This window comes from Mchenga conophoros, linkage group LG22, assembly GCF_057382185.1.
Source record: "Mchenga conophoros isolate Kocher_MC1m ecotype Shallow Benthic linkage group LG22, M_conophoros_male_GT1.1, whole genome shotgun sequence".
NCBI lineage: Eukaryota > Metazoa > Chordata > Actinopteri > Cichliformes > Cichlidae > Mchenga > Mchenga conophoros.
The window spans coordinates 27,375,536-27,445,020 of NC_140546.1; the positions used below are offsets into that span (position 1 = coordinate 27,375,536).

General features: G+C 41.4%; 5 protein-coding genes across 13 annotated transcripts in view; 3 read left to right on the plus strand and 2 right to left on the minus strand.

Annotated features, from left to right (window-relative positions):
• Nucleotides 1-1,647: 1,647 nt before the first annotated feature.
• On the plus strand, nt 1,648-9,996 carry bop1 (BOP1 ribosomal biogenesis factor). The gene is made up of 16 exons (XM_085261395.1): nt 1,648-1,806; nt 2,684-2,848; nt 2,972-3,049; nt 4,120-4,274; nt 4,354-4,471; nt 4,647-4,748; nt 4,828-5,040; nt 5,158-5,319; nt 5,410-5,490; nt 5,569-5,638; nt 6,318-6,450; nt 7,210-7,396; nt 7,491-7,782; nt 7,946-8,030; nt 9,351-9,458; nt 9,582-9,996. The coding sequence occupies exons 1-16, from the start codon at nt 1,741-1,743 to the stop codon at nt 9,733-9,735; spliced, it is 2,169 nt and encodes a 722-aa protein (XP_085117521.1). The 5' UTR covers nt 1,648-1,740; the 3' UTR covers nt 9,736-9,996.
• Nucleotides 9,997-10,611: 615 nt separating this feature from the next.
• On the plus strand, nt 10,612-18,898 carry ntaq1 (N-terminal glutamine amidase 1). Of its 2 annotated transcripts, none has more exons than XM_085261397.1 (6): nt 10,612-10,801; nt 15,503-15,602; nt 17,203-17,253; nt 17,343-17,488; nt 17,572-17,673; nt 17,785-18,898. In XM_085261397.1, the coding sequence occupies exons 1-6, from the start codon at nt 10,746-10,748 to the stop codon at nt 17,855-17,857; spliced, it is 528 nt and encodes a 175-aa protein (XP_085117523.1). In that variant the 5' UTR covers nt 10,612-10,745; the 3' UTR covers nt 17,858-18,898. The 2 variants fall into 2 exon arrangements, with proteins under 2 accessions (XP_085117523.1, XP_085117522.1); XM_085261396.1 differs by having other exon boundaries at nt 10,625-10,801; nt 17,572-17,696.
• Nucleotides 18,899-21,867: 2,969 nt separating this feature from the next.
• On the plus strand, nt 21,868-31,764 carry hsf1 (heat shock transcription factor 1). Of its 3 annotated transcripts, none has more exons than XM_085261743.1 (15): nt 21,868-22,251; nt 25,639-25,747; nt 26,643-26,779; nt 27,058-27,182; nt 27,255-27,330; nt 27,499-27,560; nt 27,943-28,015; nt 28,193-28,311; nt 28,392-28,573; nt 28,649-28,802; nt 29,442-29,513; nt 29,994-30,099; nt 30,188-30,241; nt 30,347-30,392; nt 30,478-31,764. In XM_085261743.1, the coding sequence occupies exons 1-15, from the start codon at nt 22,132-22,134 to the stop codon at nt 30,645-30,647; spliced, it is 1,605 nt and encodes a 534-aa protein (XP_085117869.1). In that variant the 5' UTR covers nt 21,868-22,131; the 3' UTR covers nt 30,648-31,764. The 3 variants fall into 3 exon arrangements, with proteins under 3 accessions (XP_085117869.1, XP_085117870.1, XP_085117871.1); XM_085261744.1 differs by having other exon boundaries at nt 28,652-28,802; XM_085261745.1 differs by lacking the exon at nt 29,442-29,513 and having other exon boundaries at nt 21,869-22,251.
• A 4,775-nt stretch (nt 31,765-36,539) lies between these two features.
• LOC146549627 (uncharacterized) lies at nt 36,540-53,210 on the minus strand. 5 transcript variants are annotated; one of them, XM_085262962.1, is made up of 29 exons: nt 53,074-53,210; nt 52,122-52,186; nt 51,972-52,037; nt 51,009-51,044; nt 50,657-50,722; nt 49,875-49,904; nt 49,212-49,271; nt 47,762-47,815; nt 46,083-46,124; nt 45,925-45,954; nt 45,128-45,184; nt 44,989-45,036; nt 44,799-44,843; nt 42,666-42,707; nt 42,442-42,477; nt 42,316-42,366; nt 42,000-42,116; nt 41,842-41,892; nt 41,603-41,629; nt 41,462-41,500; nt 40,156-40,206; nt 39,709-39,750; nt 39,594-39,626; nt 39,437-39,496; nt 39,119-39,184; nt 38,996-39,031; nt 38,131-38,166; nt 37,431-37,475; nt 36,541-36,956 (listed from the first exon to the last, which is right to left on the minus strand). In XM_085262962.1, exons 1-29 carry the CDS (start codon nt 53,082-53,084, stop codon nt 36,922-36,924), a joined length of 1,377 nt encoding a protein of 458 aa, XP_085119088.1. In that variant the 5' UTR covers nt 53,085-53,210; the 3' UTR covers nt 36,541-36,921. The 5 variants fall into 5 exon arrangements, with proteins under 5 accessions (XP_085119090.1, XP_085119092.1, XP_085119088.1 ...); XM_085262961.1 differs by having other exon boundaries at nt 49,203-49,271; XM_085262964.1 differs by lacking the exon at nt 42,442-42,477 and having other exon boundaries at nt 36,540-36,956; nt 49,203-49,271.
• A 9,409-nt stretch (nt 53,211-62,619) lies between these two features.
• stm (starmaker) overlaps nt 62,620-69,485 on the minus strand; it is a 10,706-nt gene continuing 3,840 nt past the window's right edge. The window contains exons 9-16 of one of the 2 annotated variants that reach the window (XM_085262756.1): nt 68,486-68,515; nt 68,329-68,379; nt 68,205-68,237; nt 68,001-68,021; nt 64,837-65,580; nt 64,474-64,530; nt 64,285-64,334; nt 62,620-62,875 (exon numbers count right to left, since the gene is read on the minus strand). In XM_085262756.1, the coding sequence (XP_085118882.1) occupies nt 64,324-64,334; nt 64,474-64,530; nt 64,837-65,580; nt 68,001-68,021; nt 68,205-68,237; nt 68,329-68,379; nt 68,486-68,515 (947 nt within the window). In that variant the 3' untranslated portion in view covers nt 62,620-62,875; nt 64,285-64,323. The remainder of the gene's footprint in view (nt 62,876-64,284; nt 64,335-64,473; nt 64,531-64,836; nt 65,581-68,000; nt 68,022-68,204; nt 68,238-68,328; nt 68,380-68,485; nt 68,516-69,485) is intronic. The other variant, XM_085262757.1, reaches the window with a different exon arrangement.

The window sequence follows — 69,485 nt, forward strand, 5'->3', positions numbered from 1 at the left end:
TCCATCGCTTGTGTCCAGATCACACGCTGCACAGCCGTGCTGCTCCGTCTTTTTCACGGCGTTTACGTGTTTGCGCGCGAGCAGTGTGAGCGCCTGTGGTGACACCTTCACGAGCGATTGATGATCGGGAGCTGGTCGTGAGGTGTTAATCACTTCTCGTTACCCCACGTATACTACACGATGAAGGCCAAAATCGGTCCGATCACTCAAAAATCGGCTCAAAATGGGCCTAAAACCACACAGTGTGAGCCCAGCGTTAGAGCAGCAATGTTTGTTCCCCTCAGAGAAAGGGAAGAATGGGAAAAGGAAAACACCTGGCTGGAAAAAGTTAATATGGGCATGTGCAGTGAATATCAGCGCTATGTGGCCAGAAGTGTGATAATATAATTTATTTTGTGTAATAAACGACTGCAAGGATAGATGATTACAACAAATAGATGACTAATACATAAAAGTAATACATAGATGAATAATGATGATGAGTTAAGATGCGTAATCATGGGAACAAGCGGGTTTTCAAACGGGAGCAGCTGATTAGCATTAGAAAAGCTGAAATAATATTTCAACTGAAGCCGATTGTACTAAATGCACTAAATGTGCACTGTTACAAGAATATTTTTCTTTCTATTGTTTTCTATTATTTTAAGTTAAGCAGGACAGAATTCTTTTAAAGAAATATTTACTTATATTCTCAAAAGTTAAGCATGACAGGCTTCTGTTTAAGAAAGAGACCTGTTTTACTGTGTTAATGTTGTCATTTTGAGCTAAAAATAAATGGCTAAATGATCATTTGTTTCACATGTGTTCATATCACAAAGAATACACATCTACTTAAATCAAATTCAAGTCAAAGGGTTAAAAAAAATAATTTCACACACAAAAAAAGAGCTAGAAAATTCACCACACTGGGAAGGGTGAAGACAACTGGGTTGCCCGGCCCTGGCCACGAGGTGTCCCTTATTTATTTTTCAGGGAGTTGGCAACCCTAGTCATATTACTCATATTTTCCTCACATCGCCCAGTCCTAATTTCTAGCACACACTACAACAGGCAATAGAGTATACTATACAGAAACATCTGTGCTGAGGAATGGCCTGGAAGTCCCAAGGTCAAAATGGGAGATGCCAGCTAAGGTGGTCGAGAATGACTGAGCTAAGATCCTGTGGGACTTCCAGATACGGACAAAGTGGTGGTGGCTAACCAGCGGGACGTAGTCATACAAGCTAGCCCTCCCGATTTTTCCGGGAGAATCCCGAATTTCAGTGCCCGTCCCGAAAATCTCCCGGTGTCACCATTCTACCGAATTTCTCCCGATTTTCCACCCGGACAACAAAATTGAAAAACCATATCCCAGATTGGCCCAGCTAATTCCAGCTTCCAACTACTACTACTACTGCAGCAACTTAGTTTTAATATTACCCTTATTACTTTTAATTACTCCTTAATTACTTTTAATTACTCCTTTTAATATTACCCTTATTACTCTTTCTGGGTCGCAAAATGAACTATTAAGATATTTTCAGGCCAGAATGTAGCTGCGTAAACTTCAAATATCTGAGCCGGGGAGAACAGCAAACTCCCCGGCAGAGGTCGTGTCACTGTAACTATGACTTTCTGCCAGAAGCTCGAGGCGTCACCAGCAGGCCCCGCCCTCGAGCTGTGACACGTGACCTCTAACCTTCGGTTTCACGTGGTTGAATCGAGGAGGATAGAAACGCGTGGAGCGACCGGAGAGGAGCGATGAAGAAAGCAGGGGGGAAAACAGCGTTGAAGAGGAGTAAAGAAGAGGATGAGGAGCAGAACCAGGTGAGCCACACACACAGGAGGAAAGTGATGAAGATCTGGTAACATGCTAGTAACGAGCTAGCATGCTAACACGGGGCAGGCTGCTGTTTAGCCCTCAGAGCAGACACAGCCATGAGACCGGACCGGGGCGATGCTGCTTCTATAATAAACACAGAACTATCCTCTGTGCACATGTGTGATGTCAGTCTCGGGTTAGGGCTCCGTTATAATGTCGGAGTTTTAAACGGAAGACCTCCTCAACTCAGATTTTAACTCGCATTGTCGGAGCAACCTCACCGACCCAGAGCTAACGATCCAACATGGAAGCAGTGACGCAAATGGCAGTAAAACTGTGACGGAACGAGTCAAAGGAGCTTGCAAAGAAAAGCGTCTGGACTTCTTTAAGTTGCTTGAAGACGTTTCACCTCTCATCCGAGAAGCTTCTTCAGTTCTATTTGACCTTAGAACTGAAGAAGCTTCTCGGATGAGAGGTGAAACGTCTTCAAGCAACTTAAAGAAGTCCAGACGCTTTTCTTTGCAAGCTCCTTTGACTACGATCACCTGGATGACTGAGAACCTTCAGACATACTGTGATGGAACGAGCACTGCAGCAGGTAGTGTGTCAGAGTACATGTGTACGGTTAGGGTTGCACAGGGTGACGTCAATCCTGAGTAGAGTACATAAGTTTATCCTGATTTGACATGTTTTGGTTTTAGTTGCTGGTTATTCTTTGATTTAAGTGTGTATGATCACTCACAGAATCATTCGCACATGCTATTAGCTTGTGCGAATGATTCATAGGTTTTATTTTTCTGCTCTTTAATTACACTCTTCTTGGAAATCTCAGCAAAAAACTGATGGTTTTTTAATTGAGTAATTCTGGGTTTTCCTTCTCAGATCTTCAACTTTAACAGGAAACCTGCTGATGAAGATAAGGATGATGATTTATCAGATAGCGAGGACAGTGTCTACTCAGGACTGGAGGATTCTGGGAGTGACTCTGAGGAGGAAGAGGGATCTGATGACGATGAGGAAGAGGGATCTGATGACAATGACGACAAGGTAAAGTGTAAGCAGATAAGAGGGGTTTTAATTCTGTGTTGGTCTGACTGCTGATTGGTTGCTGTTAAAAGTGTCCTCAGTGTTCTGCTGCAGAACATCACCTGAACTTTGTTCCATCTGTAGATGAAGGAAAAAAAAGAGGGAGAAGTGAGTGAAGAAAAGAAGAAACATGAGTATGAACACGATTCTTCAGATGAAGAGGTGATCTAAACTTATTCATTTGTGTGCTTGTCATTACTTTTCTTATGCTTGTCTGGTGTATTGTATGCAATTTTAGCCACATGTACACTAATAAAAAGCTGGGAGATTTTTGCTCCTGGTGAAGCTCAGAGTTCTCTGTTTCACCCGATGTTGACCTTTATTAGCCTGAAAAAGCTGTGATGAGAATCCCTGCTCCCCCAGGTGTCGTTCTCAAGGGGTCTGGGATTTAGGGCCCACCCATAGCTTGTGCTGGTTGGCCATCCACCCGCTGCCTCTGGCCCCTGTCACACCTACCCTTGACTGTGGGAGCTCTGTCCATAGTTCCTTGGTTGGAGTAGACACACGGTTGTCATCTGAATGTGTGGCCTTGGGTCTTCAGCGGCTTTCTTCTGTCTTTTACCAACCTGGCCTTGACCTAACATAATATCCATAAAAATAATACTATTAATACTAAAAGAAAAAAGATTAACAAGAGAGCCTTCAGAGAATCCATAGTGCTGTTTTTGTGAAAACAAATGTATTTGGTACAACAACGCATTCGGATCATGCCTGCCAGACAGGACCGGTGTTTTACCAAAACAAAAAAATTATGTCCTTCCTGCACATTAAACACTGCTTTATTCAATAGCTCTGACATTAGCAACATCCTGTCTCAGAGTGATGCTGAAAAACTAGTTCATGCATTTATTATTTCTAGGTTGGACTACTGTAATTCATTATTATCAGGATGTCCTAAAAGCTCCGTGAAAAGCCTTCAATCGTTCCAAAATGCTACAGTAAGAAAACTTACAGGGACTAAAAAGAGAGAGTATATTTCTCCCATACTGGCTTCTCTTCTTTGGCTCCTGTTAAATCCATAACCAAATTTAACATAATCAACATTTGCCTTGTGATATATGTGAGCATAACTAAGACAAATCCCTGTCAGTGTTCCTGTTAAAGTGGCTACAATACAACATGTTTTGTACAGGATACATGTTTCTTTACACATGTTCTGATTGGTGCATTTGCTTCTTTTATGTTCTCCTCTCCATCCTGTGGTGGTTTCTCATGCTCACATTGTTCTTCAGGATATCAGGAACACAGTGGGGAACATTCCTATGGAGTGGTACAAAGATTTCCCTCACATTGGGTACAATCTGGATGGGAAAAAAATCTACAAGCCTATAAGGAACAAGGATGAGCTTGATGACTTCTTGGATAAGATGGAGAACCCGGAGTACTGGTGAGCAGTTAGCATGATGCTAACTTCTTCATAGGTTTGATAGGGAATGCTGATGAAGCTAACAGGTTGCTGTCTGCAGGAGAACGGTGCATGACAAGCAGACAGGAAGTGACGTTGTGCTGTCCGATGATCAGGTGGAGCTGGTGAACCGTCTGCAGAGAGGACAGTTTGGAGATGTCAACTTCAATGAGTGCGAGGTATGCCCTCACACAGTGACACCGGGGTTCTGTTCACTAGCCTCGCATTTACCTGCTTGATCCACCCTTTAGTAACCACATGTCCCCCACATGTCCCAGACCAGCTAGAAGAAGTGAGTGTGGCTTAAAAATGTAGAACACGCTGGCTACCTGTCTCTTTACCCCTCTTCCGCAGCCAATGGTAGAATTCTTCAGCAGCGACGTGATGATTCATCCCGTCACCAACAGACCCGCAGACAAACGCAGCTTTATCCCCTCGCTCACAGAGAAGGAGAAGGTAATGCACCTGACTCACTTGACTTACCTGGCTGTTCTCAGCTGTCTGTCACTCACCTGTCTGACTTGCCTGTCTGCAGGTGTCCAAACTGGTCCATGCCATAAAAATGGGTTGGATCAAACCCAGGCGGGTAGAGGATGATGGCAGGGGGCGGTATTACAACTTGTGGGCCAGCGAAGACTCTTCCATTCTGGCCAGACATAAGATGCACCTGCCCGCCCCCAAAATCCCTTTACCTGGTCACCATGAGTCCTACAACCCACCGCCCGAGTATCTGTTTACTGACGAGGAGGTTTGTCAATGCGTTGCCTCACCTGGTTTCTGTTCAGAGGATAGATAGAACTGCATTCAAAGACACATTTTTCTTCCCCCCCATCTGTCTGTCCTCACTTGCCTCACCTGTCTGCAGCGAGCACTGTGGGAGCAACAGGATCCAGCAGACAGAAAGTTGCCGTTTGTTCCAAGGAAGTACTCGAGCCTCCGTCAGGTTCCAGCATTTTCTCAATTCATCCACGAGAGGTTTGAGCGCTGCCTGGACCTTTATCTGTGCCCACGACAGAGGAAGATTAGGGTAACCTTTCTCAGTCTGTCCTACTACCTAAAGCTGGAGCTGCCCTTTTAGGCATGCAGTTTAAATAATTTCCTGTTTGTCTGCATGTAGGTGAATGTGAATCCAGAGGATCTGATTCCCCAACTTCCCAAACCAAAGGACCTTCAGCCATTTCCCACCACACGGTCGCTGGTACAGCACACACACCTGAACACATGCACACAAACAAAGTGGTGAACCCTTTCTCACATCTTTTATCTGTGTGTTCAGGTCTATCGAGGTCACAGCGGTCTGGTTCGCTCTATCAGTGTGTCTCCATCGGGACAGTGGCTTGCCTCAGGTAACCTCAGCTTGTCCCACTCACACATCAATAGAAACTGTTGACATCGTGACGGAGTGGTGTAAAGCTCACAGTGAGAGTCAAGTGTTTGATCCCAGGCAGGGTTGTTGACCGACCAGTCTACACACCTGCACCACAGAGTGTGTAAAAGATGCAGGCAGCTTCATTGATTGAGTCTCAAGATGAGCATTCTGTTGTTACTGTTTTAAAACCAGACATGATGACAGTTCCACACAGAGACCTCAGCCTGATAATCTCAAATTGTGTCTGTGCACAAAGCAGCTTTATTCTGTGTGGTCTTATCCATTTACACTTTCCTTGGTGTATTTATTGGAAAGGCGGAGTCCAGTTGTCTTTGAATTAGTATCAGGAAATAAGTATTTGATTCAGGAGTCTGTGTTTTGTAAAGACCGACTGTACTGCCACAGAGTATCCATGATAATGCTTTTCACGACTCTGTCTTTGAAATTCTTCCTAAAAACAACCTGTTTTGGATTTTTTAAATTTTTTTTTAAACTCCATATTCATTTTTATCTTCTTTTCTTTGAGTTTTCTGTGTTGTGGTCAGAGCACTTCCTGAAAACCCAGTTTGAAGGTGATGTTTAAATAAAACATGCATCCTTTGGATGGGTTCATTGAGTGTGGGCGGGACTGTAATCTCTCTCCTCCCTGTTCACAGGAAGTGATGATGGCTCTGTCAGATTCTGGGAGGTCTGTTCGTCTCGTTGTATGAAGACGGTCCAGGTGGGCGGAGCTGTGAAGAGCGTTGCCTGGAACCCAAATCCGTCTGTCTGTTTGCTGGCTGTTGCCCTGTGAGCACCTCTCTGTCTCTCTCTCTTTCTCCGTCTGCCTGTGACATTCAGTTTTATTTGTATAGCACAACATCACAACAGCATTTGCTTCATGGTGCTGTGCATTCTAAGGTAAAGATCCTACAGCAGCAGTGGGGGCAACTCCAGGTCCTGCAGGTTTTAGATATTACCCTGGGTCAGCACACCTGAATCACATGATTAGTTCGTTCTCAAGCCTCTGGAGAATTTAGCCATTTGAATCAACTGTGTTGGATCAAGGACACATCTAAAACCTGCAGGACACTGGCCTTCGAGGCCTGGGGTTGCCCACCCCTGTCCTACAGTAATACAAAGAATATCCCATCAATCACATAACCCCTGGAGCGAGATGGGGATAAATATGTCATATGAGGAAGAGAGCATGTATTAATAATTTAATTCAGTGATTTCTAATGATGGTTTAAACTGGGTTTTTTGTTGTTGTGGACATCCAACTTTATGAGCACGATTGCAGCGTAACTAAGGAAGGATTCAGGGTCACCTGATCCAGACCTAACTATATGCTTTATCAAGAAGAAAACTTTTAAGCCTAATGTTAAAAGTAGAGTGTTTCTCTCTCCTGAATCCAAACTGGGAGCTGGTTCCACAGAGGGAGATCTGAAAGCTTAAGGATCTGCCTCCCATTATACTTTTAAATACTCTAGAAACAAGCAGGATTTTAAACTCTTCCCTCCTCTCCCACTGATGTGATCCTGTCCCTCTGTTTCTCTCTGGTTTCAGGGACTCTGTGGTCTTGATCCTGTCTCCCTCTCTGGCAGATAAACAGGTCATCTTGTCGTCAGAACGACTCCTCAGTGCCCAGCAGGAGGGGGAGGAGCCAGCAGAAGGAAATGGGTCTGTTGTCTGGAGCGAGGCTGAGGGGGAAGAGCTAAACCAGGGGCTCCGCCTCAAAATCCAACACCCCAAAGTGAGAAAACCACCTGATTGGTTGATTTATTCATTTGTTTTTAAACCCCCCCACTCTGATCCACATCTGGCCTAATCGCTGTTGATCTCTGCAGGCTGTTCACCAGGTGGTGTGGCATGCTAAAGGAGACTACCTAGCATCAGTGATGCCAGATAACACAAGCCACCTGCAGGTGTATATCCACCAGCTGAGCCGGAGGCGGAGTCAGAACCCCTTCAGCAGGAACAAAGGCCTGGTCCAGTGCATATCCTTCCACCCAATCAGGCCCTATTTCTTTGTGGCCACACAGCGCTCGATCCGCATCTACAACCTCGTCAAACAAGAAATGACTAAAAAACTCCAAACCAACTCCAAGTGGATCTCCAGCATGGCTGTCCATCCAGGAGGTAACCGCACCCCAGTCCCCCACACACAAGTCTTAAAGGCTCCAATAAACCCGCCGCAATGGTCATTTCGCTCGCCGCAGTTGCTTCGTCCTAAAGTCATTTGTATTTATACGAGCAGTATTCTCTTCACAGCTGTCCCACCTGTCTGTTCGTGTGTCTGCAGGTGATCATGTGATCTGTGGGAGTTATGACTGTAAGCTGAGCTGGTTTGACCTCGATCTGTCAACTAAACCCTACAAGATGCTCCGGTACGTACCTGCCAGTCACTCTGATCATCTGAGTTTAACCCTTTTAGACATGAGCTGTCAACATTACCACTTTGTTAATTGTTACAATGGAAGCAATGTCTTGGTCAGCTACAGGTGACCTTGAGTGCTCCTGTCTTCGTTCAGACCTGATCTCCAGAATGGGGGTCAGGGTTTCTTCAAATGGTGGCTGTACTTAGTAACTCTCAAGATTACAAATATTGCAGGTTTATGCAGTCCCCTACAGAAGGTGGTGTTGTTAGAGTGATTATCTAACACAGCTTGACTAGACTTTGTCAGAAGTTATAAATTAAGTAGATTCACAGACAGCTGCATCAATGCTGAGTAAAGGGAAAGCACAGGTGGGTTAAGAGTTAACAAGTGAATATTTTTAAGATTAATTACAGATTTGGAGGTTTACTGCTCTTTACACACCTAAATTTAACAAGTGTTTTGTGAGTTTGAGTTGTCCTGGGTAATTACCATCACTGTTTATGCTCTCTTTATATTAGACACTATACAGCTGGTATGAAAGTGGAATTCAGTGCATGAATCTAAAATAATTCATATCTGCTACATTTGACGTGCCTAACTCTGACAATGAAACCACAACCACTGTGCAACAGTCACACAAGCTGTGACTGTTATGAAAATCACAATGTCACATGTATAGACCTAAGCACTCAGCTGGTAGATGATACTACAGTTTTCCTCAAAAGGTCAGAACAAATCCCTCTTGTCATCAATAAAATCCACATATTTTCTGAAGTGTCTGGTTTACATTTAAACCCTAAGAAAAGTGTGAATTACTCTATTCAGAACTGCCATGTAGTTTATTTGTATGGTATCCCGGTTTTAAAATGATTATAGCTCTTTATTTTATTTTATAATGCTCCCTCTTGTGTTCAGCTTGTATTTTTCACATTTTATACATTGATGCCAACAGAATTTTGCATAGCCAGAGCTGATTTGTACATAAAGCAGCATTGTTTAAATTGACAAAAAAAAAGAAAGATCTGCAGTGCCTTCACAGTCCAGCAGGTGCAGCAGTTCAGGAAATTAGATTTCAGTCAGACGTGCACCAGGAAGGTGAGGAGTTTAAATCCTGCTGAGCAAACAAAGACCTTACCTGAGTCTCACCTCAAACAAATCAGAGCTGTGATTGGTTCAGAGTGGTCTCAAAGCATGTGTACTCAGTCATGACGCTGACATTGGTGTGTCATCATTGATTTTTGAATACTACATATTGATCAGATGTTGTTTTCTTTTGTTTGTTTGTTTTTAATCATTTATCATGTGGTATGGATCACCTTCTCTCTGCAGACACCATAAGAAAGCAGTGAGGGGTGTGGCCTATCACAGACTGTACCCGCTGTTTGCCTCGGCCTCGGATGATGGCTCAGTGATAGTCTGTCACGGGACTGTTTACAAGTAATACACACACACACACACACACACACACACACACACACACACACACACACACACACACACACACACACACACTTTTCCTCCTCTCAGTTACACTCTAACCCCTCCTTCCTACCTCCACAGTGACCTTTTGCAGAATCCACTCATCGTCCCAGTGAAAGTCCTCAGAGGTCATGTGATGACTCATGATCTTGGTGTTCTGGATGTGACCTTTCACCCCACGCAACCCTGGGTCTTCTCCTCTGGCGCTGATGCTACTATCTGCCTCTTCACATAGCAACATGCTTAGCAACCACAGATGCCGTTTTTCTAATGTTTTTACTTTCAGACACAATGTCTTAACATGTGACACCATGAGTCCTTGCCTCACTGGTCTCCTTGCTGTGATGTCAGTTCCTTTTTGAATAAACTGAACTGTTTTTGAGAGTGTGTGTGCGCGCTGTCAGTCTGGTGAAAGGAGCTGATATTGATCAGCAGTGTGACATCCCTTTCCTGTCTAGGGCCATTAAAGATGAATAAAAACATGCATAATTGGCTATTTGTGGGTGATCGATCAGGTTTAAGATGTTAAGTTCAGATATCATGACAGCCATATTTACAGAGTTAGCTGAGGAGCCTGGACCCCCTGTGAACTCCGCCCATCTCACCACAGTTATTCTAGTTTTAGATTTGCTCATTAGCTTGTTTCGAATTAGTTTCTGGAGTGATGATCCAGATCTGTCTGGGTTTTATTTATATTTCAGTGAGAAAATTTCACTCATGTAGTTTTTAGTTCACCGTATAATCAATATGATATGAATAGATTTGTTCAGTTCAGTTTGATGAAGTATTTGATCTAAAATCTAATTAAAACTTGAGAAATTTGCAGTGCAGATGTTTACAAAAATTACAATTTCTAAGAGATTTAATGAAAAACAAGTCTTTTCTGATGATTTATGGTGCTGAGCAGAAGGATAACTCCTGAGTGAATGGGGACTGTATACTGCTAAAGTAGTTATTCTCTGAAAATCTAAGCTAGCTAACAGGTTCAGAGGTCAGTTTGTTTCTCTCATAGTGCTTTGCTGTAAACGGTGTTCTCCTTTCATGAAGGATGCAGTGTCACTAATGTAGGAGGTAAATAAGGGAGCACTGAAGCTAATTTCTTGTGGCGGCAGCGAAGTGAAATTAGCAGTTAGACCCCAGTCTTACTGTTACTTTGTCGATGCTTTTAATTTGAAAGTCCCCTTTCCTTAGCGGATTTGGCGTCAGCCCGTTTCCCTTGGAGCTCTTTCAGTGTAACACCCGATCATGAATCGGAGACTCGTTCCGACGCGCGAGGACTGCGTGTACACGAGCTGCTACTGGTGAGTCTCGACATACCTGCAACAGGTGACGTGCAGGCTCTGTGTCAGAACATTACTTGGCTCCTGAGAATTGTAAACACACGTCTGGTCAAAGCAGCTGCAACTACAATGATTGGCTAGTTCAGATTTCCGTTTAATTTTTAGCGCAGTTTCTTTAAATGTGTCAGTGAGAGAATAAAAATCACAAGAACATTTAAAGGAATAATAATCCTCCTTTAAACAGTGGTAATATCAGGTTATCAACAAACATACAACCGAACTGTATCGAGGCTTCGAAAAAATGTGAAACCCATGTCCACAGTGACATCTGCTGGTCAGTTTGACTATCGCCCCATCTTCTTTAAAGGCCCTTTCATTTATTTTTTATTTTTTTAACAGGTCAGTGATCAAACCTTTATCAATATGATTGTTTTCTGCAGTAAATTGCTATGGTAACATACAAATCCACACATTCATTATCAATTTACATTAAGAATGAATACAACAATCATACTAACAACTTTCTTCTTGTATGTGTATCTGTTGCTGTGTGTTAGTTGCAGAGCTATTGCTGAGGTAAAAGACAATCAGCTGACTCCTAGCTGTTTGGGCTCCTGGTAGGCTGCTTCTTCTGATGGGCTGTGACCTCTTGGGCTTCTTTAAGAGAGCCAGCTGATCTTTGACGTCTTTAGCCTGAGTCCTGGCCAAATGCAGCTCCTTCCGCAGCTTGTTGATTTCAGCTATCAGAGTCATGTTTCCTTCATGATTTTGGTGTAGACCTTTTCGTGCTCCTCTGCAGATTTGGCCAGCCTCATTTTGAGGCCATTTACTGTCCTCTCCTGTTGCTCACACTGGTGACGCAGCGCCTTCTGAACAGTATCATCTGCATTGGTTCTCTCCACCCTTTCAGTCTGCTGGACATATCGAGCGTATAGCATCTGTATGTTGTCCTTCAGGGTTTTAGGCTCCTGGATGAAGCCCACACAGTTGTCCAGGTCTGATTTCAATCGCTGGAGACGCGTCTCCAAATCTTTGACCTTCTGACTCTCTTTGTACATCTCTTTGTCTCTGGTCTTCAGTTTGAGCTTCAGCTCAGAGACGGTGAGCTTCAGCTGAGCATTGCTCTTGTCGGTTTGTATCAGCTCTTCCTCCAGCTGACTGATCCGCTCCTTCTTCACACTGATGTCATGTTGCAGAGGCTCAGTTTTCTGCTTTTCAGCTGGAATTCAAGAACAAACTTCTCCAGTTCCTGATTCTTTCTCTCCTTGTCCTGACTGGTCTTTTCATCTCCAGAGATCTGCCTCTTCAGGTCTTCAATGTCACTCTCCAGGGAGCGGATCAGCCCAAGCAGCCTCTGCCGCTCTTGCTTCAGTTTGTTTATATCAGCGCTCCTGATCTGATATGAAAGGCCCTTTCATATCGGACGTGGCGTGTGCTGCGCTCACTGCTAACTAGAGTGAAGGACCCAAAATATGAACATTTGCATCCTCGAAAGAGTGACCTTTGTCCTCTTAGATGCCGAGTCTTGTCCTGTGGAGATGGCTCTTCTGTGTTGTGCCATGCGTTTATGAAGTGGCTGTTTGGTCTCTCCAATGTAGAGGTCTGGGCATTCCTCGCTACACTGTACAGCATACACCACATTGTTAAGTTTGTGTTTAGGAGTTTTGTCTTTGGGATGAACTAGTTTTTGTTTGAGTGTGTTGCTGGGTCTGAAGTAAACTGGGATGTCATGCTTGGAGAAGACTCTCTGGAGTTTTTCTGATACACCGGCTACGTAGGGAATGACAATGTTGTTGCATTTTTCTTTCTTATCCTCCCTCGCTGGTGCCTGATCTTCTTTTCTGTGCATCTTTGCAGACTTGATGAAAGCCCAATTAGAATAACCGCTTGTTTTAATAGCTTCATTAACATGTGTGTGTTCCTTCTTTTTCACTTCAGGCTTAGAGGGAACATGTTCTCCCTGGTGATGTAGGGTCCTAATTACTCCAAATTTGTGTTCCAGAGGGTGGTGGGAGTCAAAGAGGAGGTACTGGTCCGTGTGTGTGGGCTTCCAGTAAACTTCAATGTTGAGGTTTCCATTCTCTTCAATGCGCACGGCGCAGTCCAGGAAAGGCAAACATCGTATCTGTATCTGGAAGGTCGCCGGTTCGATCCCCGGGCTCTCTGTCCTGGCCGTTGTGTCCTTGGGCAAGACACTTTACCCTACCGCCTACTGGTGTTAGCCAGAGGGGCCGATGGCGCGATATGGCAGCCTCGCTTCTGTCAGTCTGTCCCAGGGCAGCTGTGGCTACAACTGTAGCTTGCCTCCACCAGTGTGTGAATGTGAGAGTGAATGAATAGTGGCATTGTAAAGCGCTTTGGGTGCCTTGAAAAGCGCTATATAAATGCAATCTATTATTATTATTATTACATCAAAGGACACCATGGTTTCATCTGGATCCAGGGTAAGTTTCTGGACCTTGTCGGTGAAGTCGGTGGAGTTCTTGATGTGATATGTGGTGGTCCCCACCAGAGGTGCTAAAATGGTAGCTAGGTGTTTTGAAATGTTGTAAGTAGCTGAGTTTATGCTGCTAACAATGGGTCTGAGTGGGACACCTTCTTTGTGGATCTTAGGAAGTCCATAAATGCAGGGTATGGCATCCCCTGGGTTTAGGCGATGATATAAAGGGCGCTCAATGATTTTGTCCTTTTCAAGGTCTTGAAGGCAAGCTATAACTTTCTTTTTGTAGCTGCTTGTGGGGTCTCGCTTTAAGGCTTCGTAGGTATTTTTGTCACTGAGGAGAGTAGTGATCTTTGTGTGGTAATCTGTTGTGTTTAGGACCACGGTGCACCTTCCTTTGTCAGCTGGTGATGTTGTGGTCTATGCTCAGGGAAGCGACGGCCTTCTTTTCTTGTATTGTGAGTAGAGCTGGGCGATATGAGATTTTTTCATATCACGATATGTTTTTTTCATTTTAGGCGATAACGATATCTATCACGATATAAGCCAAATAACTATATTTGTAAGATTTAAATGTGCCGTTGCTCACAAGTAAAATGTGAAATAATCAGCAGCTTGTTTTTATTTAAATATTTATTTCCCATAATAAGTTCAACAGGGTAGATGTACTTAAGGAACATGAGACTTTTTCAGATAAATAAAGGCAAATATTGCAAACTACACAAAAGGCAGCCACTAAAGCGTTTAAGTTTCAAAATAGAACAAACGAAACAAAATATTAATTCTAAAAATAAATCTTAGTTTGTTTTACAGAAGATCAGACAAAACTGACTAACTTTTGTCAATATCAAATAAACTGAGAACTAAAAGGAAATTCTCAATCTCTCCTTGTTGTATAGCTGAGCTTTTCAAACAGTTTTAACAGTTACTTTAGTCTGACAAAAGCCGAATGACGAATTAGCGCTTCCAGTCAGAGACTGAGGCTACGTCCACACGTACACGGGTATTTTTGAAAACGGAGATTTTCCGTTTTCGTTTTAAAAAATAATCCCGTCCACACATAAAGGCAGAAATGAAGGAAAACGCTGCTATGAACATGCCAAAGCAGCAGGTGGCGCTAGATTCCTAACCGTGCAGAAATGTTGGCCAATCAGAAGTCTAGAAGCCTCGGTGGGAAAAAGTAAACAAAGCTGGGGCATAGAAGCAGAACCGAGTCGTATGTGTGGACGGACAGTAACTGTGTGTATATGTAAGCATTTAAACACTGCAGAGAGTAGAATTAACAGTAACAGTATTGTAGAAATCCATTTCACCGAAAAATTACGTGGCGCACAGTGTGACGCATGCACCAGTTTATTGTATTTCCAGACTTGCTTTCGGCACAATTTACAGTGCACGCTACTCTGTTTTTTTGTCAGACTTGAAATAGCCGAAATACCTTCACACTACGGAACTTCTATGGCTCTTCCGTTCGACAATTTCTCCGGCATTGGAACCATCATCTGTTTTCTCTTCGGTCACGCTCATTTCCTCCATTACGTGCTGGCTCCATTACCCGCTGGCTGCTTCCCAAACAAACACACGTGCGGCTTGGCACTTGTGCTGTACGTAACAAGTCACGCGACGTGACGCTGCGGCTGTGATTGGTTCGGCTCTGCGCTACTTAATTTGGATTGGCTGACCTTTTTTTTTTTTTTTTTTTTTTTAAGAGGACAAGAGCGGCGAGGTCTATCGCGATAGCTTAATTTCTCTATCGAGTAAAAGTTATATCGCGATACATATCGTTATCGTTCTATCGCCCAGCTCTAATTGTGAGGTTAGACGGAGGGACTTTGGCACTGGAGAGGGTGGCTGAAACTTTCATCTTGATTTGCTCTGCTTCTGTTTGTGATAATTTATTAATCCGTATGGCGGTTTCTGTGGCTGTGATGAGGTCCACTATGGGCAACTGTTGAGGAGAAATGGCAAAATGGAGTCCTTTGGCTAGCACTTTCTTTTCAGGTTCAGTGAGATTCCGGTTTGAAAAGTTCTTCATCCCTTTTTTCTGACTGTCCTCAGGTGTGTGTTTTTCTCTGTGTTGTGTAGGTTCTGACTGAGGAGTGAATGTTTTTGATAGCAACGTGTGGAATTGGAATTGGAGTTAAAGACTTGGTGAAACATTTTCTATTAGCCATCAATAAAAACGATCATATGGATCAGCAGGACACACTAATCCTTCAGAACTTTCAGGAAGTCCTACAGGCTGACTGTCTGTTGCCCTTCTGTCTGTTCTTGTTCTGCAGTGAAGAAAATGTCTGGAAACTCTGTGACTATGTCAGAAAACAGAGAACCGCACCGCTGGAACATCTGTTTGTGATCTTCATCTCCAATGAGACGAGAACGGTGAGAACCAAATGCCAGTATAATGTCAGATTTAAAATGAAGATGATGGATTTTGTAATTGTATCATCAGATCTGCTGCTCTATGTCAATTAATCCCCGTCTGGTGGTGAGTTGGAGCAGGTGGTGGGGAAACATTTTATTACAGCGATTGGAACATGCTTGTAGGTATTAAACATAATGCACAGCAGTGGTTTGAATCATATCTATGTAATAGATTCCAATTTGTTTATGTACATGGACAGTCCTCTCCACAGACGTCGCCAAGATTAATTATGGAGTTCCACGGGGTTATGTGATAGGAGCATTAAAAGGCATAGCACATATTTTCTCTGCTATGCAGATCACACCTAACTTTATCTACCCATGAAGCCAGATAAAACAGACCAATTAGTTAAACTGCAGGAATGTCTTAAAGACCTGGATGACCTCTAACTTTTCAGCTTCTGAATTTGGTATCTAACAATATGCTTACTCTGGTTGGCATTACCTTGGTCTCCAACACTGTGAGGAATCTTGGAGTCATTTTTGATCAGGATATATCCTTCAGCATGCATATTAAACCAATACGTAGGACTGCTGTCTTGCACTTCAAGAAGTGGCTAAACTAGCTGCTAAATGTCATGATCTAGAGTCCAGATTGACGCAACAGCATACGGATACACGGAATTCCTGAGGGGTCTGGAAGAAATGACAGCATAGGATTTGTGACAAACTTTTTTTGCTCATTGCTGAAGATTGCCAAGAATGTAAACACACACAGTGAAAGGGCCCACTGAGCTATTATTGTTTGCTTCCTGGAGTACCAGGTTAAAAAGCACATAATATGGCAGGCATAGAAACAAAAAGTAACATATGAAGGCTGGACCGTCTTAAGTTAATCACGACTATACCAAAGAAATACAGAAAAAGAGGAAACCGGTCTGAGAGGTTATGAAGAAACTATTATTTTATATACTTTACAATATAAAGTGCCTTCAGGCAAATGTTGTTGGGATTTGTCGCTATATAAATGAAACTGAATGAAATGCGTCTCCTTCAAAGAGTTGCTGGGCTCTCTCTTAGAGATAGAGTTTGGTTATTCGTGAGGGACTCAGAATACAGCCAACTGCTCCTCCACATTGAAATGAGCCAGTTTGAGGTAGTCCGGGCATCCTGCAAGGATGCCTCCTGGATAACTCCCAGGTGAGTTATTCTGCGCATGAAATGCTAGGAGGAGGCAAATTACATTTCAGAGCTGGGTTAGAAACATCTCAGCGCCCCCCTGGATAAGCTAAAGGAGGTGGCTTGGGTGAGGGCTTCTCTGTTCAGACTGCCGCCCCGTAACCCGAATGTGGATAAGTGGCAAAAAATGGATTAAAGGATGGTTCTGTGAAACACCTGTCATGCTCTTTTAGACATCTGTCATTTAAGTTTTACATATATAGCACCAAATCGCAAAAACAAAAGGTGCCTCCAGGTGCTTTATATTCTTAGGTAAAGACCCTACAATAACACATGAACTTCTGTCACATTCTAAAAACATCCACTTGGTTTTTTAGGTTTTTTGAAACATCTCAGGTGAGGTTCTAAAGCTGATGTTCTGTATTTGTTCTCCTTTGAGGTTCCTCTGTGGAAGCAGAAGTCTGGACACGGAGAGCTGCCGGTTATCTGGGTTTGTGATGTCACTGTTAATACTGTGAGAGCACAGACATAAACACAAATGATGTCAAAATGACATTAAAGATAACATTGTTGTTTCAGGACTACCATGTGATCCTGCTGCAGGCAGATCAATCGGACTCTCTAGTGTATGATCTGGATTCAACGCTCTCGTTTCCCTGTAGCCTGAAGCTTTACGCTGCCCAAGCCTTACGCTCAGAGAGTGACATCAGACCAGAATACCACAGGTAAGACACAGCTGAGCATCATGACAGGAAACTACACACACCTGAGTGACATCATAGTTACAATTTCCCCTTCTGTCTGCCAGGAAGTTTCGTGTGGTTCCTGCTGACAGCTTCCTGTTGAACTTCGCATCTGATCGATCTCACATGAGGAACTCTGATGGATCGTGGAAGATGCCTCCCCCTACGTACGCCCCTATATGCACTGCAGGTCACATGACTTCCCAGTTATTAGCGTGTGTAATCGCGTGTACCATTTAGTTATGATGTCATCATACTGGGCTGCGTTTTCCCCTCAGAGTGCCAGATGAACCTAGATGGTTTCATCAACATGGACCCTGCCATCGGCTGGGGTGTGGTCTTCAGCCTTAACCACTTCCTGCAGAGATACATTGGAAGCACCTCATCAGCCTCATCCTCTTCTTCATCAGCAGCAAGATCGTGGTAGTTGTGGTTTTGAGGGGTTTTTTTCGATTGTGGGCTCCAGATGTTTGAAGTGGAATGAAGAGTCCTCCTGCCAGCTGCTGTCCCACATGACCATGTGAAACGAAATTGGTTCTTGTAACTGTTCACCATTGTCCCACCCCCTTATAAAATGCAAGATATTTTGATAGTTGTTCAGCCAAAAACCATCGATGTACATATGAACATATTGATCATTTGATGACTTATTGGTGAACTTGTTGATCAGAAGAGTGCTTTCACCCCGATCAATAAAACTCCATAATGTCTTTGAGCATCTTCAATTCACTGTTAGAATTTAAAAATAAGGAAACAGTAGTAGGTTTCTGTTTGTTTGGGGTACAGTTGGTATGTTTAACATGATTGTCAGTTTCCAGAAATAACATCAGAGGTTTTTGACATCTGCTGCGCCGTTGTCGGGTAGACTAGTGCAGGATTTAGGGACAGCGTTGATGTAGTTCATCACTTGGGCCGCTACAACGAAAATCAGAAGTCAAGGTTGGTTATCATTCGGTTTTCAACAAGATCAGCTTGCGACCAGATCTGGAGAAAAGCTAAAAACTACACCTTCCTGAAGAAAAAACTACCTGAGAGTCACTGAAGATGTCCTCTGCTGACAGAGCACTGCAAGGAAAGAAGGAAAAAGAGCTCACTTTGCCGGGGTCCGTGTGATTATTGAGGGAAAGGAGGTGCACCCACTTCGCCTGAGGATCAAGCAGCACCGGCGCTGATGAGGTATAAAGTTACAGATGTCACATAAGGGATTATCTACAATTTTGAGGTTCAGGCTAAAAGTTGTTAATGTCAGTACTATGTTCACTAAGGGAAGTAAACTGTTCATTATTTTGTGTTAAGGCCACATTGTCTATATCAATTTTTTTCTCTCATTGTCAGGTGTTTAAGAGACACTGTTAAGCGTAAAGCTTTGTTTTTGTTTGCAAATCAACAGAATACTGTCTTTTTTTATTCATCTTTTTCAAGAATCACACTCTGTTTAAAAGGATACTGCTTTTTGGAAAACGCAATGGGACAATGACCTATGGTTTTCAAATGGATCAGAAAGATCGGCAGGAGTTATTACTCTTAAGAACAAATTTAATGGAGGGGGTAACTCTAGCCGGACAAAAACATCTTATTGGATTATTTGCTGATGATGTCATTGTTTTTTTACGAGATCCTGACAAGTGTTTGATGCAACTATTCCATACCTTCGAACACTTATTGGGCTACAAAATTAATGTATCCAAAACACAAATTCTATCATTCAACTATACACCTTCTCAAAAGATTAGAGATGAATATAAACTAAAGTGGCACTTGAATACCATGAAATATTTGGGCATAACCTTGACAAAATCATTATCTGCTATGTTTGACACAAACTACAATCAGGTGGAGGGTAACAAAAGAGACTTAGAACGGTGGTCAACAATACCTACAAATTTTTTACTCTAGAATCCAAATAATAAAGATGAACGTTCTCCCAAGATTGCTTTACATGTTTCAATCACTCCCACTTTCTATACCTCAAAGTAAATTTAAAATATGGGATAAGATGATGTCAAGGTTTATATGGGATGGGAAGAAGCCCAGAACAAGGTTAACAACATTTCAACTCCCGAAGTGTAAGGGAGGGATGGCTTTGCCTAACCTAAGGGAATACTTTTACGCAGCCCAATTTAGACCTCTTGTTTGTTGGTGTAGACCAGATTATGAGGCACGGTGGAAGGAAATTGAGAAAGAAATTGAGGGAAACAAAATTCAAATTTTTATCTCTGACAAACAATGACCTCTTACAAAAGTAGAATGAATCAAATTGTGAAATTTACATTAGACACACAGTAATAGAAAAACATCAGTTAAAAGAACAATTATTTTTGCTGAGATGGTTTAGACACGAAAAAAAAATTAAGCCGGGACAATTGGACCAAACATTCAAACGATGGGAGTTAAAAGGGATTACAGCAGTTTTTACTCTAATGAAAAATGGAATACTACTGAGTTTCCAACAACTAAAAAATAAATACAAATTGGAAAATAGAGATTTTTTTTTAGATATCTGCAAGTAAGGGACTATTGTGTAAAGCAAATAAAGACTGAATGGCTTGAAGAACCATTGGGTGTTATTGGACTAGTAAAAAATTGCTATGAACATAAACAATTCAAAGCAATTTCCACCTTCTATAGATCTTTAGAAGAAGATAGACAGGACACAACCTTTTACCTTAAAAAGAAATGGGAAGCTGAACTTGCCATAACTATAACAGAGAAGGAATGGGTTAGTATGTGTGAAATACAACACAGCACAACGAATTCGCCATTGTGGAGGGAATTTTGCTGGAAAAATTTGATGCGTTTTTTCATTACATCCAAAATAAAAAGTAAACAGATCTCAAGTCCACAGAAATGTTGGAGACTGTGTGGAGAAACAGAAGCAGATCATTCACATGTATCCTGGAAGTGCATAAGAATTAAAAAGTATTGGGAAGACCTTAAAATGACCATAGATAATAATCTGGGTTATGCACTCCTAAACACCTGTCAAGTGATGTACCTTGGAAACATAAAGGAACAGATACAAAAGGAGGACTTATATCTGGTAAAAATAATTCTAGCCGGAACTAAAAAAGCAATCACAAAGAAGTGGTTACACCCAGACCCTCCTACTCAACAAGATTGGATTAGGATTGTAGAGGGTATCTCAGAGATGGAAAAAAATCACATTCAATATTAGACTGATGGGATGTAAAGATAGACAATGGAGGAAGTGGAAAGCATTCCGAAGTGGCACCAAAAACACACCATAAAAAGAAATTTGATAGGTGGAAAAAGAAATGTAAACTCCAGACTGCATATATGTTAGTTTGTTTGTAATTTTCTTTACTGTATCGTTTTCAATGTTAACTAAAACTAATAAAAATTAAAAAATTATATCTTTATCTATATATATATATATATAATTATATATCTTTATCTATATATATATATAGATAAAGATATATATGTAGATAAAGATATATATGTAGATAAAGATATATATATATATATATATATATATATATATATATATATATATAGATAGATAGATAGATAGATAGATAGATACACACATACATATCCTGTTACCTCTGTTACACAGATCTATTTTCCCACTATAAAGAAGAAAAACAACCCTGGCATAAGAACTCTGTTTCAGAAAGACAGAACTTGTGTCCCAATGGCTGTTGCTTACTGGAATAATTTATACTAGGACCTGGAATGGAAGAAAATTTGGACCACACCATTGAAATTCCTGTTAACCAAGAAATTAAAGGAAATATCTTTTAAAATTATTCATAGTTTTTAACCCACCAGAACCTTTCTTGTACGATATAAAAAGACATTGATGCTAACTGTTATTTTTTTTTAACTGTTAGAAGAAAGATATTTCTCTCTTATTTTGATCCTACTTATGCGCTAATCTTTTCTGGCAAGATGTTTGTGCTTTTGTTGTTTCTTTTATCTTATCTTTGTTACGGAAAAATATTGTTTGGCTTTTTTGATTGCCCTGCAAATAGGTCAAACACATTTCATTTGATTAATTTACTAATCTTAATGGCTAAATTTCATATACATGAATCCAAAATTTCTAATGCAAAACCGTCTTTTCAATGCTTTATAAATGAAACCAGACAATATTTTAAAACTATACAACATTCTCATAATATAAAAGCAATAAAACTATAAATTTATGCTCCTTGTTTGGTATCTTGTGATTAGCCTGTGTCTAATTGTTATTACACGAAACCCCCTGACATTGTCTTTTGCTCATTTATATCTGTAATGTTTGAATTGCTAATGAAGTTAAAATAATAATAATAATAATAATCCGCATTACTGCACATCACATCACAGCGCGACAGAACTTTAGGGTTACGTATTGTGCTGACGCCATCAGACCGCGCTGGGCAGCTATCTGCGCAGTTGTGTTTTATCGGATTTGCGGAGTTGTCGCTGCTCTAAGTGAAATAAAGTTCAGGACGTCTGTTTGCAGCCCCGCGGGGAACTCTGAGTTCAGCAGCGGGACCAAACAGGCACGGTCCGAGTCAGATCAAGGACCCGAGTCGTAGTTCGTTGTTTTCTTTCTGACGCAGCTAGCAGTTAGCGTCGTTAGCTCAGGTGTGTGCTCGATTTTCGTCTCTCAGATGGAATATCCCGGAGGAGGGGGGGCGGTGCTGAGCAGCGGGAACGTCCCGGCCTTCCTGACCAAATTGTGGACCCTGGTGGAGGACCCGGACACCGACCCGCTCATCTGTTGGAGTCCGGTACGCACGTTAATAGCTAACAGCTAACGCAGACAAGTTTAACTTTAATTACACTGCAGAAACAGACACAACTTTATTTAAACTGGAATGCAGACAGGTTTGTTGACAAACTTTATTTACTGACTAAGGAAAAGAGGTCAGCTCAGTTAGCTTGGCTTCAGTGAGCTATTAAGGCTAACAGATCTCACGTCAGAGGTCAAATGATTTCAGACATCATCAGCTAGTCAGTAAATGATCAGTTGACGGTTGTTTTTCTGACTAACAGATCCCAGCAGCTGTTTTGGTGATTGGCATAAAGCCTGAATTCAAATAAGCTGATGTCACTGTAGTGTCATAGCCCACACAATGTACAGCTGCAGGTGTTAACTACCAGTTGCACTGAAATCAGTCACTTATCACCAAGAGGTCTCCATCTTTATTTTCCTGATTTTTAGGTGGTTTTTTTTTTTGTTTATTTGTTTTTTTTAATTGCATAACTATTAGGCTTCGCCCACAGCTGAAGGTCATGTAACACCAGATTAAAGATTCTCAAGTGTAATTTCCTAGTGTAGTTTAAAAAGGAAAATCAACCTTTAATCCATGGTTTTCATTACTGCCACACCCCCACCTAGATGGCAAAAACAATACTGCGGTCCTTTGCTCTCCAGCCTCCCTGTGAACGTCTCCTAGTTTAACTAGAAACCAAAGTGCCAGATAGTTGCTGTGCTATCAGATGCAGTAATCAACATTTATTTACAACTGCCAGAGAGGAGTTTTGATTATGGCACCAACATGTAAGCACACCTCCTAACTCTTACTGGCTACATCTGCTTTTCACAACAACCCTGGCTGTGCAGTGCAGGAATGATTTAACTGGCATTAGAAAAATACTCGGTCAACTTTACTGTTATGACTAGAGATGGACCGATCCGATATTACGTATCGGTATCGGTCCGATACTGACCTAAATTACTGGATCGGATATCGGAGAAAAATAAAAAATGTAATCCGATCCATTAAATATCACGAAAGCACCTCACAAAACTTGCAACACGCCGTAACTCACCTCAGAACGTCGGAGCAGTATGCATCACGTGATAGAGCAGCTGTGGCATGCGGGACCTGTCGGTGGTCTGGATAGCATGTGGAGCTTCGCTAGCAACCTGGCATTTCATCTCCAACAAAGTTATCCCCGAGAGAAGTAAAGCAAGTGTGTAAGTCCATCTCTGAATGTTTGTAAAGCATAACGAGCGACTGCCTCTCGCTCTCCGGCTGCTACTTCAATCGTGAAACTGCTTAATGATCAGCTGATCGGCTTTTCTGTCGCGAGTCTGTCTCTCGTTTGTTTTTGGTCCACTTTGCGCCAGAAAGAGCAAACCAGCGGCTGAACAACAGCAGCACGTTTAAGCTTGATAAGCTGTTGTTACAATTTATTTAATATTACTTTCTACTCGAGGATCTTTTTCTACGTAGCTGATGGCTGGTAACTGTGCAGGGGCGGATCTAGCAAAGTTTAGCCAGGGGGGCCGATAGGGCATTAACTGGGAAAAGGGGGCACAAAGACATACTTTTCTTTCTTATTCTCATTTAAAATGTCTAGCTTTTAATAAATAATTATCTGACACCCAAAGTTTTAATTTGATGTAAAATGAATAGAAGTCAATTACTGTATATAGTGACTATTAAGTCTAATATATATACCCTAGTAAGCTATAGTACATTTTCCTTTGGGAAGGTACCATCTGTGCAGTCTGCAATTTTGCTGAAGAAAGATGTTGAATCTATTTAATATTTCTTGAAAAATAATTGATTTCTGTGCATTTTTTTTCACACTGCATCAAATTAAGGTTGATTACGTTGATTAAGCATCATGAGGTGGCGCGTGAGGGGTGGTTCCCTATTTTTTATTTATTTATTTTTGTTGTTGCTGGGAGTTGGAACCCTATTAGTTAGGTTGCTTAATATTTACGCTAAGTACTCTTTAAAATACCAGAATAGGGAGGATGGTGTAGGTCTAAGTTTATTAGATTGATCAGTATTGCTGAACTATGAAATATTTTTTTTGTATACAGGTATAACAGAATAGCTTTAGTGTAGTTGTTGTTTTAAACTTGAGTATGAACTTGCAGACTTGCAAAATGCAGCAAGATATTTTAAAAAACAGTTTTGTTGATTAAAAAACACTATATCGGATTCATATCGGTATCGGCAGATATCCAAATTTATGATATCGGTATCGGTATCGGACATAAAAAAGTGGTATCGTGCCATCTCTAGTTATGACATGATATTATTGTGACAAGTTAATACTACCTGAACTTTTCTGGAACTACACTGTAAATATCCAAGTCAACAAAATGTAAGATTTACATTTGGTAGTTTGTGTTTAACCCTTTCACGCACAGTGCTCACTACAGTGGACACCTATTCAAAGGCTGTTTTCTTGTATTTGTGTCAGAGTTGATGGTATACTTGCACATAAACCACTACACTGGACACTGATGTGTCACCCCATACCCTGCCACCCATTCCAAATGTCCACCTAAGTGGACATGTAAAAAACTATTTGAAAAATACATGTTTAAGAAATGAAGTTGCAAGATATTTTTTTCATGCCTAAAGATCATTAAAAATACTTAAGAAAAAAAAATCCTGATTGAGGTTGTCATAATTAAGCTAGCTATGTAGCGCTTACTTTTGCTTTAACAACAAACATTTTCTTGTTCTTCACCTCCTTTACATAAAGCTTCCGCGGCAGGATATGGATCACAAGTCCCCAAAATTAATGGGTTCTCTTTATATCGTTGTTTTTCTTCCATGGATAGATGATCCAAATAAAGAGTTCACTTTCATCTGCAGTGTGTGTGTGTGTTCTGTTTAAATAAGAGTTCCAATCAGTAATCTATTCATCAGTGCCTGATGTGCAAAAAAACCAAAATGTTGAAATAATCAATAAACTGTGAGCTGGTCAGACACAGTCTGCAGGAGAGCAGACAGCTGAGATTAAAGTGTTAGCAGTGTGCTCTGACTTTCAGATCTATTCCTGGAGATTCCTGAGAGCGTAAGAGTGTATATAGTCTCTGTTTTTATCGGTTGATTATAAGGTAAATGGAGTGGTTCTTATACATTCCTTAATACTCAAGTACTCAAAGTGCTTTATACACCATGTCTCATTTACACACATTCATGCGACACTTTTTTCAACCTGCGCGCTTTCTGTCGAACAGTCACACACTAATGAACGCATCGAAGAGCACCCGGACCTCAGGGTTCAGTTTGTGGCCCAAGGAATGGAGCAGAGAGGAATTAAACCACTAACCTTCTGATTAACAGATGACCTGCTTTGCATCCTGAATCACAGCCACCACAATAATACAGATTCTTTTTCTTTTTCTCCTGTTGTATAAGAGTGGTACCAGTTTCCATGTGTTCGACCAGGGGCGGTTTTCCAAAGAAGTTCTCCCAAAGTTCTTCAAGCACAACAACATGGCCTCTTTTATCCGCCAACTCAACATGTGTGAGTAACCAGCAAGGAATCATCAGTGTGTTAGCCCCACCTCTGAATGGTAGCTTGTTCAGAGGTGGGGCTATCACCACTGGTTGTTTTTTTTTGTTTTTTTTCATTGATTTATTTTTTGGGAAAGAAGATTCACCCAATCAGGTGTGCTTTGTGAAGAAACATTGAGATATGAGTGAAATGTCTGGTGTTTAGCGGGTTTTCTTTGCTGCTGTAATTATCATAGCAGCAACAACCAGTCATCACAAGGCAAGGTAGCCTGCAGTTAACATAGCAGTTAATGAGCTAAGCCAGTGCTCCCCAACCTTTGTTGCGCCACAGACTAGTTTATGTCCGACAATATTTTCACGGACTGGTTTTAAAGGTGTTGTGGATAAATACAACAAATAAAACGAGTATCGGTACCCCCCAAAAAAGAACATTTATTCATAACACATGGGAAAAGACCCAGGGAAACAGAGTTAACGATAAAAACGGATAAAAACCACAAATTTCACACCTGAGCCTCAACTCTCGTGGTCCGGTACCAAACGACTCACAGACCGGTACTGGTCTGTGCGCTGGAGGTACCGGTTTGTGTATATCAACTGATCGTTCATCATGATGATCTTTGTGCATGAGCAACTTCTTTTTCTCCATGTCACTGAAGAAGTGCTAGTTGACTGGTATGCTGAAAAGCTGAACTTTTCTCAACACTCAGCAGAACCATCTTTATAAAAAGTAGGATAGAAGAAAAGGACAGGCCCACCTGTGCATGCTCCACCTCTAGCACTGTGCATGCAAAGGCATCTGGACTATGGAAGAGCCAGAAAGAGCAGCTGTGATATTAGCAAGTGTAGCATTGTATTGATGGTGTCCACATCCTTTATTGATGGTGTAATGGTACTTCTCTCAGATGGTTTCCGTAAGGTGGTGCACATTGAGCAGGGTGGTCTGGTGAAACCAGAGAGAGATGACACAGAGTTTCAGCACCCATTCTTCATCAGAGGACAAGAACATCTGCTGGAGAACATCAAACGCAAAGTCACCAACGTATGTAGTGCCTCACACACCAGAGAATACCTAAAAATGCAGACAGGTGATAGACTAAAGGCAGACTCTGCTGGACTTCCTCTGAAAGGTGATGATTCAGAGTGCTGTGTGACATCACAGGATACAGCTAATCAATCATAAATACTTTGTATAGCCCCCTTAATGTGGGGTCAGAGTGGCCTTTAATCTATCGCTGTGCATGTGGTACTACGAACTCAGAACCCAATCTGACCTGTCCTGTCCATCTCCTTGGTAACGGTATGCTGTGATTGGAACAGGTGTCATCAGTGCGTCAGGATGATGCGAAAATCTCAGCAGAGGAAGTGAATAAGATCCTGAACGATGTCCAGTTGATGAAGGGAAAACAAGAAACCATCGACTCCAGGATCGTCACAATGAAACAGTAAGTACCAAACCAGAATCGGGGCTAGAAACCACTCGGCAGTGTTGACTAAAGGCTGATTTTGTATTTCAGTGAGAACGAGGCTCTGTGGAGAGAGGTGGCCAGTCTGAGACAGAAACACACTCAGCAGCAGAAAGTTGTCAACAAGGTACCTGTTCTCACTGTCCACACCTTTCCAATTAGCAGAACTCTGTAAGAATACACCTGATGTGATCCCTCTAAAAATATGAAAACCTCAGGGGAGAGTGATGCCACATAGTTGTCAGACATTATCTTAACATTAATGAACTCTCTGCCTGTCTTTCTCTCTCTCCAGCTCATACAGTTCCTGGTGTCTCTCATTCAGTCCAACAGACTGCTAGGAGTCAAGAGGAAGATGCAAGTGTTTTTTTGATACCATAGATACTACAACAAATGCTACACTGTACACCACAAAATGTTACAATTGTGACTTAGACACTAGATAATTTCAAAGTGCAGATTGGATGCTGTGAGATTTTCTCTGCTAAGAACATTTTCAAGAAAATGTTCCCAGGTGATAAAATGAGGATCCAACTGCCCAAATTTCTGACTTTTGCTTTTATTTTGAAGTACCAGTTCCATTTCCCTCTCATACCTGACCTTAAATTCAGTTTCGTCTGTACATGTTTTGCCATCCATCCATCTTCATCCGCTTTATCCGAGGCCGGGTCGCAGGGGCAGCAGCCTAAGCTGCTACATGTTTTGCATTTTCGTTTATTCATTTTAACTCTCTCTGCAGTCCTCTGATGCTCAACGACTCTGGCAACACCCACTCAATGCCCAAATATAGCCGTCCCTTCTCATTGGAGCAGGTAACTTGTCTCTGATTTACATCTTTCACTCAGAGCTGCACAGTCAGCGGTGATTATCTTTCAGAGTGACATTAGCTGATTGTCTAGCTTTAGCTTTGAAAACTAGACTCTTCATATCTACCTGTGCAGATCTTTGTCCTCACTTGGTCACTTGTGCTTTTGTGTTTTTCATTTCAGGCTGCAGCCAATCTCTTCTCAGCTGACACCTCTGTGACTTCAGGACCCATCATTTCTGACATCACAGACATGGCCACATCTGGTTCAGATGAATTGGCTAGTGATTGGACGGACCAAGGGTGAGTACTGATCAGATTAGTCCTGCTTAGTCAGTAAGTGATTGATCCTTCAGAAGTCAGAGTGCATAACCTCCTTGCAGAGAGAGCCAATCAGTCGATATCAAAGAGGAGCCGTCCAGTCCAGAGGTGGAGGTGTGTCCTGTTCTGGAGGAAGTGGCTGCACCAGTGGACACGCCCTTCTCCCCCACCACCTTCATTAACTCCATCCTAGAGGAGAATGAGCCACCCACCCCAGTCACCTCCACGAGCAGTGCTCCCACTGGTAGACATTAAGTTTGTGGTTAGCAGTTTGATTCCTGTTCAGAGCATTTCTGGTAAATAAAAATCTTTCTCTCAGCAGCCAGTCCCATTGTGGTGATGAGCCCCGTCTCCACTGGCCCCCTGTCTTCTGCCTCATCCACCCAATCACTCACCTCTGTTACCACAGCAAACACAGCCCCCAGCACAACAGCACCTCAGAAGAAATGTCAAGCCATCGCCTGTATTGACAGGTAAGTGTGACTACACCAGTATGCAGTTGTGAAACATTCATAGAGACTTCTAATAGAGTTAGTACCACCTGCAATGAACAACTATGAGTGTTTACCAAGAGTTAGCCCAAGTATTTCCCCAACAGTGGCCCTGCTCTGACTAAAGCTGAAACTGTGTTCGAGGTTGCAAAGAGCTGCCCAACAAACCGTCTCAGTAGACTGTCTATTAAACTGTCCTCAGTCCACCCTTACGCTGGGGAAGGCGTCACCCTTTACTGACAGCTTCCCCAGCATCTCTCCAGAAACTGCCCCAACAAACACCTGCAGCTTCCCTGAACAGCTGCCCCACCCCCTGCATCCGTCACCTTGACATTCTGAGTGTCTTTCTGAAAAGTGTCTTTCAGACAGGATACTGAAAGTGTTCTGCTGAATGCAGATTGCAAGCTTGTGTCAGGAGTGTGCGAGTTAGACCTCAGTCTGAAGTTTGTGCTACAAGTTTAGGAACCTCCTCCTATTCAGCTCACTTGAATAGCAAGTGCAGCGCTGCCTTATCTGAAAGCCTCTTAACTAACCATGGTGTGGTTTCAGTTTGTCTTACATTTAAGGTGATGGTCCTGTTGCAGGACAAGTGTGTCATTAAAACCCCTGTGCTTCCTTCAGACCACGCCCCATTCCCTCTGCAGGTGGACTCCCACCTGATGTTTGGCGGTTCCTCTCAGCACAACCTGACAAGTGAATCACTAACTCTACAAACAATTATTGATTTGTAAATATTTGTAAAGTTTTGAAGTCTTCTGGTGACATTCTGCATTTTCTTCTTGTCAAATGTGTGAGGTCCAGATCAGCTTCTTTAGCTGATCAGATGTCAGAGGTCGTGAGATAGTTAATTGATTATATTTGGTCAATATTAAGTGCAGAAGTAAGCAATCCGGTCAACAGGTCAAAAAAGGTTTCTTAGGTGGCTCACAGCAGGAAATGTTTCAGGCATGTTCTGACTACAGGAAATACTGTGTGTGGCCACAGTGAGGGGTGGAGCCTTTGCATAAGATTATTAACAGCAGAGAACTGGCAGGTTCAAACTGAGCTCACCTGTATGGAACAGTTGAGATGCAGATCATGTATTTATTTGGATCTCTGCAGACATAAAGGAAAATGTAGAATAACGGCAGACATGTGACCTAACATCAGACCTGTCTCACCTGTGTGCCTCAGGTCTGAGCTTTTGGATCATGTGGATACTATCGACAGCGGCTTAGAGAACCTGCAGAACATACTCAACACACAGACGTTCTCCTTGGATACAGTTCCATTTATTGAGGTTAGTCTGACTTCTTGTTACCACCTCACATTATTATCACTTGTGTTTGTGTGTCACTAACTGTGTGTGCGTGTGTGTGGGTGCTTAGTTTTTCAGTTCATCTGGCTCGCCTGCAGACTTTGACCTCGACAGTTTGGACAACGTGAGTTGCAAATTTCACATTCTTTGGTCTGCTGTTTCAAAAATAAGAGCGTACTGTTGCCGATGATGTCAGACCTGTCTCACTGATGTTACCGTTTCCCACTAGCTGCTGTCTGATGAAGCTCCTAAGGGAAGTGAAGAAAGCGGAACGGGTGAGTCATGCCTTCAGTAAGTTGCTGCTCCATCCACCTGTCTGTTGTCATGTTATGACACTGTGCTGCTCTCTGATTGGTGCAGGAAAGCAGCTGGTTCAGTATACACCTGTCCAAACGTCTGAATCTGACAGCGGGGCTGACCTGCCAGCGCTGCTGGAGTTGGAAACTGAGCCATTTCTCAGCTCTGACCCCCACACCGAGGACCCAGGCATCACCTTGTTGAACCATGGCAATCTGGACTCTAACCTCTGACCTCTCGAGTAACCATAGCAATGTGACACCTGAGCACTGACTCAGTTGCAGCAATAGATGAGAACAGTCGATAGGTCAAAGGTTGTGTTTTTATTACACAGATGTTATTGATATTAATCTGTCTTCTTCTTCTACTCTTGTTCTTTTCTTCTTTGTTGAAGCTTAAATGGAAGCCTTTGTTGCTGTTGAATGCATGTTGAAGTCAGATTTTATGGTCGTCTTTATTTTCTTGTGTAAAATAGATTGAAAAGAATCAGAATATTTTTGGAGTTTTATCAACAAGTGCTGTGCGACCTGACTGACTGCCCACCCATATGAAAGAGCCATGTGGATCAGTGTTATTTCTCATTAGTTTGTTTCCATCAGTTTATATTACTATTATATTCAGTTAGTTCCCGAAACATGAGTTCACATCACTGCTCACTGCTGTGTCCCCATGTTTCAGAAATAATGCAGAGACATGTCTGAGATGGTATGAGCGCCTTTTTTGACTTGTATATTAGAGATGCTTTGGATCAGATTTGAGATTCTTGTCTGCAGAAGCTTCATGGATGGAACTCTGAAGGTAACCAAATGATGGTCCGTGCTGCCAATTGTGTTTGTGTTTGCAAGGCCAGTTTAAGGAAACTTTGTTTGAATTTGTCGGGGTTGCACGTTGTTATGTCATCAGACACAGGGTTAACATTCCTCACAGCTTCACTTGGTTAAAGTTTAAACAAAGGCCGAGATCTTAACCACATCTCAGGCTCAGTGCTGTGATACAGGGCTCATCTGTGATGTCGTCATTCTTACTGAGCAGCTTTTCTGTATGCTAAGTCACCTGTGGCTCACCTGAACCAGTCGTCTCTTTGATGGCTAAGAAACACCTGAAGTCCTGAGGATATTTTATTGGTCACATGGTCAGAGCTGAACAAACAGAAAGCTCCCTTCAGTATTAACACATCTGTTAATATAGTACAATTATATTTAAGGCAAGTGGTAAATCCACCCGAGTCCTCCAGGCTAACATGATGGCGCTCCAAGTGTAGAGAGGACAAAGACGGGGTCAAAGGGCAGATGAAATGTTGATGTATTCTGAGTGTAAAATTTTGATTCAATAAAATGTTTTTAAACAGCAGCATGTGAATGAATGACTGGTTGATTTAAATCAAACTGTGAGGATGTCATAAGGTTGGTAATACTGCGTTGTCTCTACAAAGTGAAATGAATGTGTGAGTAAGCTAAATCACCACGTTAACTGATGCTGAACAGATCACCTGGTCAGGAGCAGGTAAAGTTCGGTCATTAGCAACAGGGATGAGACCGACTACAGAAGTGAGGTGAGACGCCTGGCCACGTGGTGTGCTGACAACAATCTCTCTCTGAATGTGGAGAAGACGAAGGAGATTGTTGTGGACTTCAGGAGAATGCACACCCAACATGCTCCTCTGACCATTGACGGAGCGTCTGTGGAGAGAGTGAGCAGCACCAAGTTCTTGGGTGTGCACATCACAGAGGATCTCTCCTGGACGTACAACACCACAGCACTGGCCAAGAAATCACAGCAGCGTCTCTTCTTTCTCCGCAAACTAAGAAGAGCAGGAGCACCAGCCCCCATCATGTACACTTTCTACAGAGGCACCATCGAGAGCATCCTGTCGAGCTGCATCACTGTGTGGTTTGGAGTCTGCAATGCGTCCTGTCATAGAACCCTCCAACGCATAGTGAGAGCTGCAGAGAGGATCATTGGTGTCTCTCTCCCCTCCCTCCAGGACATTTACAGCACCCGTCTCACTAAAAAAGCCCTTTGCATAGCGGCTGATCCCACACACCCAATGCAAAGCTTCTTCAAGCTGCTGCCGTCGGGGAGGAGACTGCGGAGTCTCCAGGCCAGGACCAGCAGGCTGAAGGACAGCTTCATCCATCAGGCTGTCAGGAAGCTTAACTCCCTCCCGATTCTGCCCCCTCTCCCCTCTCTCCTCCACGGTCTCACTGAACTCTGTCACACACACACAAACACACACACTCTCTGACTCACTCACTGGCCTGCACCAGTTACCAGTCACTTTGTGGAGCATTGGACTGCCATTACCTCATAAGACTTTGTTGTTACACTTTCTCTTACCGTACACTACTAAATCTCCATTTGCACTATTTGCCTATTTGCACTACTCTGCCTGGTTTACACTCAATGTCACTTACCCATTATATTGTATATTGTATAGCTTTCTTGTTATATGTAAAATTGTATTTATTTAAATTTTTACTTTTTAATTATTTTACTTGCATTTTTTAAATCACTTTTATATTTAAATATATTTAAATGTTCATTTGCTATTTATCTAGGGATTGAAGAGTAACGCAATTTCTATTCTCCGTATGTCCTGTACATGTGGCAGAATCGACAAATAAAGTTGACTTTGACTTAAAAAAAAAAAAAAAAAAAAAAAAAAAAGTTCAGAGTTTCAGTTTAACATCAACTATGTTTATTTCCAGCATGTTTTCAGCCTGATAGATTATCTGTTAGGAAACCATGTTTTATAGTAAGCGCTACTTTTCTAACAACAGTCAGTGAAGCTCAGCTGTAAAGTTAGCTCAGACCTTTTACCCCCTGCAGCTACTAGAATAGAACACACAAGAAATATCTTTTCAGTCAGTCAAAATTAATTTGATTTCCATGTTTGCTATATCTGGCTGTGGAACAGGAAGCTTAAATGTATCAGTCCAGATCCAGTTTAAAGCATAGCTTTTGTCTTTCACATTTGCACATTCTTTGACATACACAGCAGCACTGTGAGAAAATGATGTAAATAAATTTGGTGAACATTTACTTCATCAAGAGGGAGGAAGGTACTCACAGATGGACTGTATTGTATGCAGAGACTGCAATCTAAAAGGTGGTGTTAGAGGAGAATGTAGTTAGACATATGATGGTAATGTGTAGGATGCCCACTTTGAGCAGTTTGGATACAGAGAGGTGAGGTAAGATTGGGCACGTGCAGAGGAGGAAGAATGGATACACTGGACAAAGGAGGATGAAGATGGAGCTGCTAGGCACAAGGAGAATAGAAAGACCTCAGAGGAGGTTCATGGATGTAGAGAGGGAGGACTGTTGTGACAGAGGAGAATGCTGGGATAGGAGGACATGGAGGCAGATAATCCGCTGTTAAGACCCCTGGAGCAACTGAAATAAGTGCAGACATGGTTTAAAAATAATATTCTGGTAAAAGTTAAAGAAGTGATTCAATGTCTTTACTCAAGTAAAAGTAAAAAAGAAGTTCTGCAACGCTAACTGAACCTTGTGCTATAATAATACAATAAAATCATATTAGTTAGATGGAAATGCAAACATAATTTCAGTCTAAATTCTAATAAAAACAATTCTAATAAATGTACTCAGGTTGAATCAATTATGTAAGTAAGTATGTACAATTTTATTTATATAGCATGTTTCTAGATAAAAGATCACAAAGTGCTTCACAAGGTATAAAACAAAAACAGTCAAAAGTTAACAGAGGTCAGTAATTTGCACCAGAGGTACACTTCAACTGTGAGAGACAGAATGTGAAAAAAAAATCCATGAATCCACATGGTAGGATTTGTAAAGAATTTATTCGTAAATCAGGGTGGAAAATAAGTATTTGGTCACCTCAAACAAGGAAAATCTCTGGCTCTCACAGACCTGTAACGTCTTCTGTAAGAAGCTTTTCTGTCCCCCACTCGTTACCTGTATGAATGGCACCTGTTTGAACTCATCATCTGTATAAAAGACACCTGTCCACAGCCTCAAACAGTCAGACTCCAAACTCCGCCATGGCCAAGACCAAAGAGCTTTCGAAGGACACCAGGAAAAGTATTGTAGACCTGCACCAGACTGGGAAGAGTGAATCTACAATAGGCAAGCAGCTTGGTGTGAAAAAATCAACTGTGGGAGCAATCATCAGAAAATGGAAGACATACAAGACCACTGATAATCTCCCTCGATCTGGGGCTCCACGCAAGATCTCATCCCGTGGAGTCAAAATGATCATGAGAACGGTGAGCAAAGATCCCAGAACCACACGGGGGGACCTGGTGAATGACCTGCAGAGAGCTGGGACCAAAGTAACAAAGGTCACCATCAGTAACACACTACAACGGCAGGGAATCAAATCCCGCAGTGCCAGACGTGTTCCGCTGCTGAAGCCAGTGCATGTCCAGGCCCGTCTGAAGTTTGCCAGAGAGCACATGGATGATACAGCAGAGGATTGGGAGAATGTCATGTGGTCAGATGAAACCAAAGTAGAACTTTTTGGTATAAACTCAACTCGTCGTGTTTGGAGGAAGAAGAATACTGAGTTGCATCCCAAGAACACCATACCTACTGTGAAGCATGGGGGTGGAAACATCATGCTATGGGGCTGTTTTTCTGCCAAGGGGACAGGACGACTGATCCGTGTTAAGGACAGAATGAATGGGGCCATGTATCGTGAGATTTTGAGCCAAAACCTCCTTCCATCAGTGAGAACTTTGAAGATGAAACGAGGCTGGGTCTTCCAACATGACAATGATCCAAAACACACCGCCCGGCCAACAAAGGAGTGGCTCCGTAAGAAGCATTTGAAAGTCCTGGAGTGGCCTAGCCAGTCTCCAGACCTCAACCCCATAGAAAATCTGTGGCGGGAGTTGAAAGTCCGTGTTGCTCGGCGACAGCCCCAAAACATCACTGCTCTCGAGAAGATCTGCATCGAGGAATGGGCCAAAATACCAGCTACTGTGTGTGCAAACCTGGTAAAGACCTATAGTCAACCTTTGACCTCTGTTATTGCCAACAAAGGTTATGTTATAAAGTATTGAGTTGTATTTTTGTTATTGACCAAATACTTATTTTCCACCCTGATTTACGAATAAATTCTTTACAAATCCTACCATGTGGATTCATGGATTTTTTTTTTCACATTCTGTCTCTCACAGTTGAAGTGTACCTCTGGTGCAAATTACTGACCTCTGTCATCATTTTAGGTGGGGGAACTTGCACAATCGGTGGCTGACTAAATGCTTTTTTGCCCCACTCTATATGCTGAATAACAAGCAGGCCCTGATCACAAGACCTCAGGGACCTACTATAGGGACATAGGGCTGTAAAAGGTCAATAATGTCGGCTGGTGCTTGTCCTTGAAGAGCTTTAAATGTCAGAACCAGTATCTTAAAATGGACTCTGAATTCAGCGGGGAGCCAGTGCAGCTGTATAAGCAATGGTGTTACATGAGAGTACTTAGATGTTTTTGTCAGAATCCTTGCTGCAGCATTTTGGACAATCTGCAGACGCTCCGGGGAGTTTTTGTTTACACATGTAAACAGTGAATCACAGTAGTCCAATTACGATGAAATGAATGCACGAATAACAATCTCCAGTTCAGAATGAGATACCATAGGGCTCAATTTAGAAATGTTTCTTAAATGATAGAAGCAGGATGTAGAACATGAGCAGAGAAAATTAAGGAGAATTTACAATCGCCTACATTGTAGAGGGTGACTTTGCCTCCAAACCTAAACAGGAAGATGAGTAAAGCAAATGGTTACAGTGGGATGAAGAACGTCTGGTGTTGTGGTGTTGTTCACGGGTCTAAAATCCTGTACCATTCATCTACCCTTACCTGGGCCCATAAAGACGGGAAATATTGGCATATTCCATGATGACTGATATGGGATGATCATGCTGGCCTCCAGTAATCTGTTTATAGTGTCATACTGGGGTCACCAGACCAGACCTTCACCAGGGTTCAGGGTGATGTGGACCTGGGCTGTGTCAACTAGATGGACATCATGTGGCGTGGTGGTCCAGATAGCAGAAGAAATGGAGTCTAAGAAACCTGGTTCTTATTTTCTTCAATCAGTGATGAATAATAAGATTTATTCAGAGCTCACAAAATCCAGGACGACAGTTTAGTCACCAGTTTGGGCAAAAGACAAATTCTCAGTTTTGATGTTCAACAAACACATTTATTACAGAATTTTTAAACCATGTTTTACAATGAACATGTCACTTCCTTTTTGTCATCAGATCAAATCTGAATCAGCACACTGTTGAGACTAATTTTCTTTACTTTCCCTCCATGATTCTCTAAGACAAAATAAATGTCTATAAACCGACATTTTTAAATATTAAAAAAACAAACAAACAAAAAAACACCTGCTGCCATTCACTGGAGGGGCCTACAGCTAGTGGGAGGGGTCAGATTTCATTGGCCGTGCTGATTGGTCGGTACACTGGAAACGGTAACGCAGGAAGCGAACTCGCGGTTTGATGTGGAAGTCAGCAGGTATCCTCCAGTTCCACATTTTCTGTACCTGAACGAGAAACTAAGATTCAGTGAAAAGCTTCACATGAGAACAATAAAAATAAAAACATTCCGAACAAACATATTAATTAACACACGTTTTCAACATGTTCCAGCATGTGTTTGCAAAGCTTCTCTGTTGCATGCTACAATAGACGGTTTAAATAATGGATCATATTTTGGATCATTTTTATACCCTCTGGTATGAGTTAAAACACATAATGAATTTATGTGGGGGTTTTTACTATCTGGATCTGGAGGGACAGATCTAACACATCCAGTACTGATGCTGCAGGGTTTTCATGACCCTGACATGAGGTTCTTTTAAATAAAAATCAGTTTCAGGGTTTGATGAACATTGAATACAAAGAAAGTGTAAACTAAACAGGAAACATCAGACTGCTCAGGACATCTTCAGTGATAGAGAAAATGTATTAAATGAAATATTGTAAAGATTCGAGTCAAGAGTGTGATGATAACAAACCTTCAGGACCCTGACCAGATGGGTTGTACTGTTCAGTAACTGAACCTGCAGAGAACAAGCAGAACCAAGAAAAGAGAAAGAACAAGCCTTCAGCACCTGATCTCATATCAGATACAAACAGCAAAATATCCTTTAACCAAAAAATGGGACCCCAAACCGCATCCAGCACACCTTTGAACCTTCTGGGGCACAGATGCAAAGGAGAAAGTACACTTGGAGGGAAGAATTCTCTTCATCCAATCTGCAATTTATTTATTTATTTATTTTTTTACAAAAATACTGATATTAACAACCAAAGAAGAAACTTATCTTAGCATTAACCCAGGCTTGAAAAGCTTAAGCCCCTCCCCCTGAAGAAACTATGCAATCATTAGTCAGTGGTCTGATATACTAGATGTTTTTACCCTGAGGATGACAAAGATTTCTTACTTATTACCTCTGATGCTTTTATACAAAAATCACAAATACAGAATCCCCCCAATGTGTGTGTTTTTAACTACTTGGTAAGATTACAATTCCCCGCTAGTACATAGAAGCCATGGAATACATGGAATTTTCCAATATGGTGGCAATGTGGAAAAGAGCATATGCAGTCTTAGTCCTCTAGAGGGCATAGGTTTCCACGTGACATACAGGCTCTGTCCGTATTTCAGGTATGTGTTCTAAACCTTTTAAAGCTGTGAACATTTTTAAGACTTACCAGCCATCTGTGTGTGATCTGTCACAGCTGGAGGACCTGCAAAAGAAAAAAACGACACACACATTGTGTATTCAGTGGGTGTTGATACACCCACAAAGAGACACAGACCTACAGCAGAATAAGAACAGACACTCTGAAACATGAACTCAATCCCAGTCAGTCACAAACACTAAACCTCACAACTTGATCTTCTCCTGCGTTTGAATGTGAGTTTATTAACGGGAATGAGCCAGAACCTCGTGATAGACCACATGACACTGATCTACACCTTTCTCAGCGATGCTGCTTTGTTTCATGCTCACACTTTAAACTGCCGGATTTGTAAAGTTCTCACCCTTCAGAGTGTCTGTGAGGGTTCTCAGTCACCCAGGTCATCATAATGGAAGGAGCTTGGAAAGAAAAGCGTCTGGACAGTGGGATACTCCCACTGGGTTTAAATCTGGGACTCTCCACAATTTGACCCTTAGAACTGAAGAAGCTTCTCGGATGAGAGGTGAAATGTCTTCAAGCAACTTAAAGAAGTCCAGATGCTTTTCTTTCCAAGCTCCTTAGACCTCACCCTTCAGAGGCGACAAAGGACATCTAGGGTTTTTTTTTTTAAACAGCATCAATAAGCAAAGATCAAAGAAATGATCAAAACATGATCAATAAACCTTTTTTTTTTTTACTTTAAGCCCCCCCCCCCCCCCTACAAAACCATAAGTAAACACCATAGCCCTTGGAAATTCGATTAATTGCGGGCTCCCTCTAAGTGTATAAAGAGCATGTTGCATACTTGGCTTTGTGACAACCCTTGTGAGTTAGGGCAAGTTGCTGGAATTGGACTGTTTTTTTTTTAGGTGGGAATAGGTATAGTAGAACTTACTAGAGTCGAGAAGCCTTCCTGTATGATCTGTTGCAACTGAAACACACAGAACATACATCTGACCTTTGACCTCTCACCTGTCTGTTAATTAACTGTTAGTATATTGAAGGGAGATGGACATACCTGTATCTGTCCCAGAGAAGTCTGCTGTCATGGTAACCAGATCTGTGTGAGGGTGAATGCCTGAAACTGAATAAAGCAGAGGAGAATCAGACAGGAAAATGTAAACCTAGATATACAGACAAATGTACAGACAGGTGTACAGAAGCAGACAGATGCAAAGGCTGACCTACAGAAAGACAGGCAGATGTACAGATAGATTTACAGTCAGGCAGACAGAAAGACAGATGTAGAGACAGACGGCCATACACAAAGATATGCACACAAATGCACAAAGAGAACCAGGGACAACTGTAAAGACAAATGTAAAGATATGTGTACCTGGGTTATGTGTCTGTGTGACATCGACAGACGCAGTTTGGATCATAATGGATGGAGACTCTGTAACACATGATCATGTGACAGAAAGTGGATAACCCCCCTCTCCCACACCGGATTATGAACCAATGAGCTTCATAGTCATAGTAAGTAGTAGTACCTGTGACATCATGCCCGAATCCAAGACCTGAAGCTAGAAATAACAGAACACAGAGCTTCATCCATTACTAACACTGTTTATCAGTAAACAGCTTTTTTTGATCTGTTCACCTCACCTGTGAGATTGACGTTAATCCTGGTTACTGACTCTGCACCACCTGATGACATCATCAGCACATTTTTATTTATCACATTATTTCACTGATCATTTAAAATACAATCCTGATTCCAGATTAACGACTGGATAAGGTGACTCGGGTGTGGTTTCCAGTTATTCTGCACTTTGGCTGTTATCCTGTACTTCCTGTACGCCTTGTCTTTGACTGAAAATTGTATAACTTAAAATGTGAGGCTATTTTTGTAAGAAGTGTTCAAACCATTTAAAGAGCTTCATGTTGAGCAGTACCACTCCCTGACCTGGTGACGTAAACATTACATACTCCGGACTTTTAGCTTCTTTTAGCTCATAATGTTAACAGTTTACTAGTCTAACGATGGAACAATGGAGACACTGAATTCCAACATATAATCTGGTATAAATAATTAGCTTGATTAGACTGTACCTGTGAGATCAGTATAAAGATCGCTGAAGGAAACCAGTTTTTCTGTCTCTGCTGCAGAAACACAAACAGCAAAGTTAAACTGCAGAAACAAATGTTGGCGATGAAGGTGGTGTGAGGAGTATCTAAGGGGGTGATCTGAGCCAGGAATCCTTCTGAACCCACTATCTGACTTTTCAACAAATGTCTTATGTTCACCTGTGTTCAAATGAAGAATCACTAAATTGATACAGAGGGCTTTTGCTTTTTGAAGATGAGGTAGTACTGTTGTTTTTTTCAGAACATGACCATTATCTTACACCAGGGCCAAGCTGAGAATCAGCACCTCCTTCTCTGAAGCCATGGTCCTCTGCGAGAAGATGGTGGATTACTCCCTCCGTGTTGCTGCTCCAAGTGAGGAAGTTAAGTATTTCAGGATCTTAATCTTGAGTGATGATTGAGATGGACCAGTGGATGAGTGCAATTGCAGTTCTCTTCCAAGTATCCTTATCACGGTAACGGGGGGGCATTCACACTTTAGCATCACCTATTAACTTAATCCCACTAATTGCATATCTTTGAACTGTGGGAAGAAGCGTGGGAAAAACATACAACCAGCCAAATGGTGGAGTCGAATGCAGGCAACAGTGCTAACCACCATACTACTGTGCTGCCCAGTAAGTAACATTCACAGATCATTTTCTGTGGAACAAGAGTCACGAGACCTTTGTTATTGATCAGATACAGCCAACACTACCACTTTTATGTAAACATACAGGGGAAACCCTGGGCTAATGTGACAGATAGTAAGTTTCATGTGAACGTTTATCCAGATCATAAATCTTATGGTAAGTGAATCCAGATAAGGGAAAGATACGTTCCTTCATAGCAACTGATCACAGTCAAGTAAGGCGGGTCTTTAATGTATTCTTTTGTTTTTCTTTTTTCCCCCCTTCACATATGACCTGTTGGAGTTTTTTCTTTTAAATTTTGCCTTTTGCAAACGCAGAGTGTATGAATAATGCCTGTTTCCGATTAAAGATGGGATTTTCTTCTTCCTTTTTTGGGGTCCTCTGTTCCATGATTCATTTATTTATGAAGAAAATCAAAGAGGTAATATATCTCATCTGGCCTGTGAGAGACTCTTAATTCTCAGGGAGGAACTGGAAGATACTGTTGAGGAGAATAATGTGTGGAGCTTAGCCTGCTGCTACCGTGAATGGACAAATCATCGAGGTGGGTGACAGATGGATAGTCTGGTCTACTCAGGTGTGTTCTGTTGCAGATCTGAATGTTTTTATCGAAGTGAACTAAAATGGTGAACGTTTACCTCCATTTGTGTCTGTCAACAGGGTCTGTCGACCGTTTCCTAAACAACACAAAGTAAATTCAGAAAATCAAACAATAATTACATAGTTGAAGGTATTTTTATATGCAGTAAATTTAAGAGCATGAAGCTCTGAGGAATTACCATCAGTATCAGCTGAATCAGCTGCATCTGTGAGGACAAATACAGCACCAATATGAAATATGGTCAACAGATAATGAAGGATCGGGACTATTGATATTTTCCTTAGTTCAGGTGCCAGATAATGTGTCTTTTTTTAAATTTAAGTTTAGAAAAAAAAGAAACAACATTGAAAAGTCTACAGTGGAGCTGATGTAAAGTTTAAAACCTTTGGGATTACATTTATGCTAGTGTGAGATCACCTTTCTGGTCTCTGAGAGCTTCAATGTGCGTTGAGGATGAAGACACTGCCCCTGAAAAGGAAAAAGATGCTGTTTTACTTTACTAAATAAGAGATGAAGGAAAACTTCAGAGTAAAAGTTAATCTGGTTTTCAGAGTAAAAGTCTTTCCTCTCACAACCTGCAGAGTGGGAGGAGCCAGAGACAGAGCTGGGTAATGATTGGTCAGGTCCTGAACTCAGGAAAGTTTGATCTGGTCCTGGCTGATCAACGGTGGTATCAGAATGATGAACAAGATCTTCAATACCAGGAAACAGGAGGTAGGAAAGATTAACAAGCAAGGAAAGGAAACAGCAGAGATACAAACACAGATGCTGTGTTTGAACTGCCACTAGCAGCTACATAATGCTTTTGGCTGAATAAAAAATAATTGGACAGTTCAAAAACATCATGTGATATATTTGGATGACGTTAGTGGGGGAGGAGTCTGTACTCACCTGCAAGTGAGTTCAGACTGTTCTGATCTGCATGTGGAGTTGCTGTCACACCTGAACCAAAAGAAAAACATCAACCAGCGTGATTTGTCCAATTTCAGACATTATTAAATGAAGAGGAAGTCATACCTGAAGGCTCCAGGTGAGAGGGTGCTGTCATGTTACCTGTGATAATTCAGAAACAAAAAGCAAAACAATAATTAACACCAATATCAAACAATCAAAAAAGAACAAACAAACAACAACAACAACAAACCCTAAATCACATCAGAGCCCTTTCCCCCAGCTTTAGTAGTCATGGTTAAGTTCACTAATCAAAGAATCACTTTAAGTGTTTCAGAAAGAAATCAAACCTGGGATGTTAACGTGACCATCTGGACCGAAAGCATCACCACCTAAAAACACAGAAACATTCCACTACAATAAAATACAGAATTATGTTTATTGTGTTTCTTCTTGGCTCAGACATCTGACAGGTATACTGCAAAACGACATTAATGGCTTTTTATCTGTGTCTTGTCTTTATATCTCATGAAAGAGGCTCTCTTTTCATATGAAAATATCACCTGATCAGCAAAATGTTATATTCAGAGTTTTGGTTTGAATCAACCACATTGTCACTGTTTAGTTTTATTTATTTTTATTATTTCCAGCATGTTTTGAGTGTAATAGAGATTATCTGCCGTGGGAATATGTTTTATATGTGTGGTAAATCATACCATACTCACCAAATGAAGCACAAGCTGTGCACCACATTGTCACAAGAATGTGTTCATGTGATTATTTAGAAAATGTGTGAATATTGTTCTACTTGATTGTGATTTCCTGCTAAGTCTCATCGACGGCAAGAACACCTGTTCAACCAATCACATTCATTCACTCTGATCTGATTTCCATGTCTCCTTCATCAGGCTGTGGGACAGGAAGCCTTTTTTTTTATATATATAATTGTTTATTTTATTTTCACTTGCTACACACGGGACAGACATGACTGGGGGAAAGAAAAGGGAGAATGAAAGAGAGGTAGGGGAAGAGCGAACAGCGGGGAAGAGGAACAGTGATAAAGGGCAAAAAACAAAACAAACAAAACAAACAGACAAAAATACATATATCAAACAAGCAAAAAAAGGAGAGCAATATAAGCTACCTGCATTTAGCTACCTGCCAGAGAGCAGCAGGTAGCAGGAAGCCTTAATAGATCCAATTTTAGATCTCACAACTAAGGTGCAGCTGTCACCGAGATGTATTTTGTTTTTTTCTTTATAATTGGTCTTATTCTGATTTTAGTGTTTATTTGTGAGTGTGGTTCTGATTATATTTGCATGATTTTATTCTGATATTTGTATTGCATGTTTTTAGTGTTTTTTTTTTTTTTTGCATGCTATTGTTTTAATCCACTGTGGACTCTGGACAGTTAGCAAATAGCAGGCGTCTGTTGAGGTGTGGGTGTGGCCTATCAGCTGGGGAAAGGACTTGTTTAAAGAAAGTTGGCTGAGCAAGGGGAAGGGCCAGATATGACATGGCTATTAGCCAGGTCAGACGATGGTTCTGGCCAGTATGTTTATTTACAGGGCGAAGCAGCGAGCGAGAGACTCGAGTGCGGAGTGCAAGCTGGGTTGTGATGTGGGGTGCCCAGTGGAGGGATGAGGTGGTCCCCACTTCAGAAGAGGAATTCCTCTGTTTAACTTTTACATATAAGGAACATTGGTATTGGGTTGTAGGACAGTTGAATTGCTGGACTGTGTGGGATTTTACTGTACAAAGAACATTTTATTGTAGTTTTAAGAATTGTTTTTATTTGTTCTTGGGGGATTTTAGGGTACCAAGAACATTTTATTGCATACGTTTTTTAGAATTTTGTTTGCTTTTATTCCTGCTTTCCACCTCCATGAATAAACTTTTTCTTGTTAGACTTGTAGTCTCTGTGCCCTGGGAATCTGATCCCCTTTTATTTAAAGAACTTCCTGTAACACAATTTGGCTCACCAGTTTTAGTGTCTACAGAAATAAACAGCAGCATTGACCATACTCATAGGTAAAATAATTAGCTGTCATTAAAATATTTTACTGCTCTGTGACATACATCCCCATCTTGCTCTATGTGATATTTTTATATTCTTCCTTGACGTTTTAATCATCATCATCATCATCATCTGATAATGTGTCACTCACAAATGACCATGATCTGTGAAATAACCCATTTTGTCTGAGGGCTCTCAGGGAGTGAAGCAGAGAGCCTGGCCTAACAAAGAAGACTAATAATCTGATAATCATTATCTCTGACTGGGGTTTAAGGTTTTATTGAGCCCGCTACTGCAGAGAAAGCCTGTTTGTGTTGAAACTCGCCACATCCCTCTGTGAGTCAGAGCTGGAGCAAAAGACCAAAAGAGTCAGTGTGTATCTGGAATGACCTCAGATTTTATCATCAAATCAAGCTTCAGATTTAAGAAAATTATTGGTTTGTAAAATGAGAGCAGCTGAACTTACCCATCATGCCAAGCAGGAAGTCATGGCTAGATGGCTCTATGGATCCTAAAGGAGAAAAAGTCAATGACAGCTGCTGAGAGATTCCTCCTTAAAGCCATAGAAGTGTTCTTTGCCTTTGTAGCACTTAAAAATCTGACTTGGATCTGATGAAGTAAAAGTGATGTCACAGACACCTCACCTGGACACTCACCTGTAAGACCCAGGTGAGAAACGTCACCCTGAAAGAATCCCACAGCATCTGGAAAAGAGAGTTGAACTTAATGTCTCTGAGCTTCTTAAAAAATAGGTTTCACCTGTCTCCCTTGTAGCCCCTCTCCATACCGCGTTACCTGTCTGACTGCCAACTCCACCCCCTCCTCCTCCATTCAGGAGCTTCTGTCCATTACCTCGAAAAAACAAAACAAAACAAGAATTGATAATTTTTTGAAGAGATTGTAAGATCTTTCGTCTGGACTTCTTTAAGTTGCTTGAAGATGTTTCACCTCTCATCCGAGAAGCTTATTCTGTTCTAGAGTCAAATGGTGGAGAGTCCCAGGTTTAAGCCCTGTGGGTGTTTCCCCATGAGAGGGACAATGGCATCTAAAGGACAAAGGTCACTCTTTCGAAGATGCGAATGCCATCTATGTCCACTGTGAACGACCATCCTTGAACAGAGGCGGTGGGTTACGACACCAACTGTCTACCATCTATAATCCAGATCGCTTCCCAGACGCCTTAACGCCCACTCACGTCCTTGGCCATTTGACCTCAGGAAATCACATAATAGGATGGAGCTTGGTTTCACAATGAGCTCACCAAAAACCTTGGCTGATTGTGACCTGCACCCGTTTTCACACCTTGGTTCGTGTGATTAGGTAGAGGATCAATAGGGGGTCTGTTGTCCTTCTTGGGGGGACACTCCCACAGGGCTTAAATCTGGGGCTCTCCACCATTTGACCCAAGAACTGAAGAAGCTTCTCGGATGAGAGGTGAAACCTCTTCAAGGAAACTTAAAGAAGTCCAGATGCTTTTCTTTCCAAGCTCCTTAGACTACAATGAACTGAGAATCTTCACAGACATATTGAAAGGTCTTCAACTCAATGATCTATTGATTGGTCTCTGTTTGAGGGATTTGAAAGCTACTTACTGTTGGTCTCTGAGCCAGCTCCTGCAGAACCTGCAGACAAAGACCAGGTTTAAAGATGTGAAGCTTTCTATGCTAAAGGGCTCGTACAGTCAGCTGTTGTGCTGAGCTTAATGAATCAATAATTCTCAAAATGCCAGCAGAGTAATAATTGGACTTACCATTTGTTTCTGTGTGAGATAAAGCAGAGGAATGCTTGTCTCCTTAAAACACAGAAATCATCGATTAACACACCTTCTCATTTAATGGACTTTCTTTATTTTTACTATTTTTGCCTTGTAGATACATACTGAAGACATCAAATATGTGAAGCAAGACATATGGAATTATTAAGCAAAGAAAAAAATGATAAATAACTCTAAATATGTCTTATAGTTTAGATTCCTTTGCTTTGTTGACAGTGTTGCAAACCCTTGGCCTTCTCTCAGTGAGCTTCATGAGTAGTCACCTGATATGGGTTTCACTTCACAGGTGTGCCTCGTCAGGGTTTATTTGTGGCATTTATTGCCTTCTTAATGGGGTTGGGACATTCAGTCATGTTATGCAGCACCTCAGATAAATGCCCACAGTTCCAGAAGCAGACACATCTCTACATCAACTGTTCAGAGGAGACTGTACAAATGAGGTCTTTATGGTCAACAAGCTGCTAAGAAACCACTACTAAGGAAAAGCAACAAGCAGAAAAGATTTGTTTCAGGTCATGAAACACAAGGAATGGACATCAGATGTGTAGAAATCTGCTTTCCTTTGATGAGTCCAAATTTTAGATCTTTAGTTCCACCCGCTGTGAAAGGATGCTCTCTACTACTACTATATGGTTACCACCATGAAGGAAGAGGTGTGATGGTGTGGTGGTGAACCGACCAAAATGACTCCAAGACCGCAGCAACGACTCATTCAAGAGGTCATAAGACCCCAGAACAACTTTCAAAGAACTTCAGGCTTCACGTGCCACAGTTAAGGTTCATGACTCTACAAGACGGGGAAAAAAGAGAGTTCCGAGATGATAACCTCTGCTCACAAATACTGTGGATTAATGAGACAAAAGTTGAACCTTTTGGAAAGGTGTATGTCCAGTACATCTGGCATAAAAGTAACAGAATTTCAGAGAATGAACATCACGCCAACAGTAAAATATGATGCCGGTATGGTGATGGTCTGGGACTGCTTACTGCCTCAGGACCTGGAAGACTTGCTGTGGTAAATGGAACAATGAATTCAGCTGTCTACCAAAACGACCTGAAGGAGGATGTCTGGCCATCTGCTTGTGATCTCAAGCCGAAGTGCAGTTGGGTTCTGCAGCAGGATAATGATCCAAAACACACCAGCAAATCCACCTCTGAATGGCTTAAGAAAAATAAAGCGAAGACTTTAGAGGGGCCTAGTCAAATTTCTGACCTGAATCTGGTTGAGATGAGGGGTGACCTTAAAAAGGTGGTTCAGGCTTGAAAACCCTTCACTGTGGGTGAATTACAACAATTCTGCAAAGATGAGAGGGAAGTCCTCCACAGCATTTATTTCCAGTTATCGCAAACACTAGACTGCAGTTATTACTGCTTAGGTTTTTCCAACCAGTTATTAGGTTTAGGGGGTAATCACTTTTTCACACAGAGCCACATAGGCTTGGATTTGTTTCCCCCTAATGATAAACACCTTAATTCTTGTGTTTACGTTTTTGTAATGTCATGATGCCATTTGATGATGATTTCAGTGTTTTGACATGAAGTTTTGTTCCATCCAAATGCATACAGGTCGCATATAGTTATTGACTGCACCCTGTTTGTTCTTCAAAATAAAAGTCCACATATCTGCCATTTTTTAAAAAGCCCAGGCTGTTTACCTGCAGAATGGATCAAAGCTGTGGAAACATCAGAGATCTCAGCTGCTGCAGAACCTGTAACAACAGGAGCAGTTTTAGCTTCTAAATACAAAAAAAGTAAAATGGTCAGATGTTCAAAGCCCTTACAGACCGTGCAATGAACTTATGTCTTGAGCACAGGAAGCATTGTCTAACACTTCCATGTGAGAATGTTTCCAGTAATGGTGGCCAAGTGTGTATCAGAGCAAGACAAAGAGATCCTGGCCATGAATTCTGAGTAGAAAAAAACAACTGGTGTTGCAATATTAGTATTGAAAAATCCCAACACAGGATTGTAGAGAACCACTGATGGTGAGTACAGCCCAATTACATTCTGGATGATGGTGAAATGGTGTGGCCAGCCATGCGATTGGATTGTGGGAGATCTCTGAAGGGCTGAGTCAAGCTATTCCTTGGGATTCAGATGTTTTATTAGTCCTATCCGGGTAGTAGATGGGTAGTTGTGCTTTAAAGCACTGCTTTGAAGGGACACACACGTCCTTACAGGCACTGCTTTTTGGGTCACAAGGAACGTTAAAAGACAATTCAGACTGGACTTCTGTCATTCTACAACAGGAAGACTTTATTTTGTTTTATTAATTTCATTTAATTTCATTTCTCCTTTTATTTTGTTTGTTTTACACCTATGAAGAGCAGGTGTTATTTTCCAGGTTGTGTGACTGTGTACTGTGTATTGTTTATGAGCTTTCCTAAGGTAACAAGTTCCCAGTTGTTCACTTCAGTGATGACTTTTTTCCTGAGACCCTAAAATCAAAACCTCCTTCCAAACCTACGTAGATATTTGGAGTCTGTGTTGAAATTGATATTGCAGTACAATAAGAGGTGGCTGTAGCTCAGGAGATAGAGCAGGTCACCTACTAATAGGGAGCTTGGTCGTTTGAGCCTTGTCTGATCCAGTCTGCATGCAAATACAGGCCAAAGACATTTGCCAAGATATTAACCCCACTTGAGAGCAACCAAGAGTATAAATATGTGTGAATGTTAGATAGAAACACTTACATAGGAATAGCATAAGTAAAAAGTGCTTATGAGAATGGATGAATGGGACAAGTTGTAGAACCTGCTTTGTGCTCAGAGTAGAAAAACGCTATAGAATCCATCTAATCTTTACTGGTCCTGAGTAGAGGCACTACACTGTATTGATGTAGCAAAATGACTGGATAGTTCAACCGTTGTAAAGAGGTTGGAGTGTAACATGTCTCTTAAAAGTATTAAATTGCCACACAGATTTCTGTGCGATCCTTTAAGTAGGGAGTGTTTCCACTGATGAGATTGTAACCTAACAAAAGTCAGAGAAGTGATCAGAGCAGAGTGACTGAAATCTGATTACCATTCAAATCAAACATTTTACTGTCTAAGATGTTCATATTTGTCATCGCGTTTCTCTCTGGATGAGATTCACCTGGTTTACCTGCTGAGCTTCCGGCTGTTCCTTCATGTGTTCTTCCCCCTGCTGTTTGACCACTGGAAGCTGAAAATAAACATCATTTTTAAACAAGTATATTTGCTCTCAGACCGTAGAGTTAGAATGGAAGTAGAATAGAAGGCAGAGCCTTCTGCTTTCAGGCCCCTCTTCTGTGAAACCAGCAACCAGTTTGGATTCAGGAGACAGACACCCTGTCTACTTTTTAAGATTAGGCTTAAAACTTTCCTCTTTGATAATGGAAATAGTCAGTTGAGCCTGACTGCTAGTTATGTTATAATAGCCTCAGATTGCTGGGGGCTTCCCATGATGCGGTTTCTGGGATTTGACGTTGAGTGTTTTTTCTAATGATAACTGTCAGGGTGTACAGCAGGCTCTGAGAAAAACAGTAAACCGTCATGAATTTTCAACTCTTACTTATTTTGTTTCGTGAACCTTAGTTTAACAACTAAATGTCAGAGAAGCTCTGTTTTCTATGACTACACAAGGTCCCAAAGCCAAAAGCCTAACACAGAACACAGAAATATCAGTAATATTTCAATCAAATAAGAGAATGTCTCTCAATAAAGTTGGGATAGACTCTGATAAGCTATCAGCATTCTGTACTTTTCTCTAACATCTTCAAGAAACTATACATTTAGCTGAACTTACCACTTAGATCCTGAATGTCAGAGGAGACACCTGCAGAGAAAATACACCTGAGTCAAACCACGCATGTCACCAAAAACTCATCTTCATGTTTTCTTGCTGAAAAACACATTTATAATCTTTACTTCCATAAAAAAGAAGCACGATTTTATCATAAAACATTTACATTTCTTCCTCAATATTCGCTTGTGTGAAATACAAAAACTAAATATTATTTTTCAGTACTTTCTAACATAATGGTGATTTCATATTTCTTTTAAAAATGAACAGTCTGGGAGCGCTAGTTTGGCTCAATGCATGGAGCGGGCAACCACATGCCATACTACTGAGAGCTGGCCTGGGTTTGAGTCCGACCCGCGGCCACATGCCTTCTTCCTTCTCTCTCTGCTCCTGCCTTCCTGTCTTCTCTTCACTGTGTTTATCAAATAAAGCTAAAAAATGAACAGGCAGTAGATTATTACAGTTAGCTGAAATTAGACTGTACACAGCTACATATGAATATAAGAAACACAAACTAAGAGTTTTAGTCTCTCAAAGACTGCAGAGACTTCACTTCTTGTGTTTAGTAACATATTTGCTACTTTTGCTTTTGCAGAGTTTGTCCTGTACGTGATGCCGTGGTTCTGGACATCCTGCAGTAACCTGAGGAGCTCAGGAAGTGGACTAGACCCATTCAGGGTAATCCTGGTCTGAAAAGCAGCCAGTTAATCTGGATTAAACCTGAGACCAGTTGGAACAAACAAAAAAACTATTCAGGAAGGAAAAACCTGATCAGGTCTACTCACCTGAACCCCCAGCAGCCCCCACTGCCACCACCGTTGCCGTGGTGGTCCGCTGCCCACCAAATGCTCCTGCAGGAGGGGGAGGAGCAAACTGTCAGGTGTTCGGCATGAATGAAGCTTGTGTTTCCAGATATTATTATAAACCTAAAGGCATCATTTGAGCTTCATTCTGTGACACATTTAGATAAGACTGAAAAACATATATTACACACAGATTTTTAAAGAGATGTTTATAAGGTTCTCACGTCACGTTCATTTAAACAGTCTGATGTTTGAACTTTTCATTTCTTTGTGTTTATGCAGGTTTATAAGATAATACTACAGGGCAAAGGTCACAGTGTGTTTTGCCTCTCACCCCCAATCTTATCTTGACTCTTGGAGTCATCATCATCTGGAAAGAGAAGACATCCAACATTTATGTCTAATTAGAAGTTTTAAACAAATGTCACACTTCTCTGTTTTAGTGTCTTTTTATTTCTGCTCTGACTTTTGACCTCTGACTCCTTCTACCTTTCCCCTATGCGCGTATGTCACCTAGCTTAGCATTAACACATGTGCTGCACTCACTGCTTCACGAAGATTTATGATTTCTAATATTTCATTTACTGGACAGAGGCCACGCATCCTACAGGAGTTACACTGAAATTAATTCAGTCAAACACAAACAAATTAACAATAAACAAAGAAAACCTATATTATCTTGACCCGGATGTAGTGATTTGTGTCAGTAAAAACATTTTAGTACACAAATGAAAGATAGGTGATGTTCTGAGGACTGAGTACTGTGAAAAAGCTGTTGGATTTTGTCATTTTTCCCTCAAAAACAGCAAACACCACCTTCTCCAAACCTTCACTGTCAGCCCTACAGTCTCACACCCACTCTACTTTGAACAGGGACCCGAAGAGGGGTCATTGAGAATGTCTCACACACATTTACTCACCCAAACAAACCCCAAGAACCAACACCAGGTAATATTTGGCAAACACTGATTACCTAAGGTTATGTCATGGTTATATAGTGTTTCATTAATAAAGAAAGAATCTCACTGCCTGAAGAGTTATTTTAAAAAGCTTTGTGACTGAAATGTGTGACATGTTTGTGTCTTTATGATAAGTTTAAACCGGTTTGAAAAGATCACAGACGATGATGCTGTTGTTCACTCTGAGGTTTGTGTGAGGGTCAGGTTCCATTCGTGTGACCTCAGTTTGGTTTCATTTTGTCATCAGTATAAACTCTGAGTTTATGCTTCATGAACAATTTGACACGAATCTGCTTTTCACGATAAAAGCTGGCTTCTCTCACACACACAAGGCCTACCCTCCTCCTCCTCGGACACCTCCCCCTCCTCTGTGGCCTCAACCTCCACCTCCTCCAGCTCCTTCTCTGGAAGACACACAGAAAGTCTTCTCTCCAAACAGAAATAATAAAATGAAATAAGATACAAAACATAGCTTCTCTTTTTTTTACCCTCCAAGGGAGCGGTAGAAACTGCTGTTGTCAAAAAGACGGCCATGGACATGATCAATAGATTTCTGTTGTGACAGAGGAGATTAATCAGTACTGACCAACACTGTCAGAATCAGCCTCACATACACTCATCAATAAGATACAGGGACAATACAATAATCAGCACCAATAAACCTCATCAATGATCATTAGTAATGAGTTCATTTCTGCTGAAATCAATCAATACACAAACCGCTGTCAATATAATCAATACTATCACCACGTGGAATGAGGATGGCTGAACTCTGATTGGATCAAAAAACAAGAAACTTTTTTAGTGATCTGATTGGACAAATGAGCTGACAGTCAAAAACAGTCAGTAATAATCTGCATCCAGTCAGGATGAAGTAATACCAATGATTTCATGAAGCACAGCAGAACTGCAAAAGTACTAAAGTATTACAACACCGACATGCAGCAGTGTTTGTTGTATAGTGCAGTTATAGTAGCACTAGCACAAGTCATATGAGTAACAGCAGTCTTCACAGTATAAAGTGTATTATTATTAGTAGTTGTAATAGTAGACTATTAATACTACTGCAGTAAAAATGCGGTGGTATTATTAGTGTTAGCAGTATAATGGTTGTGGCAATAGAAGCAGTTTAAAATGCAGTAGCATTAGTAGTTTTATCAATGTTAAGTGCATTATTATTATTATTATTAATATTATTAATACTATTGTTAGTAGCAGTAGTATCAAAAGTATATAGTGCAGTAGAAACAGTTTTGGTAGTACAAGCACAGGAGGATAACAGTATAACAAGAATAAAATGAAGGAGTAGTCATCAATAGCTTTGTGTAGAGCAGTATTATTATTTTAAAATGCAGTAATATTAGTAGTATCACTCATGCTGGTATCTTTAGCAGTACATAGAGTAACATTTGTAGTAATAGTAGTATTGCAAATACTCACGCTGGCAGCATGTTGCTGTGTGACAGGTGCGTGCTGAGCTAAAGAGACGCACCTGAAGAGCTGCAGCTCCTCCTTCAACCACTCGTATTTATACTCAGACAGGAAGGGAGGGGCTGCTCATGCTATCTATGAAAATACTGCAAATACGACTGAGACTAAAACTACTAGATCATGTACTGGTTCTTATATGAATGTTACTTTCCTGGTCCTCACTGGCCCTGAAATCCATCCCATTTTGCACTGGAGTAGGGTTCAACAGCAGGTGACCCATCCTAACCAGGTGATGTTCAGGTCTGCCCCTGGAGGTTACCTTAGATTAGACAGGTAGAAATTGTTGCTAACTTCCAGTCAAACATATTGATTACACAATCAAGTGAAAACAAGTGAACTGTAACTACTGTGACTCATGTGACCTGCTGGTCACCTGTTACCTGCAAAACCCACCTTCAAATCACTCCACTACATCTCAGGCTTGTTAGTTACTCTGAAGTCTGTGTTTGTGTTAACTGGCAGCTATAATGAGCCAATCAGAGCTTTGTAGGCAGGGTTAAGAGCAGGAATGACATCATCCAGGGACACACGTCTGATCTGGGAGGATGTGTCATTCAATTTCGGATTCAATTATGAGTAGCTCAAAAAAAATTACGACTAGCTCTGACATCATGTAGGAATCAAAAGCTGATTGGCCAAACCAGCTAACTTCACCGTGACGCATAATGAACCATTCATCCATCCATTTTCCTCCACATATTCAACTCATGGTGAACCAAAAAAAATTGTTATGAAGGGGGCTTCCACCCTGTCAATGTGTCACAAGGACGACAGAGATTCTGTCGTTAGTGTCTGTGCTTATTGCATCGTAATCATTATTACACAGGAAACTCCTCTGTTAAAGTGGAGCAGTAAAAACATGCCATGAACTGGATTTTCAGCCTATTGTGGTCATGAACGCAAAACAATAAATTAAAGACATTAAAAAGTCAGGGACCAATGTGCATGTCAAATCATTTTGAAGCAGCTGTGTTTTCTGTTTGTTTTCTATGTACAAATAAAGAAATGATAAAACTTTCCACAACTATAGACACTTTATAAAACCTTAAAGGCCATATAACCTTCAACCCCCCTTCTCCCAGGGTTTCAGCTTTCAACTCTAATTAATTTCTTGGTTAAAACAGACTTGTATTGTTGGACTGAAAGATGAGAGTGGTCTCTCTGCTGCCAAGCTGAGCTGAGACCCCAGCTGACCTGCAGTCTTACAGTTTTTCACCACCTCTAAGACACTTTTCAGAAACCATCCACTCTGTTCTTAAAACTGAACACAAATACAGATTTTGTATTCTGATTCTGAACACAATAGCTTTATCTGTTTTTAAGATCATACAGCCCCCTTTGATTCAAGGCAGAAATGCAGCAGACAAAAAAAGTTTAAAAAGCGAGGTTCAATCTGGTCTCCTCTGTGAGCCCAGCTGTAGAGGAAGTCCCTTTTAATGCAGATTTCTGGAAAAAAGCGGTATTAGTTTTTCACCGATGATAAGACACATTCTTAGAAACCTTTATACAAATAATATCAGATTTATGAAAGCACATTAAAAACAAAATCTCCTCAAACAAAGAAGCCATCAGCTCAAGCCATACAGAGTCTGTGAGAAACAGACAGACAGTTCTTAAACTGATTTTATATCACTGCATGTTGTTGTCCACAGCATGTCTTTTGTTTTTTCTTCCTCTCCCCCAACTGGTTGTGGGAGATGGCTGCCCCTCCATAGCCTGCTGGAAGTATTTTTTTCTGTTAAAAGGGCATTTTTTTCTTCCCACTGTCGCCAAAGTGCTTCGTATTAGGGGATCTTATGACTGTTGGGTTTTTCTCTGTATGTATTATAGTAGGGTCTACCTTACAATATAAAGCACCTTGAGGCAACTGTTGAAATGTTGACCTGAGCTTCATCTGAATGACTGAGCCCCTGTCGTCACCACCAAGCCTCAGCCCAGACAAACAGAGCCAATGGCTACACCATCACAGACCAGTACCTTGTCCATATCACTGCACTTGCCACATGATCTACTTGTTAGTCTCCCGACCCTAAGTTCCTTAAAGTCCTTCAACTGGGGCAGCAAATAATGCCCGACCTAGATTTGGGCATTATCAGGTTTTTCTACAACCAATTACTATAGGAAAAAATCAGAGACAAGCTCCTGTGGAGACTCTCCACCATGTAGTTATCCCCAGAAATCCTGTTCATAAAAGTTGTGAGCACACATAGTGGTGGCGTTTCAGTTTCTTCATTTTTTTCTCTATAGAAGTTAGCTTTGTGTTGATGAACACTGTTGGATGATGAAGGAATGCAAGATCTGAAAGTCACATTGCATTTCCTAAGTCACATATAGGCGTACTAAAAATTCTCTAATACCCTGTGTATTTTTAGACATAACTGTTCCCCATGTTTACATGGATTTTATTATAATATTTGTTCTTCTGATGTGTGCCTATGTCCAGAAGAGTGCATTATAACCACTGAACAGTTAGTCTTGTGTTGAAGAGTACCGACCCTGAAGTAGGAGCTACTCCACAAACAGGGTCTCTGGAAATTACTAGTTCCTACCATGCAGACAAAAAAAAAGGGGGGGGGGGGGGAACTTCCTGTAAGTCTTATAAGGTCTTGTTCCTCCCATCCAAACAAGCCTATATGAACTATAAGGCTACAGGGGCTCCCTTCTTGGCGCAGAGCACAGCTTTGACCTAACCTTTGATCCTTCCTCACAGGGACCTCTGCAGACCTGTTCACAGAGCATGTCGGAGGAGACAGTGGATGGTGGAAACTGTGGACTATATGAACACTGAAAACCTATCGCTGCAGGGAGGATGTAGGAGTTACCCATCTTCTTTAATGAATCTCATGCACGACGGCCACAGAAACTCTTTACACAACCTTTGCAATCCTTGGATTATTGGAGACAGATATAATTAAAATGCCTGCTACATGTCCCATTACTGTTCTTGATCTTTTCATCTTCTCTCTCCCCCCTCTTCATTTTCTTTCTCTTGTTTCCATACATGAACAGCTTCAACCGTCTGCCACTCCTGCTACTTTTTGACTGAGAAGAGTCTCAATTTAAAAAGAAGAAGAAGAAGAAGAAGAAGAAGGAAGAAATACATTTAAGGTTTTGAAGATAAATATTTCAGTTGTAGAGCTCATGAACTTCAAACAACATGTTTTCCAAACTGGACTCTGAGTCGCTAACTTACAAGATGATACTGGTCCTGATGGAATCTGATAGTCATAATGTGAATAACCTGCTGAGAGATAAGAACTGGATGGATTTCTGTCTGAAATGCTGGAGATCAACTTTCATTTAGAAAGAGAGCAGTTTGTTTTTTCATCTTCTCAGCTTGAAGTCTCTTTCTGTGTTCAGGCTCAGAGGATGTATAGAAAGGAGGCTTTATTGAAGCGATACAGAGCTGCAGAGAAAAGCTGCCAACATTCCTTCGAACTACATCTGTGACCTTCTCCTCCTCCTCCTGTGAAACTGACTCCATTCATTTATTTTTTGTGTGCATGAACACAGCAAGACAGTACAAACAAGCCTCATTCTGAAAATGTTGCAGGAAACAGACATCACATCGCCTTATCCTGAAGTGACATAAAGCTGTAACAGTGTAAACTGCTCCCACCTTGTGGACAAATGACTTCTCGAGCCTGAAAACTAAAATTCTGAATAAAAGCAGCAGGACATCTGCAGCTCTTCTAACACTTTCCCACTGAAACATGGAACAACTGGGTCTGCACAATGAAGATATTTGGTAGAGGTCACCGGCAATCCTCTCACATCATGTTTTGCCTTAGTTTCTCTGATTGGGTTCACACTCTGCCAGCCCAAATTCAGGGAATAAAGATAAATATATTAATAATAAAACAGTGGGAAAAGTTAAATTGATCCACAGAGGATCTACTTGTTTAATAATCTGCAAAATTTTTATTTAAACGTTCGATTTTGGGATATTTTGCTTCAGTGTATCAAAGTTTTTAAAGGTTCATCCATTTTTTGGATTCTAGGGTCATGGTGGGTGGTACCTGTCCCAGCTGTGATAGGGTGAAAGGTGGGGTACACCTGCATAGGCATTGGACTATGACAGGGGTTTCTGTGAAAAAATATTATTATTATTGTGACTACTATTAATATTTATCATGAAAATCAAATGTATCGGTATTTAAATACTTTTAATAAACTTTAATAAGTCTTCACAAGCTTTTTCTCCTGTCTGCAGTGACATTAAGCAGCTTTGAACTAATACAAGCTCAGCACAAGCAATACTCACTGGAACACACTAGAACACACTAGAACATATTAGGACTAGGGTTCTATTGAATCCATGATTTCATTTTTACACATTTTTGTGCATAATGCATAAAAACAAAGCTGACCTCCTACTTCATGGGAGGTGTGAGCATCACAGCAGATGCCTTTGTGTCAAAGTAACTAAGGATAAAACACAGAAAAACATGAAGGAGATTTTCCTGGCCTGGCTTTTTATAACCATCTTAAAAGTAGAACAAAAAGGGAAGAAAACTGCGAATCAGCATACGAACATTACCTGATGCTGCTGAAATGAAGCAGGGCCAAGTTAAAGAGGTTTTATTAGAGAGATAGTAAGCATTTTGCAATTTGGCAAGATTTGTAAAAGTTTAAATTTCTTCAGGATTGAACAGCAGATCATTTATGAAAAAACAAACAAACAGAGGCTGACAGCACTATACACAACGGTAGACGGTGCGTAACAAGCAAGCTAATAATGCAGAAAACTGAGATTTTTAGTACAAGAGAAGGAAAATGAAGTACAGAAAGAGCTGTGTAGGAAGTGTGATTTTATTGTGGTGGAAGCAAGAATACCAAAGTAAGAGGGAATGATCTGTTTTAACTGTTTGACGGTTGTTGAAATAGTTTTGTGAGCTTTAACCTGAGATTAACCTGTGTTTGTGGCAAAATATATCTATATTTAAAAATGGATTCAGCCTTTAATGAATTAATATCACATTATTCAAACTAAAATCAATTTGAATCTTGGAAATCAATTTTACAAACCCAACTTTAACTAGGGGACAGAGAAGAGTTTATTATAACTTATTATATGTTAATAAGGAACACAGAATTATTGTGTGGTCCAGAGAGTTTCTGATAAAAAAACAACAACAAAAACAAGCAGGAAATGCAATTGCTGTGTTACTGTGCGTTTTCTCATTGTCTCTCTCTCTCTCTCTCTCACACACACACACACACACACACACACACACACACACACACACACACACACACACACACACACACACACACACGAAGTTTATTTCCAAATCACAGTGAAAATGTGTTCCACAGAAATATGCATACAGTTAAAAAAATAAATTAAAGCAAAATAATGAAGAAGGAAATAGGACAACACTGAGAGGACGTTAAAGAAAAGCTGGTGTGTACAGGCAGGCGTTTAAAGGTTGTGGACTGAACTGACTGAACTGATTTAAAGTGAGAGGAACCTCCGATACAGAGTCGGAGATGAAACGAAACTTTCCCTCCACCTTTGTTTTAATTCTGAACTGTGAAGCCTGTCAAAGTGGCTGACTCCTTGGTCTGTTGGATGCAGAAGAAGGGGTTAAAAGTCACATCGGAGCAGGTATCGCATAGGTACAGCAACATGACAGAGCTGAAGCTGTAGTTTATCTCCTGAGTCTGAGTCAATGTGACAGAACCCAATGACCTTCTGTGCTTTTATTTTGAAGTGAGCTTCCTGTTGTCTGTGGGAATCAGGGCAGAACAAGACTTTGAATCCATCTGCTGTAGGACATCCTGAAACTAGAACCAACTTGGAGCTGGGCTGGACTCTGGGATCAGGTCCAGAAGAGGAATTAGGGGCACTTTAAGCTATAGTCTAGGTCCAGCTTGGTTCTGAATGACTGGAGCTCACCTGCACCTTTGATCCTCATGTCTGACTGAAACTAAGAGCTGTGGGACCATCGAGCAACAGGAAGCCGGTGAGACCGCAGAAACTCCACAGCCAAAGTTTCCATCTGTGACCAACAACGATGCACTCCACCATGCGGGTCAAACTGATCTTCATCACACATACTTATCATCAGTGTGAACACTCAAAACCTACACACACACACACACACACACACACACACACACACACACACACACACACACACACACACACACACACAGGTGTGGCAGGATCTATTGAATTGCCCCCTGCTGTTGGCCTCTGTCCTGACCCCATTAACCAATCACAGGTTGAAACAAACACCCTTTATCTGGCAGGAAATGCCCCCCTACCCCTCTCTTCTTCTTTGGTATGTGCGACTCCTCTTAGGACCTGCAGGTCACCTTTCATTCATCATCACAAAGAAACTTCATCTCAGGAATCAGTGTTCCACACCAGTAAGCCTGACTTTTCCGTCTCCCACACACCTCGCCAGGCTGTCTTAAAATGTCAGTATCCACAGGCCTCACTGCTGCAAATAGGAAATAAATAAACAGAGACTACCAGGTGAGACAGACAAAATGCAGCTTCAGAAACAGATGAAACCAAAACATGATACAAGGTGAAACAGATGGAAGTGAGCAAGCTCCCATACTACGAGGTCCCACAGAGCCAAAGTCTCTTTCTGTTTTCTAGATTTAGAACGGTCACATGAAGCTGGTTATCAACTCATCAAGTTAACCCAGGATTTAACCTTTATGTTTACAAGAAGGGATGGGGCTGGCACCGTCAGAGGCTTGTACTACAAAGAAGGGCTTCATCTTATCCAGCTAACTTCAGGTTTAACCCTGGATTCTCTGCGCTGTGAAGGTGGTCCATTCTTACCTGGGTGTATCGCCATGGTAACTTATGCTGTCAAATTAGAGATCAATACAAATTTGTTCTTTGATTATATTTTTTTCTACTGGCAGCAAACAATTTTACAACAATTTTATATTGTTTTATACTAAAACAGGACATCTACACTGCACCCGCTGACCTCATATGAAATCTGTACTAAGTTTGAATTCTATTTTAAGATTTAATCTTTATTCTCAGACAATAAACAGCAGTGAGTCTGCAGCTGAGAGGAAAAGAACCGAGACTTTCAGGAGCAAGCTATGGGTTGGGCTGCGCACAGGAAGCTTTGTTTCTATGAATAAATTTTCACAAAAAAGTCTCACAGCTCTAATGTGCAGCAATCACCTCAGCAGCATGTTTAGTCTGCTTTATTTATTTGTATCACTTTGTGCCACAAATCACCAGTCATTATACTTTAGGGCTATAACAGCAGCATATAAAGGTATGGTAGAGGGTGTGAATAGTGTTGCGGTGCTGCAGAGAGCAGCCTGAGGAATGTGGCCATGCAGCTAACTCCGGTCTGACTGCTCAATCCCAGCCACAGGAAATTCCTTACAAGTCAGTAAAGGTGATATCAAACTGTTTCCGTGCAGAAGATTTAACAACAGTTAAGCTAAGACCTTACTGATGGTTCCTGTGGCTTACAGCTAGAGGAGACGGGGATCGATCCCCCAACCTTCCCACCGGTGGCGCTGCTGTGCTAACCAGCTAGCAGGTGTGTTCACTTACATCTTCAACGAGTCCCTGGCGAAGTCTGTGGTCCCCACATGCTTCAAAAGATCCACCATCATCCTTGTGCCCAAGAACAGCAAACCCTCATCCCTGAACGATTACCGGCCAGTTGCACTGACCTCGGTAGTAATGAAGGTGTTTGAGAGGCTGCTGAAGAACATCATCTCCTCCTCCATCCCAGACACCACAGATCCGCTGCAGTTCGCCTACAGATCCAACAGATCCACAGAGGATGCCATCGCCCACGTCCTACACACCACTCTCAGCCACGTGGACAAGAAACAGGGTAACTATGTGCGAATGCTGTTTGTTGATTACAGTTCAGCGTTTAACACAAGAGTGCCCTGCAGACTGTTCACAAAGCTGAGGGATCTGGGACTTAACAGCCGTCTGTGTGCATGGGTGTTGGACTTCCTCACTGGCAGAACTCAGGTGGTGAGGGTGGGCAGGTGCTTCTCCAACAGCATCACCATCAACACAGGAGCACCTCAGGGATGTGTCCTCTCGCCACTGCTCTACTCCCTCTACACTTCAGACTGTGTGGCCACCCATGGCTCCAACACCATTGTGAAGTTTGCTGACGACACAGTGATGTTGGGTGCCATCTCCAACAACGATGAGACGGCCTACATGGATGAAGTGAAGAATCTGGCATCATGGTGCCAGGACAACCACCTCCAGCTGAACGTCAGCAAGACCAAGGAGCTGGTGGTGGACTTCAGAAGGAGTCAGCACAAAGACTACAAGCCCATTATCATCAATGGAGCTCCAGTGGAGAGGGTGCAGTCCTTCAAGTATCTTGGTGTCCACATCTCCTCAGACCTGACATGGGCTGCCCACATTCAGCTCCAGACCAAAAAGGCTAGGCAGCGCCTGTATCACCTACGACAACTGAAGAAGTTCAGGGTCTCTCCAAAGATCCTCAGGATTTTCTATACAGGCGCTGTGGAGAGCATCCTCACACAGAACATGACATCGTGGTTCAGGAACAGCTGTGTGAAGGACCAAAAAGCTCTCCAGAGAGTGATCCGTACAGCAGAACGCTGCTGCAGGATTGCTCTCCCCCCGCTTCAGGACACCTACACCAGGAGATGCCGGACTAGAGCAGCGCAGATACTGAAGGACCCGTCCCATCCAGGCAACAAACTGTTCCAACTTCTGCAATCTGGTAGAAGGTTCCGCATCTTCCGGGCAAAGACAGAGAGACTCAAGAGGAGCTTCTATCCCCAAGCCATCCGTGCCCTAAACACACACACCCGCCCTCTCACATCATCTATAATTGACTGAGACACGACTCTCTTCCAGACACTAAACCAAGGCACAATGTACATTTCAATTCCTTTAATTTTAAATATGTTTATATTGTCTATCCTGTAAAATAGTCAGATGTCTATTCATATTAATGTACAGAATTCACCTGCTTGCTGCTACTACTGCACATTCACCCAATGTATATACTACATATATATGTATATATAATGTTCTTCCTCTACACCCCCCCCCCCCAATTTTTGCACATGTCGAGGAGTGTGTCAGGCTACATTTCACTGTGTGTTATACTTGTATAACTATGCATGTGACAAATAAAGAACCTTGAACCCTGCTCTACCACATGAGCCACCAGTCATCAGTTATTTTTCTAAATAATGAATAAAGCATACACTTGTTGGTCCTTTCCGATCTCAGTTCTGCTCCAGCTTCTGAACAATAACGTCACATTTTATGATAAAAATGTGTGACTGAAATCACGTCATTACTGGTTCAGGGAAGCATGCTGACTGTTGGAAGAAAGAGTCGATGAGGTTTCGACAATTCAAACTTTATTAGCAGTTCCTCTGTATACACCACTGACTGGTTTTTCACGTCCTTAAAAACATTCTCTGTAAATTAAAGAGGGACTTATGTACATGTTAATGTGTGAAATCAGACACACAAAACAGATCTGAGCTCAGCAGCTGATTTAATATTTCTGCAGACAAGAAGCTGGAAAGAGAGACACATGGCAGAAAAGAAGACAGTCAGCAGGTGAAAGACATTTCCTTTTTTAATCTGAGAAAACCAAAGAAGCCAGAGGTTAAAACAGACACTGCTAGAAAATGGGGAGAGGAAACAACAGTTGGCTGAACGTTGAAATTCATGCAGTTTAGGTTGTTGAAGTCATGGCAGCTGGATTCCACTGTGGAGGCTGTGGGCTTGGCTCTGTCAGGAAACAGCACAGAAAACCTCGGTTCACTTCATACTGCTTCACTGCTCAGTGACTGATTCAAGTCTATCTGGGATGGACTCTTCACAGTAACAATTATTACATATGGCCTGCAGCCACTCCACTCCCTTTTTCCTTCTCTATCAGGTGCTCATTCTCCTCCTATCCCTATATCCTCCTCTGTCACATCAGCCCTCTGCATGCCCCAATTTACTACACCCACAAACCTCCTCTGAGGTCTTCCTCTTTTCTTCCTATAGCTTCAACTTCATCATCCTTTATCCGATATATCCACTCTCTCATTGATTTCTAGTCCATCCTGCTCATCCTAATATCTTTAACTCCAAACCATCCATCACAGCAGGTCTCACTACTATCTTCGAAACCTTCCCTTTCATTGCTGCTGCTATGCTCTGTCACAAATCGCCCCTGATGCTTGTCTCGACCCTATCTGCACTCTCTTCTTCACCTTTCTTTGGACCACTAAGCCCAGGTATTTAAACTCATCTGCCTTCACTGTCTGTATTCCTTACATGTCTCCCTCTCATTCACATGTATTCTTGCCTTGCTTTTACTCACTTTCCTTCTCTCTGCAGAGGCATACCTGGAGAGAAGAGGCTCAAGGGAGCAGGTAGAGGATTGCATTGGGAGGTCCATGTTCTCATCCCTTAGCCTGTCCATCACCACAGTAAACAAGAAGGGCTCAGGGCAGACCTGATGTAATCCCACCCCTACCTTGAACTCACCTGTCACCCTCTGTCCTCATAAATGTCCTGCACCACCATCCTTCCCTACACATACTTCCTCATGCAGTACCATAGCTACTCTCAGCAGCTGGTGATCCACAAAGACACAGCGAACACCAACCTTCTCTATAGTTCTCTCCATCAACACTCTAAAAGCAAACATCACATCTATAGAAGCTGCAAACAGTCACACTTTCGTGAAAACAAAATTAAAAAAATGTTCCTTGAATTGGTGAAAAACGAGTCAGAGGTCTCCAAATGATGTCAGTAGAAAAGTAAAGTTTTTTTCTAATCTGTACACATTATTTTTGGAGTCAAAGGAAGTTAAATTTAGTACTAGTATAACTAGTATAAGACATACTCTAGCACTTAGATTCTAATGAGCATTTAATAACGTTAGATTGACTACATGAAAGAAATGACACATTATTGTTGAAAATGCACTTATTTTTCTCAAGATATGTCACCATCTGGTTTGTTAATGTATGGTTCCTTTAGCATGAACATTTTCAGGATCTACTCCTATGTTTTATAGGAAAAGGATACTCTGGGCTTCGGAGAACTTAAATAGGTCCCATGAAAACTAAGACTGTGTTTTCCTATAATCTGTGATTATGGAGAGGTTTGTCTCCATCAGTGAAAACAATATGGTGTGGTACCTGCAGTTGCTGAGCTCCCACAGCTCAGAGGCGAAGCATCTAACTGGTAGCTACAAGAAAACACAGATGTTCATTTTTACTTCAACAAGATGTAAAACACTTCATGTTTCCACTTTGTGCTTCTCAGAGAAGAAGTAGATTTGACTCTGTCTGAAATGTGATTGGCTGCAGATGTGATAAGAAATTTACCCTGTTTGGTGACGGGGGTGGCATCATCTGATTGGTCCAGTTCACCAGCAGGTGTTGCTGTAACAAGAATAAGAATTAAGAACCTGTGGCTCCCTTCATCTGAACTTTTAGTCTTATTGTGTGCTTCCTCTAATCCCAGTTGAGATGTTCAAATGAAACTCATCTAATATCTGTGTGAATGTTTTCCTTCATTAGCATCTTAAATCTTTGTCTATTAATGACTTCAAATTCTTTAAGTTGGTCTTTGAACTCTTCAAGAGTGTTTTCGTTGTCAGCCTCTGATTTTTCACTCTGGATTTTCTGATTGTTGTTTGGGACCACATGAATTTGTGACATAAATCACACCAGTTCATCATTTTTTACCTTCAGTGGAGTCCAGACCATCATCAATTTCATCAGGTTCTTCAGTATCTGCATTTTCAGATTCATCCTTGAAATCCTCCTCCTCCTCTTCCTCCTCCTTTATCTCTTGCTCCTCCTCATTTCCTTCCTCCAGTTCCTCCCGCTGCTCCTCCTTCTCATCCATATCTTCCTCTTTCTCTTCCTTTTCATTATCTAACTCTTCCTTCTCCTCTTCTGCCTCATCCTCCTCTTTATCCCCATCTTGCTCTTTCTCTTCATTTTCCTTCTCTAGCTCCTCCTCCTCTGGCTCGTCCTCCTCCTTATCCTCCTCTAGCTCATCCTCCTCCTCTTTCTCCTCCCCTAGCTCATCCTGCTTATCCTCCCCTAGCTCATCCTGATTATCGTTCTCTTTTTCCTCCTTCTCCTCCTCCACTTCTTTGAACTCCTCCTCATTCTCCTCTTCTGTTTCTTCCTCCTCAGCCTCTTTCTCCTCTATCTCCACCATGTCTTCAATCTCACTGTTATTCATTTGGCTGTCTTCTTCAGCTGGAGTTTCCTCTTTGCTGTCCTCTTCTATGATAGACACCACCTCCCCCCCCTCCTCCTCCTCACTGGTATCTTTTTCACTCGTTTCATCTCCCTTCTCCTTCACTTCCTGCTCTTCATCACTCAATGCCTCCCCCTCATCTTCTTTGTCACCATTAGGTGCTGGCTCAGACTCCGTGCTGGTGTCGGCGCTGTTTTCGGGCACAGACTCTGCAGTCTCTGTGGATTGCAGATAATAATTATGTCTGTGATGAACATGAGGAATAAGCTCATTGTCCTACAACTGTGCTTACACAGAAAGTAAAAAAAAACTTTGTTATGAATCATGGATTCTGCTTCAATAAGAGCTGTAACACTCCTCATCATTTAAAACACTTCCTGAGGACGTCACCCAAAGGTTGGAAGGAGGACACATGTTGGACTGGTTTTGCTTCACGCTGCACTCCCTCATTTCTTAATGATTGACAGACCTGATGATCATCCCACCAGGTAATGTGTGCCAGCTCTGAGTTGTTAATTGCTCAGATATACTCATATTAATAATCATCATATTAATAAATTAATAAATGAGCTTTTTATTGCTGACTTCCTAAAATTGACGAGACTGGCATTTGGCTTAGAAGTAAAGTGAACCTTGACATGCACATTTCTGTGGCTGACATATCAATGACATAGTCGGCACAGACCAGGACCCCTTCAGAATTTTACTTGTTAACAACTTTCCAGCAGCTACAGATGCACTACACTACTCAAGTTTGTTAAATGGGAAAAGGTGTGGTTCTTATACAGCACTTTTCTACTCTACTGGAACACTCAAAGTGCTTTAGTCAACGCATATTGTTGGGGAGTAACGGAATCCATGTACCAGCTTTACGTTTTTAAATACAAAATATGAGTAACTGTTTTCCGTTACAGTTACTGCTTAAATAGGTGATAATTAGAACACAGTTACTTTGTTGAAATAAATGGATTACACGGCAGTCATTACCTGTTTCATATGTTTGGCTATCCCCTCTCTAATTTTGGTAATTCCACGCATTGTCCTAAACCCAAACAAAACATGCAATAAGAAGCTCTAATGTACGTGTCCTGTTAATGTTGGTGGTGTCAGTTACACAGTGGACCTGGAGCCAGCACAACCGAACCAGCAGTGCACGGGCAGGAATTCATTTCTTACTTGGAAATTCCGACACCACTTCACGTTTAAAGAAGAAAGGAATGGGTGAAATCTGAGCGTTCAATGCAACCCATATGGAAAAGATATATATAAATCTTATAAAGTTTGTATCTGTCTTGTGTGAAACTTGTATGAAAAGCATACAAGAGTGAAAACAGATATAAGACCCCTTGAAGAATATAAGTTTTTACTATTTCTTTTCCATATGGGGAAACTCTGTTTGCCAACAACCAAACTGCTCTCAGCGTCAAAAGACTTCAACCTAAAGAAACATCTGGAAGTAAGTTCTTTTTTAAAAACTGATGTTAGCATACTGCAACTACCTTGTAGTATATTTGATGTACTATTGCTGTGTGATTTATTACTATTACTGAAGGCTGCATTACAACCTGCTAGCTGCAAATAATCATGTGCAGCTCTGGAAGCAGACAGAAAGAAAACATATTACTGATACAGAATTTTCTTTTTCTATATGAGATCACTGCAAAAAGTGCAGCCTTGCCTAATGTCCACCCTACTGTTACTCATCTTATATTAGGTTTAAAAATCTAGTTGATATTGCTTTCAGAACTGCACATGATTACTTCCAGTTAGCAGGCTGTTAATGCTATCCATCAAGTCTAACAGTTTGCAGTCTATGAATTAACCTCAGCTAATGGCAGCTAACAATGTTAGCTGGGTGGCAAGTAGCCTTTAGTAATAGTAATAAATCACACAGCAATAGTACATTCATGTAGTTGTAAAAAGCATGACAACATATCAAGTAATCCATAATGTTGAGAATACTTTACAGATATTGAGTAACTTAATGGAATATGTCACAAACTACATTTTGGGCCATGTATTCTGTAATCTGTAGTGGAATACATTTGAAAAGTAACTTTCCCAACACTCAACACAACTTATTCACCCATTCACATCCATTCTTACAAACTCTCGTTTCTATGTCTAAGCGCTTTCACAGCCAAATTAATGAATACAGGAGTAGTTTGGAGTAGCTTTTCTTATGATGATAAACTACTTTTCTGTTAAAATATCTTACACAAGTTAAAAATAGTAGCATATACAATTACAATACAGTAGTTACTCCGGAACAGTTTGAAATTAAACAACACAAAGAGTCAAAGGAGGTTAAACAGAGACGTGTGAAGCATGTCCTGCTTTTAGGAGGAACAGTCTTTATTGCTGACTGTTATCATCCCTTTAACGCTTTGGTGTCTATCACATTGATTTTCTATTTGTTCCTCATTCCTCCAGTGTGCTATTTTTAAAAACCAAACCACGCCCTAACCTTGTGTATCAGTCTCCTCTGAAGGATCAGAAACAAAGGTAAAAATGTTTTTCCTTGTATGTTTTTAGAAAAATTTAACTTCCTTCATCTCTCAGCTTGCTTGCTTGCTCTCAGTCTCAGTCCATCAAGTTTAAGAAAGTTTAAGAAAACTAAAGACAAGAAAATATTTACCATTTGACTGTTCTGCAGCATCTATGGAGATAAACATGTGTAAAGACGTGTACAAAGTAGATTCTTTGTGCTTTGTGACATTTTAAGCAACATTTCAAAACTAGCTCCTTCCTGCATGCTTAAGCCAAACCCACCAACAAATATGAAGAGATTTCCATGCTTTACTGGGTTGTAGTCAGCTGGACAGAGAGGTGAAAACATTACCTTCAGTTTCTTCAGGAGAATCTTTAACGTCACCTGAGCAAGATATAAATAAAACTTGAGTGATGCTTTGTGTGTGTTTCATCATTTGTGTCTCAGCATGAAACAACAGACTGTCTCCTCTCACCTTCATTGCTGTCAGCTGTAACATCAGCTTCATCACTGATGTCTGAACCACCTTACATGAAAGAAACAGAGTGAGAACAAAATCTGGGTAATTATTTGATTAATTCAGACGTCAAAGTGGATTTTAAGTTAAAATCAGCTTTATTACACTCACTGACCTGGTGGCTCAGTGGCATCAACTGAAGGAGCTGAAACACACAGAATGTTAAATGGACTGATTCTTGTATAGAGCCTTACTACTCTCCTGGAACCCCTTAAAACATTCACATGTTCACATAAACATGCTCATCCTTAAGTGCTTTGTATTGAACATTCACACACATTCATAATGCGAATGGAGAGCAACTTGGGATTAGTATCTTGGCCAAGGATATTTGGCATAGAGACTGGAGCAGCCAGGGATCAAGCCACTGACCTTCCCATTAGTAGATGATCTGCTCTACCTCCTGCTACAGCAGTCCCATAGACAGATAGGTGAACACACACACAGTAATTAATGAGTTAAAAAAAAAAATCTCAGGTAAAAAAAACAAACCCTTTCATCCCAGCAGGAGGTCTAGCCTTTCAAGCTTGAGTCCTCTACCAGAGGCCTTGGAGCTTGAGGGTCCTGCACAGTATCGTTGCTGTACCTAGGTTTGCACTCTTCTGGACAGAGATCTCAGATGTTGTTCCTGGGATCTGCTGGATCCACTTGCCTAGCTTTGATGTCACTGTACAGAGTGCTCTGATTACCACTGAGACCACAGTTACCTTCACCCTTCACATCTTCTAGAGTTCAGCCCAACTTTTTGTGTTCCTTCTTCCTGATGTTGCTTTTATTTCATATAGCTACATCTGATTATAGCCATCTCCATCTGCTTCCTGCTTCTGCTTCCTCTGCGCTCTATTTATGCACTGCCTGCTGGCATCTTACAGTGGCTTGCAAAAGTATTCGGCCCCCTTGAACTTTCCCACATTTTGTCACATTACAGCCACAAACATGGATCAATTTTATTGGAATTCACGTGACAGACCAATACAAAGTGGTGCACACGTGAGAAGTGGAACGAAAATCATACATGATTCCAAACATTTTTTACAAATAAATAACTGCAAAGTGGGGTGTGTGTAATTATTCAGCCCCCTTTGGTCTGAATGCAGTCAGTTGCCCATAGACAT

What these genes read in the sequence shown, in the direction of transcription:
- hsf1 (XM_085261743.1), top strand. Translation starts at nt 22,132, where the DNA reads ATGGAATATCCCGGAGGAGGGGGGGCGGTGCTGAGCAGCGGGAACGTC. An exon ending in AGCAGAAAGTTGTCAACAAG is followed by an intron (nt 27,331 to 27,498) that starts GTACCTGTTCTC and finishes CTCTCTCTCCAG; the next exon opens with CTCATACAGTTCCTGGTGTC. An exon ending in AGTGATTGGACGGACCAAGG is followed by an intron (nt 28,312 to 28,391) that starts GTGAGTACTGAT and finishes ACCTCCTTGCAG; the next exon opens with AGAGAGCCAATCAGTCGATA.
- bop1 (XM_085261395.1), top strand. Translation starts at nt 1,741, where the DNA reads ATGAAGAAAGCAGGGGGGAAAACAGCGTTGAAGAGGAGTAAAGAAGAG. An exon ending in ATCTGTTTACTGACGAGGAG is followed by an intron (nt 5,041 to 5,157) that starts GTTTGTCAATGC and finishes ACCTGTCTGCAG; the next exon opens with CGAGCACTGTGGGAGCAACA. An exon ending in CACGACAGAGGAAGATTAGG is followed by an intron (nt 5,320 to 5,409) that starts GTAACCTTTCTC and finishes GTCTGCATGTAG; the next exon opens with GTGAATGTGAATCCAGAGGA.
- LOC146549627 (XM_085262961.1), bottom strand. An exon ending in GAGTCAAGATAAGATTGGGG is followed by an intron (nt 50,723 to 51,008) that starts GTGAGAGGCAAA and finishes CCCCTCCTGCAG; the next exon opens with GAGCATTTGGTGGGCAGCGG. An exon ending in AAGCTCAGCAGGTAAACCAG is followed by an intron (nt 47,816 to 49,202) that starts GTGAATCTCATC and finishes CTGTTGTTACAG; the next exon opens with GTTCTGCAGCAGCTGAGATC.
- ntaq1 (XM_085261396.1), top strand. Translation starts at nt 10,746, where the DNA reads ATGAATCGGAGACTCGTTCCGACGCGCGAGGACTGCGTGTACACGAGC. An exon ending in TCTCCAATGAGACGAGAACG is followed by an intron (nt 15,603 to 17,202) that starts GTGAGAACCAAA and finishes TTCTCCTTTGAG; the next exon opens with GTTCCTCTGTGGAAGCAGAA. An exon ending in ATCAGACCAGAATACCACAG is followed by an intron (nt 17,489 to 17,571) that starts GTAAGACACAGC and finishes TCTGTCTGCCAG; the next exon opens with GAAGTTTCGTGTGGTTCCTG.